Source organism: Schistocerca cancellata, unplaced genomic scaffold, assembly GCF_023864275.1.
Source record: "Schistocerca cancellata isolate TAMUIC-IGC-003103 unplaced genomic scaffold, iqSchCanc2.1 HiC_scaffold_1151, whole genome shotgun sequence".
Classification (NCBI taxonomy): Eukaryota; Metazoa; Arthropoda; class Insecta; order Orthoptera; family Acrididae; genus Schistocerca; species Schistocerca cancellata.
The window spans coordinates 8,708,897-8,780,985 of NW_026047150.1; positions in this window are offsets into that span (position 1 = coordinate 8,708,897).

The window sequence follows — 72,089 nt, forward strand, 5'->3', positions numbered from 1 at the left end:
CGCAGATTCTTCATTCATTGTTTTTTTGTGCATATGGGACACCACATACACCATACTGAATAACGGATGTTCAGAATGTGATATGCCTTCTTGTTTAGGTATCTTCTTCATTTGCTTTATATTTTTAAAAATCTTATTCCAATGGTCACTAAAAGTCATCAACGTGCTGCACAAATTGTGGTACATGTTTGATCCCTCTCAGCAGGGGGATTCCGTTTGATGACTGCTGTGTTTGTTTTACCATCGAGTGTAATTTTGTTGGATGGGATCCACCACTCCCAGCATTCTGACTATTGGAGTTATTAGGAAAGACTTCTTTCTTTTGCTAGATGCTTCTTTTGATTGAAACCGTTATCACTTATATTCATCAATTTCACAGTGGAGTAATGTATTTGAAACGTGAAATGTGGTTTAATGTTTGTTTCTTACAGCAGGGTCATCTGTTTGTATGGCCAAAAAGCAGATTCTCCATTCAATGGTTTTTTTGTGCATATGGGACACTACATACACCTTACTGAATAACGGATGTTCAGAATGTGTTAAATTTTATTGTTTAGGTATGTCCTTCATTTGCTTTATATTTTTAAAAATCTTAATCTGATGGTCACTAAAAATAATCAATGTGCTGCACAAATTTTGGTATATGTTTGTTCACTCTCAGGACGGAGATTTCGTTTGATGAATGCTATGTTTGTTCTACCATCGAGTGTGATTTTTTTGGATGGGAACCACCACTCGCAGCATTCTGACTATTGGTGTTATTAGGAAAGTCTTCTTTCTTTTGATAGGTGCTTCTTTTGATTGATACCGTTATCACTTATATTCATCAATTTCACAGTGGAGTAATGTATTTGAATCATGAAATGTGGTTAAGTGATTGTTCTTTACAGCGAGGTCACCAGGTCGTATGGCCACATAGCAGATTCTCCATTCAATGGGTTTTTTGTGCATATGGGACTTCACATGCACCTTACTGAATAACGGATGTTTGGAACGTGATAAATCTTCTTGATTAGGTATCTCTATCATTAGCTTTATATTTTTAAAAATCTTATTCCAATGTTCATTATAAACAATCAATGTGCTGCACAAATTGTGGTACATGTTTGTTCCCTCTCAGCAGGGAGATTCGGTTTTACGACTGCTATGATAGATCTACCATCGAGTGTGATTTTGTTGGATGGGAGCCACCATTCTCAGCATTCTGACTATTGGAGTTAATTAGGAAAGACTTCTTTCTTTTGCTAGATGCTTCTTTTGATTGATACCGTTATCACTAATATTTATCAATTTTTCATTGGAGTAATGTATTTGAATTGTGAAATGTGGATAAGTGTTTGTTCTTAACAGGAGGGTCATATGGTTATATGGCCACAAAGCAGATTCTACATTGAATGGGTTTTTATGCATATGGGACAGCACATCCACCTTACTGAATTACGGATGTTCGGAATGTAATATATCTTCTTGTTTAGGTATCTCCTTCATTTGGTTTATATTTTTAAAAATCTTATTCCAATGGTCAATTAAAATAATCAATGTGCTGCACAAATTGTGGTACATGTTTGTTCCCTCTTGGCAGGGAGATTCTCCTTTCATGACTGGTATCGTTGTTCTACCATCGAGTGTGATGTTGTTGGATGGGAACCACCACTCCCAGCATTCTGACTATTGGAGATATTAGGAAAAACTTCTTTCTTTTGCTAGGTGCTTATTTTGATTGATACCGTAATCACTTCTATTCTTAATTTCACAGTGGTGTAATGTATTTGAATCGTGAAATGTAGTTAAATGTTTGTTCCTTACAGCAGGGTCATCAGATCGTATGGCCACAACGCAGATTCTTCATTCATTGTTTTTTTGTGCATATGGGACACCACATACACCATACTGAATAACGGATGTTCAGAATGTGATATATCTTCTTGTTTAGGTATCTTCTTCATTTGCTTTATATTTTTAAAAATCTTATTCCAATGGTCACTAAAAATCATCAACGTGCTGCACAAATTGTGGTACATGTTTGATCCCTCTCAGCAGGGGGATTCCGTTTGATGACTGCTGTGTTTGTTCTACCATCGAGTGTGATTTTGCTGAATTAGAACCACCACTCCCAGCATCTGTTATTAGGAAAGACTTCTCCCTTTTGCTAGGTGCATCTTTTGATTACGACTATTATCACTTATATTCATCAATTTCACAGTGGAGTAATGTATTTGAATCGTGATATGTGGTTAAATGTCTGTTCCTCACAGGAGGGTCATCTGTTTGTATGGCCAAAAAGCAGATTCTCCATTCAAAGATTTCTTTGTGCATGTGGGACACCACATACACCTTACTGAATAACGTATGTTCAGAATGTGATAAATTTTATTGTTTAGGTATCTCCTTCATTTGCTTTATATTTTTAAAAATCTTATTCTGATGGTCACTAAAAATAATCAATGTGCTGCACAATTTTTGGTACATGTTTGTTCACTCTCAGGAGGGACATTTCGTTTGATGACTGCTATGTTTGTTCTCCCATCGAGTGTGATTTTGTTGGATGGAAATCACCACTCCCAGCATTCTGGCTATTGGAGTTATTAGGAAAGGCTTCTTTCTTTTGCTAGGTGCTTGTTTTGATTGACAACGTTATCACTTATATTAGTAATTTCACAGTGGAGTAATGTAATTGAATTGTGAAATGTGGTTAAGTGTTTGTTCTTTACAGCAGGGACATCTGGTTGTATGGCCACAAAGCAGATCCTCCATTGAATGGGCTTTTATGCATATGGGACACCACATCCACCTTACTGAATAACGGATGTTCGGAATGTAATATATCTTATTGTTTAGGTATCTCCTTCATTTGCTTTACATTTCTAAAAATCTTATTCCAATGGTCACTAAATAGAATCAATGTGCTGCACAAAATGTGGTAGATATTTCTTCCCTCTCAGCAGGGAGATTCTCCATTCATGACTGGTATCGGTGTTCTACCATTGAGTGTGATTTTGTTGGATGGGAACCACCACTCCCAGAATTCTGACTACTGGAGATATTAGGAAAGACTTCTTTCTTTTGCTAGGTGCTTCCTTTGATTGATACCGTTATCACTTATATTAATCAATTTCACAGTGGAGTAATGTATATTAATCATGAAATGTGGTTAAGTGTTTGTTCTTTACAGCAGGGTCATCTGGTGGTATGGCCACGAAGCAGATCCTCCATTGAATGGATTTTTGGTGCAGATGGAACTCCACATACACCTTATTTAATAACGGATGTTCAGAATGCGATAAATTTTATTGTTTAGTATCTCCTTCATTTTCTTTATATTTTAAAAAATCTTATTCCTATGGTCACTAAAAATAATCAATGTGCTGCACAAATTGTGGTACATGTTTGTTACCTCTCAGCAGGGAGATTCCGTTTGATGACTGCTATGTTTGTTCTACCAACGAGTGTGATTTTGTTGGATGGGAACCACCACTCCCAGCATTCTGACTGTTAGAGTTATTAGGAAAGACATCTTTCTTTTGCTAGATGCTTCTTTTGATTGAAACCGTTATCACTTTATTAATCAATTTCACAGAGGATTAATGTATTTGAAACGTGAAATGTGGTTAAATGTTTGTTTCTTACAGCAGGGTCATCTGTTTGTATGGCCAAAAAGCAGATTCTCCATTCAATGGTTTTTTTGTGCATATGGGACACTACATACACCTAACTGAATAACGGATGTTCAGAATGTGTTAAATTTTATTGTTTAGGTATGTCCTTCATTTGCTTTATATTTTTAAAAATCTTAATCTGATGGTCACTAAAAATAATCAATGTGCTGCACAAATTTTGGTACATGTTTGTTCACTCTCAGGAGGGAGATTTCGTTTGATGAATGCTATGTTTGTTCTACCATCGAGTGTGATTTTGTTGGATGGGAACCACCACTCGCAGCATTCTGACTATTGGTGTTATTAGGAAAGTCTTCTTTCTTTTGATAGGTGCTTCTTTTGATTGATACCGTTATCACTTATATTCATCAATTTCACAGTGGAGTAATGTATTTGAATCATGAAATGTGGTTAAGTGATTGTTCTTTACAGCGAGGTCACCAGGTCGTATGGCCACATAGCAGATTCTCCATTCAATGGGTTTTTTGTGCATATGGGACTTCACATGCACCTTACTGAATAACGGATGTTTGGAACGTGATAAATCTTCTTGATTGGGTATCTCTATCATTTGCTTTATATTTTTAAAAATCTTATTCCAATGTTCATTATAAACAATCAATGTGCTGCACAAATTGTGGTACATGTTTGTTCCCTCTCAGCAGGGAGATTCGGTTTTACGACTGCTATGATAGATCTACCATCGAGTGTGATTTTGTTGGATGGGAGCCACCATTCTCAGCATTCTGACTATTGGAGTTAATTAGGAAAGACTTCTTTCTTTTGCTATATGCTTTTTTTGATTGATACCGTTATCACTAATATTTATAAATTTTTCATTGGAGTAATGTATTTGAATTGTGAAATGTGGATAAGTGTTTGTTCTTAACAGGAGGGTCATATGGTTATATGGCCACAAAGCAGATTCTCCATTGAATGGGTTTTTATGCATATGGGACAGCACATCCACCTTACTGAATTACGGATGTTCGGAATGTAATATATCTTCTTGTTTAGGTATCTCCTTCATTTGGTTTATATTTTTAAAAATCTTATTCCAATGGTCACTTAAAATAATCAATGTGCTGCACAAATTGTGGTACATGTTTGATCCCTCTCAGCAGGGAGATTCTGTTTGATGACTGCTATATTTATTCTACCATCGAGTGTGATTTTGGTCAATGGGAACCACCACTCCCAGCATTCTGACTACTGGAGTTATTAGGAAAGACTTCTTTCTTTTGCTAAGTGCTTCTTTTGAATGATACCGTTATCACTTATATTCAACAATTTCACAGTGGAGTAGTGGATTTGAATTGTGAAATGTGGTTAAGTGTTTGTTCTTTACAGCAGGATCATCTTGTTGTATGGCCACATAGCAGTTTCCGCATTGAATGGGGTTATGTGCATATGGGACACCACATACACCTTACTGAATAATGGATGTTAGGAATGTAATATATCTTCTTGTTTAGGTATCTCCTTCATTTGCTTTATATTTTTAAAAATCTTATTCCAATGGTCACTAAATATAATCAATGTGCTGCTCAAATTGTGGTTCATGTTTCTACCCTCTCAGCATGGAGATTCTCCATTCCTGACTGGTATCTTTGTTCTACCATTGAGTGTGATTTTGTTGGATGGGAACCACTACTCCCAGCATTCTGACTACTGGAGTTATTAGGAAAGACTTCTTTCTTTTGCTAGGTGCTTCCTTTGATTGATGGTATTATCTCTTATATTCATCAATTTCACAGTGGGGTAATGTATTTGAATCGTAAAATGTGGTTAAGTGTCTGTTCTTTACAGCAGGGTCATCTGGTGGTATGGCCACAAAGCCGATTCTCCATTCAATGATTTTTTGTGCATGTGGGACACCACATACACGTTACTGAATAACGGATGTTCAGAATGTGATAAATCTTCTTGTTTAGGTATCTCCATCATTTGCTTTATATTTTTAAAAATCTTATTCCAATGGTCACTAAATATAATTAATGTGCTGCACAAATTGTGGTACATGTTTCTTCCCTCTCAGCATGGAGATTCTCCATTCATGACTAGTATCGTTGTTCTACCATAGAGTGTGAATTTGTTGGATGGGAACCACTACTCCCAGCATTCTGATTACTGGAGTTATTAGGAAAGACTTCTTTCTTTTGCTAGGTTCGTCCTTTGATTGATGCTGTTATCTCTTATATTCATCAATTTCACAGTGGGGTAATGTATTTGAATCGTGAAATGCGTTAGGTGTTTGTTCTTTACAGCAGGGTCATCTGGTGGAATGGCCACAAAGCAGATTCTCCATTGAATGTGTTTTTGGTGCAGATGGGACTTCTCATGCACCTTACAGAATAATGGATGTTCAGAATGTGATAAATCTTCTTGGTTAGGTATCTCCTTAATTGGCTTTATATTTTTAAAAATCTTATTCTGATGTTCACTAAAAATAATCAATGTGTTGCACAAATTGTGGTACACGTTTGTTTCCTCTTAGCAGGGGGAATCCGTTTGATGACTGCTATGTTTGTTCTACCATCGAGTGTGATTTTGTTGGATGGAAACAACCACTCTCAGCATTCTGACTATTGGAGTTATAAGGAAAGACTTATTTCTTTTGCTAGGTGCTTCCTTTGATTGATGCTGTTATCACTTATATCCATCAATTTCACAGTGGAGTAATGTATTTGAATCGTGAAATATGGTTAAGTGTTTGTTCTTTACAGCAGGGTCATCTGGTGGTATGGCCACAAAGCAGATTCTCCATTGAATGGGTTTTGGTGCAGATGGGACACCACATACAAATTACTGAATAACGGATGTTCAGAATGTGATAAATTTTATTGTATAGGTATAGCCTTCATTTGCTTTATATTTTTCAAAATCTTATTCCAATGGTCACTAAAAATAATCAATGTGCTGTACAAATTTTGGTACATGTTTGTTCACTCTCAGGAGGGAGATTTCGTTTGATGACTGCTCTGTTTGTTCTACCATCGAGTGTGATTTTGTTGGATGGGAACCTCCACTCTCAGCATTCTGACTATTGGAGTTATAAGGAAAGACTTATTTCTTTTGCTAGGTGCTTCCTTTGATTGATGCTGTTATCACTTATATCCATCAATTTCACAGTGGAGTAATGTATTTGAATTGTGAAATGTGGTTAAGCGTTTGTTCTTTACAGTAGGGTCATCTGGTTGTATGGCCACAAAGCAGATTCCCCATTCAGTGGGTTTTTCGAGCATATGGGACACCACATCCTCCTTACTGAATAATGGATGTACGGATTGGAATATATCTTCTTGTATAGGTATCTCCTTCATTCGCTTTTATTTTTAAAAATCTTATTCCAATGGTCACTAAAAATAATCAATGTGCTGCACAAATTGTGGTACATGTTTGTTCCCTCTCGGCAGGGAGATTCTCCTTTCATGACTGGTATCGTTGTTCTACCATCGAGTGTGATGTTGTTGGATGGGAACCACCACTCCCAGCATTCTGACTATTGGAGATATTAGGAAAAACTTCATTCTTTTGCTAGGTGCTTATTTTGATTGATACCGTAATCACTTCTATTCATAATTTCACAGTGGTGTAATGTATTTGAATTGTGAAATGTAGTTAAATGTTTGTTCCTTACAGCAGGGTCATCAGGTCGTATGGCCACAACGCAGATTCTTCATTCATTGTTTTTTTGTGCATATGGGACACCACATACACCATACTGAATAACGGATGTTCAGAATGTGATATGTCTTCTTGTTTAGGTATCTTCTTCATTTGCTTTATATTTTTAAAAATCTTATTCCAATGGTCACTAAAAATCATCAACGTGCTGCACAAATTGTGGTACATGTTTGATCCCTCTCAGCAGGGGGATTCCGTTTGATGACTGCTGTGTTTGTTCTACCATCGAGTGTAATTTTGTTGGATGGGATCCACCACTCCCAGCATTCTGACTATTGGAGTTATTAGGAAAGACTTCTTTCTTTTGCTAGATGCTTCTTTTGATTGAAACCGTTATCACTTATATTAATCAATTTCACAGAGGATTAATGTATTTGAAACGTGAAATGTGGTTTAATGTTTGTTTCTTACAGCAGGGTCATCTGTTTGTATGGCCAAAAAGCAGATTCTCCATTCAATGGTTTTTTTGTGCATATGGGACACTACATACACCTTACTGAATAACGGATGTTCAGAATGTGTTAAATTTTATTGTTTAGGTATGTCCTTCATTTGCTTTATATTTTTAAAAATCTTAATCTGATGGTCACTAAAAATAATCAATGTGCTGCACAAATTTTGGTATATGTTTGTTCACTCTCAGGAGGGAGATTTCGTTTGATGAATGCTATGTTTGTTCTACCATCGAGTGTGATTTTGTTGGATGGGAACCACCACTCGCAGCATTCTGACTATTGGTGTTATTAGGAAAGTCTTCTTTCTTTTGATAGGTGCTTCTTTTGATTGATACCATTATCACTAATATTCATCAATTTCTCAGTGGAGTAATGTATTTGAATTGTGAAATATGGTTAAGTGTTTGTTCTTTACAGCAGGGACAACTGGTTGTATGGCCACAAAGCAGATTCTACATTGAATGGGTTTTTATGCATATGGGACAGCACATCCACCTTACTGAATTACGGATGTTCGGAATGTAATATATCTTCTTGTTTAGGTATCTCCTTCATTTGGTTTATATTTTTAAAAATCTTATTCCAATGGTCAATTAAAATAATCAATGTGCTGCACAAATTGTGGTACATGTTTGTTCCCTCTCGGCCGGGAGATTCTCCTTTCATGACTGGTATCGTTGTTCTACCATCGAGTGTGATGTTGTTGGATGGGAACCACCACTCCAAGCATTCTGACTATTGGAGATATTAGGAAAAACTTATTTCTTTTGCTAGGTGCTTATTTTGATTGATACCGTAATCACTTCTATTCATAATTTCACAGTGGTGTAATGTATTTGAATCGTGAAATGTAGTTAAATGTTTGTTCCTTACAGCAGGGTCATCAGATCGTATGGCCACAACGCAGATTCTTCATTCATTGTTTTTTTGTGCATATGGGACACCACATACACCATACTGAATAACGGATGTTCAGAATGTGATATATCTTCTTGTTTAGGTATCTTCTTCATTTGCTTTATATTTTTAAAAATCTTATTCCAATGGTCACTAAAAATCATCAACGTGCTGCACAAATTGTGGTACATGTTTGATCCCTCTCAGCAGGGGGATTCCGTTTGATGACTGCTGTGTTTGTTCTACCATCGAGTGTGATTTTGCTGAATTAGAACCACCACTCCCAGCATCTGTTATTAGGAAAGACTTCTCCCTTTTGCTAGGTGCATCTTTTGATTACGACTATTATCACTTATATTCATCAATTTCACAGTGGAGTAATGTATTTGAATCGTGATATGTGGTTAAGTGTCTGTTCCTCACAGGAGGGTCATCTGTTTGTATGGCCAAAAAGCAGATTCTCCATTCAAAGATTTCTTTGTGCATGTGGGACACCACATACACCTTACTGAATAACGTATGTTCAGAATGTGATAAATTTTATTGTTTAGGTATCTCCTTCATTTGCTTTATATTTTTAAAAATCTTATTCTGATGGTCACTAAAAATAATCAATGTGCTGCACAATTTTTGGTACATGTTTCTTCACTCTCAGGAGGGACATTTCGTTTGATGACTGCTATGTTTGTTCTCCCATCGAGTGTGATTTTGTTGGATGGAAATCACCACTCCCAGCATTCTGGCTATTGGAGTTATTAGGAAAGGCTTCTTTCTTTTGCTAGGTGCTTGTTTTGATTGACAACGTTATCACTTATATTAGTAATTTCACAGTGGAGTAATGTATTTGAATTGTGAAATGTGGTTAAGTGTTTGTTCTTTACAGCAGGGACATCTGGTTGTATGGCCACAAAGCAGATCCTCCATTGAATGGGCTTTTATGCATATGTGACACCACATCCACCTTACTGAATAACGGATGTTCGGAATGTAATATATCTTATTGTTTAGGTATCTCCTTCATTTGCTTTACATTTCTAAAAATCTTGTTCCAATGGTCACTAAATATAATCAATGTGCTGCACAAAATGTGGTAGATATTTCTTCCCTCTCAGCAGGGAGATTCTCCATTCATGACTGGTATCGGTGTTCTACCATTGAGTGTGATTTTGTTGGATGGGAACCACCACTCCCAGAATTCTGACTACTGGAGATATTAGGAAAGACTTCTTTCTTTTGCTAGGTGCTTCCTTTGATTGATACCGTTATCACTTATATTCATCAATTTCACAGTGGAGTAATGTATATTAATCATGAAATGTGGTTAAGTGTTTGTTCTTTACAGCAGGGTCATCTGGTGGTATGGCCACGAAGCAGATCCTCCATTGAATGGATTTTTGGTGCAGATGGAACTCCACATACACCTTATTTAATAACGGATGTTCAGAATGCGATAAATTTTATTGTTTAGTATCTCCTTCATTTTCTTTATATTTTAAAAAATCTTATTCCTATGGTCACTAAAAATAATCAATGTGCTGCACAAATTGTGGTACATGTTTGTTCCCTCTCAGCAGGGAGATTCCGTTTGATGACTGCTATGTTTGTTCTACCAACGAGTGTGATTTTGTTGGATGGGAACCACCACTCCCAGCATTCTGACTGTTGGAGTTATTAGGAAAGACATCTTTCTTTTGCTAGATGCTTCTTTTGATTGATCCTGTTATCACTTATATTCATCAATTTCACAGTGGAGTAATGTATTTGTATTGTGAAATGTGGTTAATTGTTTGTTCCTTACAGCGGCGTCCTTTGTTTCTATGGCCAAAAAGCAGATTCTCCATTCAATGTTTTTTTGTGCATATGGGACACCACATAAACCATACTGAATAATGAATGTTCAGAATGTGATAAATCTTCTTGTTTAGGTATCTCCTTCATTTGCTTTATATTATGCAAAATCTTATTCCAATGGTCACTAATAATAATCAATGTGCTGCAAAAATTGTGGTACATGTATGATCCTTATCAGCAGGGAGATTCCGTTTGATGATTGCTATGTTTGTTGTACCATTGAGTGTGATTTTGTTGGATGGGAACCACCACTCCCAGCATTCTGACTATTGGAGTTATTAGGAAAGACTTCTTTCTATTTCAAGGTGCTTCTTTTGATTGATACCGTAATCACTTGTTGTTGTTGTTGTGGTCTTCAGTCCTGAGACTGGTTTGATGCAGCTTTCCATGCTACTCTATCCTGTGCAAGCTTCTTCATCTCCCAGTACCTACTGCAACCTACATCCTTCTGAATCTGCTTAGTGTATTCATCTCTTGGTCTCCCTCTACGTTTTTTACCCTCCACGGTGCCCTCCAATGCTAAATTTGTGATCCCTTGATGCCTCAAAACATGTCCTACCAACCGATCCCTTCTTCTAGTCAAGTTGTGCCACAAACTCCTCTTCTCCCCAATCCTATTCAATATCTCCTCATTAGTTACGTGATCTACCCACCTTATCTTCAGCATTCTTCTGTATCACCACATTTCGAAAGCTTCTATTGTCTTCTTGTCCAAACCAGTTATTGTCCATGTTTCACTTCCATACATGGCTACACTCCATACAAATACTTTCAGAAACGACTTCCTGACACTTAAATCTATACTCGATGTTAACAAATTTCTCTTCTTTAGAAATGCTTTCCTTGCCATTGCCAGTCTGCGTTTTATATCCTCTCTACTTCGACAATGATCGGTTATTTTACTCCCTAAATAGCAAAACTCCTTTACTACTTTAAGTGTCTCATTTCCTAATCTAATTCCCTCAGCATCACCCGACTTAATTTGACTACATTCCATTATCCTCGTATTGCTTTTGTTGATGTTCATCTTATATCCTCCTTTCAAGACACTGTCCATTCTGTTCAACTGCTCTTCCAAGTCCTTTGCTGTCTCAGACAGAATTACAATGTCATCGGCAAACCTCAAAGTTTTTACTTCTTCTCCATGAATTTTAATACCTACTCTGAATTTTTCTTTTGTTTCCTTTCCTGTTTGCTGTATATACAGGTTGAATAACATCGGGGAGAGGCTACAACCCTGTCTCACTCCTTTCCCAACCACTGCTTCCCTTTCATGCCCCTCGACTCTTATAACTGCCATCTGGTTTCTGTACAAATTGTAAATAGCCTTTCGCTCCGTGTATTTTACCCCTGCCACCTTCAGAATTTGAAAGAGAGTATTCCAGTTAACATTGTCGAAAGCTTTCTCTAAGGCTACAAATGCTAGAAACGTAGGTTTGCCTTTTCTTAATCTTTCTTCTAAGATAAGTCGTAAGGTCAGTATTGCCTCACGTGTTCCAACATTTCTACGGAATCCAAACTGATCTTCCCCGAGGTCGGCTTCTACCAGGTTTTCCATTCTTCTGTAAAGAATTCGCGTTAGTATTTTGCATCCGTGACTTATCAAACTGATAGTTCGGTAATATTCACATCTGTCAACACAACAACCGAAAGGGTGACTATTTTACCTCCGGAATATTACTTATATTCATCAATTTCACAGTGGAGTAATGTATGTGTGTCGTGAAATGTAGTTAATTGGTTTTCTTTACAGCAGGGTCATCTGGTAGTATGCCCACAAAGCAGATTCTCCATTCAATGGGTTTTTTGTGCATATGGGACTTCACATGCACCGTAGTGAATAACGGATGTTGGGAATGTGATAAATCTTCTTGTTTAGGTATATTCTACATTTGCTTTATATTTTTAAAAATCTTATTCCAATGGTCACTAAAAATAATCAATGTGCTGTACAAATTGTGGTACATGTTTGATCCCTCTCAGCAGGGAGATTCCGTTTGATGACTGCTATGTTTGTTCTACCATCGAGTGTGATTTTGTTGGATGGGAACCACCACTCGCAGCATTCTGACTATTGGTGTTATTAGGAAAGTCTTCTTTCTTTTGATAGGTGCTTCTTTTGATTGATACCGTTATCACTTATATTCATCAATTTCACAGTGGAGTAATGTATTTGAATCATGAAATGTGGTTAAGTGATTGTTCTTTACAGCGAGGTCACCAGGTCGTATGGCCACATAGCAGATTCTCCATTGAATGGGTTTTTTGTGCATATGGGACTTCACATGCACCTTACTGAATAACGGATGTTTGGAACGTGATAAATCTTCTTGATTAGGTATCTCTATCATTTGCTTTATATTTTTAAAAATCTTATTCCAATGTTCATTATAAACAATCAATGTGCTGCACAAATTGTGGTACATGTTTGTTCCCTCTCAGCAGGGAGATTCGGTTTTACGACTGCTATGATAGATCTACCATCGAGTGTGATTTTGTTGGATGGGAGCCACCATTCTCAGCATTCTGACTATTGGAGTTAATTAGGAAAGACTTCTTTCTTTTGCTATATGCTTCTTTTGATTGATACCGTTATCACTAATATTTATCAATTTTTCATTGGAGTAATGTATTTGAATTGTGAAATGTGGATAAGTGTTTGTTCTTAACAGGAGGGTCATATGGTTATATGGCCACAAAGCAGATTCTCCATTGAATGGGTTTTTATGCATATGGGACAGCACATCCACCTTACTGAATTACGGATGTTCGGAATGTAATATATCTTCTTGTTTAGGTATCTCCTTCATTTGGTTTATATTTTTAAAAATCTTATTCCAATGGTCACTTAAAATAATCAATGTGCTGCACAAATTGTGGTACATGTTTGATCCCTCTCAGCAGGGAGATTCTGTTTGATGACTGCTATATTTATTCTACCATCGAGTGTGATTTTGGTCAATGGGAACCACCACTCCCAGCATTCTGACTACTGGAGTTATTAGGAAAGACTTCTTTCTTTTGCTAAGTGCTTCTTTTGAATGATACCGTTATCACTTATATTCAACAATTTCACAGTGGAGTAGTGGATTTGAATTGTGAAATGTGGTTAAGTGTTTGTTCTTTACAGCAGGATCATCTTGTTGTATGGCCACATAGCAGTTTCCGCATTGAATGGGGTTATGTGCATATGGGACACCACTTACACCTTACAGAATAATGGATGTTCAGAATGTGATAAATTTTATTGTTTAGGTATCTCCTTCGTTTGCTTCATATTTTTAAAAATCTTATACTGATGGTCACTAAAAATAATCAATGTGCTGCACAAATTTTGGTACATGTTTGTTCACTCTCAGGAGGGAGATTCCGTTTGATGACTGCTATGTTCTACCATCGAGTGTGATTTTGTTGGATGGAAACCACCACTCCCAGATTTCTGACTATTGGAGTTATTAGGAAAGACTTCTCTCTTTTGCTAGGTGCTTCTTTTGATTGACAACGTTATCACTTATATTAGTAATTTCACAGTGGAGTAATGTATTTGAATTGTGAAATGTGGTTAAGTGTTTGTTCTTTACAGCAGGGACATCTGGTGGTATGGCCACAAAGCAGATTCTCCATTGAATGGTTTTTTTGTGCATATGGGACACCACATACATCATACTGAATAACGGATGTTCAGAATGTGATATATCTTCTTGTTTAGGTATGTCCTTCATTTGGTTTATATTTTTAAAAATCTGATTTCAATGGTCACTAAAAATAGTCAATGTGCTGCACAAATTGTCTTACATGTTTGTTCCCTCTGAGCAGGGAGATTTTGTTTGGTGACTGCTATCTTGGTTCTACCATCGAGTGTGATTTTGTTGGATGGGAACCACCACCCCCAGCATTCTGACTATAGTAGTTATTAGGAAAGACTTTGTTCTTTTACTAGGTGCTTCTTTTGATTGTTACCGTTATCACTTATATTCATTCATTTCACAGTGGAGTAATGTAATTGAATCGTGAAATGTGGTTAAATGTTTCTTCGTTACAGCAGGGTCATCTGTTTCTATGGCCAAAAAGCAGATTCTCCATTCAATGGTTTTTTTGTGCATATGGGACACCACATACACCTTACTGAATAACGGATATTCAGAATGAGATAAATCTTCTTGTTTAGGTATCTCCTTAATTGGCTTTATATTTTTAAAAATCTTATTCTGATGTTCACTAAAAATAATCAATGTGTTGCACAAATTGTGGTACACGTTTGTTTCCTCTTAGCAGGGGGAATCCGTTTGATGACTGCTATGTTTGTTCTACCATCGAGTGTGATTTTGTTGGATGGGAACAACCACTCTCAGCATTCTGACTATTGGAGTTATAAGGAAAGACTTATTTCTTTTGCTAGGTGCTTCCTTTGATTGATGCTGTTATCACTTATATCCATCAATTTCACAGTGGAGTAATGTATTTGAATCGTGAAATATGGTTAAGTGTTTGTTCTTTACAGCAGGGTCATCTGGTGGTATGGCCACAAAGCAGATTCTCCATTGAATGGGTTTTTGGTGCAGATGGGACACCACATACAAATTACTAAATAACGGATGTTCAGAATGTGTTAAATTTTATTGTATAGGTATAGCCTTCATTTGCTTTATATTTTTCAAAATCTTATTCCAATGGTCACTAAAAATAATCAATGTGCTGTACAAATTTTGGTACATGTTTGTTCACTCTCAGGAGGGAGATTTCGTTTGATGACTGCTCTGTTTGTTCTACCATCGAGTGTGATTTTGTTGGATGGGAACCTCCACTCTCAGCATTCTGACTATTGGAGTTATAAGGAAAGACTTATTTCTTTTGCTAGGTGCTTCCTTTGATTGATGCTGTTATCACTTATATCCATCAATTTCACAGTGGAGTAATGTATTTGAATTGTGAAATGTGGTTAAGCGTTTGTTCTTTACAGTAGGGTCATCTGGTTGTATGGCCACAAAGCAGATTCCCCATTCAGTGGGTTTTTCGAGCATATGGGACACCACATCCTCCTTACTGAATAATGGATGTACGGATTGTAAGATATCTTCTTGTATAGGTATCTCCTTCATTCGCTTTTATTTTTAAAAATCTTATTCCAATGGTCACTAAAAATAATCAATGTGCTGCACAAATTGTGGTACATGTTTGTTCCCTCTCGGCAGGGAGATTCTCCTTTCATGACTGGTATCGTTGTTCTACCATCGAGTGTGATGTTGTTGGATGGGAACCACCACTCCCAGCATTCTGACTATTGGAGATATTAGGAAAAACTTCATTCTTTTGCTAGGTGCTTATTTTGATTGATACCGTAATCACTTCTATTCATAATTTCACAGTGGTGTAATGTATTTGAATTGTGAAATGTAGTTAAATGTTTGTTCCTTACAGCAGGGTCATCAGGTCGTATGGCCACAACGCAGATTCTTCATTCATTGTTTTTTTGTGCATATGGGACACCACATACACCATACTGAATAACGGATGTTCAGAATGTCATAAATCTTCTTGTTTTGGTATCTCCTTCATTTGCTTTATATTTTTGAAAATCTTATTCCTATGGTCACTTAAAATAATCAATGTGCTGCACAAATTGTGGTACATGTTTGTTCCCTCTCAGCAGGGAGATTCCGTTTGATGACTGCTATGTTTGTTCTACCATCGAGTGTGATTTTGTTTGATGGGAACCATCACTCCCAGCATTCTGACTATTGGAGTTATTAGGAAAGACTTCTTTATTTTGCAAGGTGCTTCTTTTGATTGATACCGTTATCACTTATATTAGTAATTTCACAGTGGAGTAATGTATTTGAATTGTGAAATGTGGTTAAGTGTTTGTTCTTTACAGCAGGGACATCTGGTTGTATGGCCACAAAGCAGATCCTCCATTGAATGGGCTTTTATGCATATGGGACACCACATCCACCTTACTGAATAACGGATGTTCGGAATGTAATATATCTTATTGTTTAGGTATCTCCTTCATTTGCTTTACATTTCTAAAAATCTTATTCCAATGGTCACTAAATATAATCAATGTGCTGCACAAAATGTGGTAGATATTTCTTCCCTCTATGCAGGGAGATTCTCCATTCATGACTGGTATCGGTGTTCTACCATTGAGTGTGATTTTGTTGGATGGGAACCACCACTCCCAGAATTCTGACTACTGGAGATATTAGGAAAGACTTCTTTCTTTTGCTAGGTGCTTCCTTTGATTGATACCGTTATCACTTATATTAATCAATTTCACAGTGGAGTAATGTATATGAATCATGAAATGTGGTTAAGTGTTTGTTCTTTACAGCAGGGTCATCTGGTGGTATGGCCACGAAGCAGATCCTCCATTGAATGGATTTTTGGTGCAGATGGAACTCCACATACACCTTATTTAATAACGGATGTTCAGAATGCGATAAATTTTATTGTTTAGTATCTCCTTCATTTTCTTTATATTTAAAAAAATCTTATTCCTATGGTCACTAAAAATAATCAATGTGCTGCACAAATTGTGGTACATGTTTGTTCCCTCTCAGCAGGGAGATTCCGTTTGATGACTGCTATGTTTGTTCTACCAACGAGTGTGATTTTGTTGAATGGGAACCACCACTCCCAGCATTCTGACTGTTGGAGTTATTAGGAAAGACATCTTTCTTTTGCTAGATGCTTCTTTTGATTGAAACCGTTATCACTTTATTAATCAATTTCACAGAGGATTAATGTATTTGAAACGTGAAATGTGGTTAAATGTTTGTTTCTTACAGCAGGGTCATCTGTTTGTATGGCCAAAAAGCAGATTCTCCATTCAATGGTTTTTTTGTGCATATGGGACACTACATACACCTAACTGAATAACGGATGTTCAGAATGTGTTAAATTTTATTGTTTAGGTATGTCCTTCATTTGCTTTATATTTTTAAAAATCTTAATCTGATGGTCACTAAAAATAATCAATGTGCTGCACAAATTTTGGTACATGTATGTTCACTCTCAGGAGGGAGATTTCGTTTGATGAATGCTATGTTTGTTCTACCATCGAGTGTGATTTTGTTGGATGGGAACCACCACTCGCAGCATTCTGACTATTGGTGTTATTAGGAAAGTCTTCTTTCTTTTGATAGGTGCTTCTTTTGATTGATACCGTTATCACTTATATTCATCAATTTCACAGTGGAGTAATGTATTTGAATCATGAAATGTGGTTAAGTGATTGTTCTTTACAGCGAGGTCACCAGGTCGTATGGCCACATAGCAGATTCTCCATTCAATGGGTTTTTTGTGCATATGGGACTTCACATGCACCTTACTGAATAACGGATGTTTGGAACGTGATAAATCTTCTTGATTAGGTATCTCTATCATTTGCTTTATATTTTTAAAAATCTTATTCCAATGTTCATTATAAACAATCAATGTGCTGCACAAATTGTGGTACATGTTTGTTCCCTCTCAGCAGGGAGATTCGGTTTTACGACTGCTATGATAGATCTACCATCGAGTGTGATTTTGTTGGATGGGAGCCACCATTCTCAGCATTCTGACTATTGGAGTTAATTAGGAAAGACTTCTTTCTTTTGCTAGATGCTTCTTTTGATTGATACCGTTATCACTAATATTTATCAATTTTTCATTGGAGTAATGTATTTGAATTGTGAAATGTGGATAAGTGTTTGTTCTTAACAGGAGGGTCATATGGTTATATGGCCACAAAGCAGATTCTCCATTGAATGGGTTTTTATGCATATGGGACAGCACATCCACCTTACTGAATTACGGATGTTCGGAATGTAATATATCTTCTTGTTTAGGTATCTCCTTCATTTGGTTTATATTTTTAAAAATCTTATTCCAATGGTCACTTAAAATAATCAATGTGCTGCACAAATTGTGGTACATGTTTGATCCCTCTCAGCAGGGAGATTCTGTTTGATGACTGCTATATTTATTCTACCATCGAGTGTGATTTTGGTCAATGGGAACCACCACTCCCAGCATTCTGACTACTGGAGTTATTAGGAAAGACTTCTTTCTTTTGCTAAGTGCTTCTTTTGAATGATACCGTTATCACTTATATTCAACAATTTCACAGTGGAGTAGTGGATTTGAATTGTGAAATGTGGTTAAGTGTTTGTTCTTTACAGCAGGATCATCTTGTTGTATGGCCACATAGCAGTTTCCGCATTGAATGGGGTTATGTGCATATGGGACACCACATACACCTTACTGAATAATGGATGTTAGGAATGTAATATATCTTCTTGTTTAGGTATCTCCTTCATTTGCTTTATATTTTTAAAAATCTTATTCCAATGGTCACTAAATATAATCAATGTGCTGCTCAAATTGTGGTTCATGTTTCTACCCTCTCAGCATGGAGATTCTCCATTCCTGACTGGTATCTTTGTTCTACCATTGAGTGTGATTTTGTTGGATGGGAACCACTACTCCCAGCATTCTTACTACTGGAGTTATTAGGAAAGACTTCTTTCTTTTGCTAGGTGCTTCCTTTGATTGATGGTATTATCTCTTATATTCATCAATTTCACAGTGGGGTAATGTATTTGAATCGTAAAATGTGGTTAAGTGTCTGTTCTTTACAGCAGGGTCATCTGGTGGTATGGCCACAAAGCCGATTCTCCATTCAATGATTTTTTGTGCATGTGGGACACCACATACACGTTACTGAATAACGGATGTTCAGAATGTGATAAATCTTCTTGTTTAGGTATCTACATCATTTGCTTTATATTTTTAAAAATCTTACTCCAATGGTCACTAAATATAATTAATGTGCTGCACAAATTGTGGTACATGTTTCTTCCCTCTCAGCATGGAGATTCTCCATTCATGACTAGTTTCGTTGTTCTACCATAGAGTGTGAATTTGTTGGATGGGAACCACTACTCCCAGCATTCTGATTCCTGGAGTTATTAGGAAAGACTTCTTTCTTTTGCTAGGTGCGTCCTTTGATTGATGCTGTTATCTCTTATATTCATCAATTTCACAGTGGGGTAATGTATTTGAATCGTGAAATGCGTTAGGTGTTTGTTCTTTACAGCAGGGTCATCTGGTGGAATGGCCACAAAGCAGATTCTCCATTGAATGTGTTTTTGGTGCAGATGGGACTTCTCATGCACCTTACAGAATAATGGATGTTCAGAATGTGATAAATTTTATTGTTTAGGTATCTCCTTCGTTTGCTTCATATTTTTAAAAATCTTATTCTGATGGTCACTAAAAATAATCAATGTGCTGCACAAATTTTGGTACATGTTTGTTCACTCTCAGGAGGGAGATTCCGTTTGATGACTGCTATGTTTGTTCTACCATCGAGTGTGATTTTGTTGGATGGAAACCACCACTCCCAGATTTCTGACTATTGGAGTTATTAGGAAAGACTTCTTTCTTTTGCTAGGTGCTTCTTTTGATTGACAACGTTATCACTTATATTAGTAATTTCACAGTGGAGTAATGTATTTGAATTGTGAAATGTGGTTAAGTGTTTGTTCTTTACAGCAGGGTCATCTGGTGGTATGGCCACAAAGCAGATTCTCCATTGAATGGTTTTTTTGTGCATATGGGACACCACATACATCATACTGAATAACGGATGTTCAGAATGTGATATATCTTCTTGTTTAGGTATGTCCTTCATTTGGTTTATATTTTTAAAAATCTGATTTCAATGGTCACTAAAAATAATCAATGTGCTGCACAAATTGTCTTACATGTTTGTTCCCTCTGAGCAGGGAGATTTTGTTTGGTGACTGCTATCTTGGTTCTACCATCGAGTGTGATTTTGTTGGATGGGAACCACCACCCCCAGCATTCTGACTATAGGCGTTATTAGGAAAGACTTTGTTCTTTTACTAGGTGCTTCTTTTGATTGTTACCGTTATCACTTATATTCATTCATTTCACAGTGGAGTAATGTAATTGAATCGTGAAATGTGGTTAAATTTTTCTTCGTTACAGCAGGGTCATCTGTTTCTATGGCCAAAAAGCAGATTCTCCATTCAATGGTTTTTTTGTGCATATGGGACACCACATACACCTTACTGAATAACGGATATTCAGAATGAGATAAATCTTCTTGTTTAGGTATCTCCTTAATTGGCTTTATATTTTTAAAAATCTTATTCTGATGTTCACTAAAAATAATCAATGTGTTGCACAAATTGTGGTACACGTTTGTTTCCTCTTAGCAGGGGGAATCCGTTTGATGACTGCTATGTTTGTTCTACCATCGAGTGTGATTTTGTTGGATGGGAACAACCACTCTCAGCATTCTGACTATTGGAGTTATAAGGAAAGACTTATTTCTTTTGCTAGGTGCTTCCTTTGATTGATGCTGTTATCACTTATATCCATCAATTTCACAGTGGAGTAATGTATTTGAATCGTGAAATATGGTTAAGTGTTTGTTCTTTACAGCAGGGTCATCTGGTGGTATGGCCACAAAGCAGATTCTCCATTGAATGGGTTTTTGGTGCAGATGGGACACCACATACAAATTACTGAATAACGGATGTTCAGAATGTGATAAATTTTATTGTATAGGTATAGCCTTCATTTGCTTTATATTTTTCAAAATCTTATTCCAATGGTCACTAAAAATAATCAATGTGCTGTACAAATTTTGGTACATGTTTGTTCACTCTCAGGAGGGAGATTTCGTTTGATGACTGCTCTGTTTGTTCTACCATCGAGTGTGATTTTGTTGGATGGGAACCTCCACTCTCAGCATTCTGACTATTGGAGTTATAAGGAAAGACTTATTTCTTTTGCTAGGTGCTTCCTTTGATTGATGCTGTTATCACTTATATCCATCAATTTCACAGTGGAGTAATGTATTTGAATTGTGAAATGTGGTTAAGCGTTTGTTCTTTACAGTAGGGTCATCTGGTTGTATGGCCACAAAGCAGATTCCCCATTCAGTGGGTTTTTCGAGCATATGGGACACCACATCCTCCTTACTGAATAATGGATGTACGGATTGTAATATATCTTCTTGTATAGGTATCTCCTTCATTCGCTTTTATTTTTAAAAATCTTATTCCAATGGTCACTAAAAATAATCAATGTGCTGCACAAATTGTGGTACATGTTTGTTCCCTCTCAGCAGGGGGATTCCGTTTGATGACTGCTGTGTTTGTTCTACCATCGAGTGTAATTTTGTTGGATGGGATCCACCACTCCCAGCATTCTGACTATTGGAGTTATTAGGAAAGACTTCTTTCTTTTGCTAGATGCTTCTTTTGATTGAAACCGTTATCACTTATATTAATCAATTTCACAGAGGATTAATGTATTTGAAACGTGAAATGTGGTTTAATGTTTGTTTCTTACAGCAGGGTCATCTGTTTGTATGGCCAAAAAGCAGATTCTCCATTCAATGGTTTTTTTGTGCATATGGGACACTACATACACCTTACTGAATAACGGATGTTCAGAATGTGTTAAATTTTATTGTTTAGGTATGTCCTTCATTTGCTTTATATTTTTAAAAATCTTAATCTGATGGTCACTAAAAATAATCAATATGCTGCACAAATTTTGGTATATGTTTGTTCACTCTCAGGAGGGAGATTTCGTTTGATGAATGCTATGTTTGTTCTACCATCGAGTGTGATTTTGTTGGATGGGAACCACCACTCGCAGCATTCTGACTATTGGTGTTATTAGGAAAGTCTTCTTTCTTTTGATAGGTGCTTCTTTTGATTGATACCGTTATCACTTATATTCATCAATTTCACAGTGGAGTAATGTATTTGAATCATGAAATGTGGTTAAGTGATTGTTCTTTACAGCGAGGTCACCAGGTCGTATGGCCACATAGCAGATTCTCCATTCAATGGGTTTTTTGTGCATATGGGACTTCACATGCACCTTACTGAATAACGGATGTTTGGAACGTGATAAATCTTCTTGATTAGGTATCTCTATCATTTGCTTTATATTTTTAAAAATCTTATTCCAATGTTCATTATAAACAATCAATGTGCTGCACAAATTGTGGTACATGTTTGTTCCCTCTCAGCAGGGAGATTCGGTTTTACGACTGCTATGATAGATCTACCATCGAGTGTGATTTGGTTGGATGGGAGCCACCATTCTCAGCATTCTGACTATTGGAGTTAATTAGGAAAGACTTCTTTCTTTTGCTAGATGCTTCTTTTGATTGATACCGTTATCACTAATATTTATCAATTTTTCATTGGAGTAATGTATTTGAATTGTGAAATGTGGATAAGTGTTTGTTCTTAACAGGGGGGTCATATGGTTATATGGCCACAAAGCAGATTCTACATTGAATGGGTTTTTATGCATATGGGACAGCACATCCACCTTACTGAATTACGGATGTTCGGAATGTAATATATCTTCTTGTTTAGGTATCTCCTTCATTTGGTTTATATTTTTAAAAATCTTATTCCAATGGTCAATTAAAATAATCAATGTGCTGCACAAATTGTGGTACATGTTTGTTCCCTCTTGGCAGGGAGATTCTCCTTTCATGACTGGTATCGTTGTTCTACCATCGAGTGTGATGTTGTTGGATGGGAACCACCACTCCCAGCATTCTGACTATTGGAGATATTAGGAAAAACTTCTTTCTTTTGCTAGGTGCTTATTTTGATTGATACCGTAATCACTTCTATTCTTAATTTCACAGTGGTGTAATGTATTTGAATCGTGAAATGTAGTTAAATGTTTGTTCCTTACAGCAGGGTCATCAGATCGTATGGCCACAACGCAGATTCTTCATTCATTGTTTTTTTGTGCATATGGGACACCACATACACCATACTGAATAACGGATGTTCAGAATGTGATATATCTTCTTGTTTAGGTATCTTCTTCATTTGCTTTATATTTTTAAAAATCTTATTCCAATGGTCACTAAAAATCATCAACGTGCTGCACAAATTGTGGTACATGTTTGATCCCTCTCAGCAGGGGGATTCCGTTTGATGACTGCTGTGTTTGTTCTACCATCGAGTGTGATTTTGCTGAATTAGAACCACCACTCCCAGCATCTGTTATTAGGAAAGACTTCTCCCTTTTGCTAGGTGCATCTTTTGATTACGACTATTATCACTTATATTCATCAATTTCACAGTGGAGTAATGTATTTGAATCGTGATATGTGGTTAAATGTCTGTTCCTCACAGGAGGGTCATCTGTTTGTATGGCCAAAAAGCAGATTCTCCATTCAAAGATTTCTTTGTGCATGTGGGACACCACATACACCTTACTGAATAACGTATGTTCAGAATGTGATAAATTTTATTGTTTAGGTATCTCCTTCATTTGCTTTATATTTTTAAAAATCTTATTCTGATGGTCACTAAAAATAATCAATGTGCTGCACAATTTTTGGTACATGTTTGTTCACTCTCAGGAGGGACATTTCGTTTGATGACTGCTATGTTTGTTCTCCCATCGAGTGTGATTTTGTTGGATGGAAATCACCACTCCCAGCATTCTGGCTATTGGAGTTATTAGGAAAGGCTTCTTTCTTTTGCTAGGTGCTTGTTTTGATTGACAACGTTATCACTTATATTAGTAATTTCACAGTGGAGTAATGTATTTGAATTGTGAAATGTGGTTAAGTGTTTGTTCTTTACAGCAGGGACATCTGGTTGTATGGCCACAAAGCAGATCCTCCATTGAATGGGCTTTTATGCATATGGGACACCACATCCACCTTACTGAATAACGGATGTTCGGAATGTAATATATCTTATTGTTTAGGTATCTCCTTCATTTGCTTTACATTTCTAAAAATCTTATTCCAATGGTCACTAAATATAATCAATGTGCTGCACAAAATGTGGTAGATATTTCTTCCCTCTCAGCAGGGAGATTCTCCATTCATGACTGGTATCGGTGTTCTACCATTGAGTGTGATTTTGTTGGATGGGAACCACCACTCCCAGAATTCTGACTACTGGAGATATTAGGAAAGACTTCTTTCTTTTGCTAGGTGCTTCCTTTGATTGATACCGTTATCACTTATATTAATCAATTTCACAGTGGAGTAATGTATATGAATCATGAAATGTGGTTAAGTGTTTGTTCTTTACAGCAGGGTCATCTGGTGGTATGGCCACGAAGCAGATCCTCCATTGAATGGATTTTTGGTGCAGATGGAACTCCACATACACCTTATTTAATAACGGATGTTCAGAATGCGATAAATTTTATTGTTTAGTATCTCCTTCATTTTCTTTATATTTAAAAAAATCTTATTCCTATGGTCACTAAAAATAATCAATGTGCTGCACAAATTGTGGTACATGTTTGTTCCCTCTCAGCAGGGAGATTCCGTTTGATGACTGCTATGTTTGTTCTACCAACGAGTGTGATTTTGTTGAATGGGAACCACCACTCCCAGCATTCTGACTGTTGGAGTTATTAGGAAAGACATCTTTCTTTTGCTAGATGCTTCTTTTGATTGAAACCGTTATCACTTTATTAATCAATTTCACAGAGGATTAATGTATTTGAAACGTGAAATGTGGTTAAATGTTTGTTTCTTACAGCAGGGTCATCTGTTTGTATGGCCAAAAAGCAGATTCTCCATTCAATGGTTTTTTTGTGCATATGGGACACTACATACACCTAACTGAATAACGGATGTTCAGAATGTGTTAAATTTTATTGTTTAGGTATGTCCTTCATTTGCTTTATATTTTTAAAAATCTTAATCTGATGGTCACTAAAAATAATCAATGTGCTGCACAAATTTTGGTACATGTATGTTCACTCTCAGGAGGGAGATTTCGTTTGATGAATGCTATGTTTGTTCTACCATCGAGTGTGATTTTGTTGGATGGGAACCACCACTCGCAGCATTCTGACTATTGGTGTTATTAGGAAAGTCTTCTTTCTTTTGATAGGTGCTTCTTTTGATTGATACCGTTATCACTTATATTCATCAATTTCACAGTGGAGTAATGTATTTGAATCATGAAATGTGGTTAAGTGATTGTTCTTTACAGCGAGGTCACCAGGTCGTATGGCCACATAGCAGATTCTCCATTCAATGGGTTTTTTGTGCATATGGGACTTCACATGCACCTTACTGAATAACGGATGTTTGGAACGTGATAAATCTTCTTGATTAGGTATCTCTATCATTTGCTTTATATTTTTAAAAATCTTATTCCAATGTTCATTATAAACAATCAATGTGCTGCACAAATTGTGGTACATGTTTGTTCCCTCTCAGCAGGGAGATTCGGTTTTACGACTGCTATGATAGATCTACCATCGAGTGTGATTTTGTTGGATGGGAGCCACCATTCTCAGCATTCTGACTATTGGAGTTAATTAGGAAAGACTTCTTTCTTTTGCTAGATGCTTCTTTTGATTGATACCGTTATCACTAATATTTATCAATTTTTCATTGGAGTAATGTATTTGAATTGTGAAATGTGGATAAGTGTTTGTTCTTAACAGGAGGGTCATATGGTTATATGGCCACAAAGCAGATTCTCCATTGAATGGGTTTTTATGCATATGGGACAGCACATCCACCTTACTGAATTACGGATGTTCGGAATGTAATATATCTTCTTGTTTAGGTATCTCCTTCATTTGGTTTATATTTTTAAAAATCTTATTCCAATGGTCACTTAAAATAATCAATGTGCTGCACAAATTGTGGTACATGTTTGATCCCTCTCAGCAGGGAGATTCTGTTTGATGACTGCTATATTTATTCTACCATCGAGTGTGATTTTGGTCAATGGGAACCACCACTCCCAGCATTCTGACTACTGGAGTTATTAGGAAAGACTTCTTTCTTTTGCTAAGTGCTTCTTTTGAATGATACCGTTATCACTTATATTCAACAATTTCACAGTGGAGTAGTGGATTTGAATTGTGAAATGTGGTTAAGTGTTTGTTCTTTACAGCAGGATCATCTTGTTGTATGGCCACATAGCAGTTTCCGCATTGAATGGGGTTATGTGCATATGGGACACCACATACACCTTACTGAATAATGGATGTTAGGAATGTAATATATCTTCTTGTTTAGGTATCTCCTTCATTTGCTTTATATTTTTAAAAATCTTATTCCAATGGTCACTAAATATAATCAATGTGCTGCTCAAATTGTGGTTCATGTTTCTACCCTCTCAGCATGGAGATTCTCCATTCCTGACTGGTATCTTTGTTCTACCATTGAGTGTGATTTTGTTGGATGGGAACCACTACTCCCAGCATTCTTACTACTGGAGTTATTAGGAAAGACTTCTTTCTTTTGCTAGGTGCTTCCTTTGATTGATGGTATTATCTCTTATATTCATCAATTTCACAGTGGGGTAATGTATTTGAATCGTAAAATGTGGTTAAGTGTCTGTTCTTTACAGCAGGGTCATCTGGTGGTATGGCCACAAAGCCGATTCTCCATTCAATGATTTTTTGTGCATGTGGGACACCACATACACGTTACTGAATAACGGATGTTCAGAATGTGATAAATCTTCTTGTTTAGGTATCTACATCATTTGCTTTATATTTTTAAAAATCTTACTCCAATGGTCACTAAATATAATTAATGTGCTGCACAAATTGTGGTACATGTTTCTTCCCTCTCAGCATGGAGATTCTCCATTCATGACTAGTTTCGTTGTTCTACCATAGAGTGTGAATTTGTTGGATGGGAACCACTACTCCCAGCATTCTGATTCCTGGAGTTATTAGGAAAGACTTCTTTCTTTTGCTAGGTGCGTCCTTTGATTGATGCTGTTATCTCTTATATTCATCAATTTCACAGTGGGGTAATGTATTTGAATCGTGAAATGCGTTAGGTGTTTGTTCTTTACAGCAGGGTCATCTGGTGGAATGGCCACAAAGCAGATTCTCCATTGAATGTGTTTTTGGTGCAGATGGGACTTCTCATGCACCTTACAGAATAATGGATGTTCAGAATGTGATAAATTTTATTGTTTAGGTATCTCCTTCGTTTGCTTCATATTTTTAAAAATCTTATTCTGATGGTCACTAAAAATAATCAATGTGCTGCACAAATTTTGGTACATGTTTGTTCACTCTCAGGAGGGAGATTCCGTTTGATGACTGCTATGTTTGTTCTACCATCGAGTGTGATTTTGTTGGATGGAAACCACCACTCCCAGATTTCTGACTATTGGAGTTATTAGGAAAGACTTCTTTCTTTTGCTAGGTGCTTCTTTTGATTGACAACGTTATCACTTATATTAGTAATTTCACAGTGGAGTAATGTATTTGAATTGTGAAATGTGGTTAAGTGTTTGTTCTTTACAGCAGGGTCATCTGGTGGTATGGCCACAAAGCAGATTCTCCATTGAATGGTTTTTTTGTGCATATGGGACACCACATACATCATACTGAATAACGGATGTTCAGAATGTGATATATCTTCTTGTTTAGGTATGTCCTTCATTTGGTTTATATTTTTAAAAATCTGATTTCAATGGTCACTAAAAATAATCAATGTGCTGCACAAATTGTCTTACATGTTTGTTCCCTCTGAGCAGGGAGATTTTGTTTGGTGACTGCTATCTTGGTTCTACCATCGAGTGTGATTTTGTTGGATGGGAACCACCACCCCCAGCATTCTGACTATAGGCGTTATTAGGAAAGACTTTGTTCTTTTACTAGGTGCTTCTTTTGATTGTTACCGTTATCACTTATATTCATTCATTTCACAGTGGAGTAATGTAATTGAATCGTGAAATGTGGTTAAATTTTTCTTCGTTACAGCAGGGTCATCTGTTTCTATGGCCAAAAAGCAGATTCTCCATTCAATGGTTTTTTTGTGCATATGGGACACCACATACACCTTACTGAATAACGGATATTCAGAATGAGATAAATCTTCTTGTTTAGGTATCTCCTTAATTGGCTTTATATTTTTAAAAATCTTATTCTGATGTTCACTAAAAATAATCAATGTGTTGCACAAATTGTGGTACACGTTTGTTTCCTCTTAGCAGGGGGAATCCGTTTGATGACTGCTATGTTTGTTCTACCATCGAGTGTGATTTTGTTGGATGGGAACAACCACTCTCAGCATTCTGACTATTGGAGTTATAAGGAAAGACTTATTTCTTTTGCTAGGTGCTTCCTTTGATTGATGCTGTTATCACTTATATCCATCAATTTCACAGTGGAGTAATGTATTTGAATCGTGAAATATGGTTAAGTGTTTGTTCTTTACAGCAGGGTCATCTGGTGGTATGGCCACAAAGCAGATTCTCCATTGAATGGGTTTTTGGTGCAGATGGGACACCACATACAAATTACTGAATAACGGATGTTCAGAATGTGATAAATTTTATTGTATAGGTATAGCCTTCATTTGCTTTATATTTTTCAAAATCTTATTCCAATGGTCACTAAAAATAATCAATGTGCTGTACAAATTTTGGTACATGTTTGTTCACTCTCAGGAGGGAGATTTCGTTTGATGACTGCTCTGTTTGTTCTACCATCGAGTGTGATTTTGTTGGATGGGAACCTCCACTCTCAGCATTCTGACTATTGGAGTTATAAGGAAAGACTTATTTCTTTTGCTAGGTGCTTCCTTTGATTGATGCTGTTATCACTTATATCCATCAATTTCACAGTGGAGTAATGTATTTGAATTGTGAAATGTGGTTAAGCGTTTGTTCTTTACAGTAGGGTCATCTGGTTGTATGGCCACAAAGCAGATTCCCCATTCAGTGGGTTTTTCGAGCATATGGGACACCACATCCTCCTTACTGAATAATGGATGTACGGATTGTAATATATCTTCTTGTATAGGTATCTCCTTCATTCGCTTTTATTTTTAAAAATCTTATTCCAATGGTCACTAAAAATAATCAATGTGCTGCACAAATTGTGGTACATGTTTGTTCCCTCTCAGCAGGGGGATTCCGTTTGATGACTGCTGTGTTTGTTCTACCATCGAGTGTAATTTTGTTGGATGGGATCCACCACTCCCAGCATTCTGACTATTGGAGTTATTAGGAAAGACTTCTTTCTTTTGCTAGATGCTTCTTTTGATTGAAACCGTTATCACTTATATTAATCAATTTCACAGAGGATTAATGTATTTGAAACGTGAAATGTGGTTTAATGTTTGTTTCTTACAGCAGGGTCATCTGTTTGTATGGCCAAAAAGCAGATTCTCCATTCAATGGTTTTTTTGTGCATATGGGACACTACATACACCTTACTGAATAACGGATGTTCAGAATGTGTTAAATTTTATTGTTTAGGTATGTCCTTCATTTGCTTTATATTTTTAAAAATCTTAATCTGATGGTCACTAAAAATAATCAATATGCTGCACAAATTTTGGTATATGTTTGTTCACTCTCAGGAGGGAGATTTCGTTTGATGAATGCTATGTTTGTTCTACCATCGAGTGTGATTTTGTTGGATGGGAACCACCACTCGCAGCATTCTGACTATTGGTGTTATTAGGAAAGTCTTCTTTCTTTTGATAGGTGCTTCTTTTGATTGATACCGTTATCACTTATATTCATCAATTTCACAGTGGAGTAATGTATTTGAATCATGAAATGTGGTTAAGTGATTGTTCTTTACAGCGAGGTCACCAGGTCGTATGGCCACATAGCAGATTCTCCATTCAATGGGTTTTTTGTGCATATGGGACTTCACATGCACCTTACTGAATAACGGATGTTTGGAACGTGATAAATCTTCTTGATTAGGTATCTCTATCATTTGCTTTATATTTTTAAAAATCTTATTCCAATGTTCATTATAAACAATCAATGTGCTGCACAAATTGTGGTACATGTTTGTTCCCTCTCAGCAGGGAGATTCGGTTTTACGACTGCTATGATAGATCTACCATCGAGTGTGATTTTGTTGGATGGGAGCCACCATTCTCAGCATTCTGACTATTGGAGTTAATTAGGAAAGACTTCTTTCTTTTGCTAGATGCTTCTTTTGATTGATACCGTTATCACTAATATTTATCAATTTTTCATTGGAGTAATGTATTTGAATTGTGAAATGTGGATAAGTGTTTGTTCTTAACAGGGGGGTCATATGGTTATATGGCCACAAAGCAGATTCTACATTGAATGGGTTTTTATGCATATGGGACAGCACATCCACCTTACTGAATTACGGATGTTCGGAATGTAATATATCTTCTTGTTTAGGTATCTCCTTCATTTGGTTTATATTTTTAAAAATCTTATTCCAATGGTCAATTAAAATAATCAATGTGCTGCACAAATTGTGGTACATGTTTGTTCCCTCTTGGCAGGGAGATTCTCCTTTCATGACTGGTATCGTTGTTCTACCATCGAGTGTGATGTTGTTGGATGGGAACCACCACTCCCAGCATTCTGACTATTGGAGATATTAGGAAAAACTTCTTTCTTTTGCTAGGTGCTTATTTTGATTGATACCGTAATCACTTCTATTCTTAATTTCACAGTGGTGTAATGTATTTGAATCGTGAAATGTAGTTAAATGTTTGTTCCTTACAGCAGGGTCATCAGATCGTATGGCCACAACGCAGATTCTTCATTCATTGTTTTTTTGTGCATATGGGACACCACATACACCATACTGAATAACGGATGTTCAGAATGTGATATATCTTCTTGTTTAGGTATCTTCTTCATTTGCTTTATATTTTTAAAAATCTTATTCCAATGGTCACTAAAAATCATCAACGTGCTGCACAAATTGTGGTACATGTTTGATCCCTCTCAGCAGGGGGATTCCGTTTGATGACTGCTGTGTTTGTTCTACCATCGAGTGTGATTTTGCTGAATTAGAACCACCACTCCCAGCATCTGTTATTAGGAAAGACTTCTCCCTTTTGCTAGGTGCATCTTTTGATTACGACTATTATCACTTATATTCATCAATTTCACAGTGGAGTAATGTATTTGAATCGTGATATGTGGTTAAATGTCTGTTCCTCACAGGAGGGTCATCTGTTTGTATGGCCAAAAAGCAGATTCTCCATTCAAAGATTTCTTTGTGCATGTGGGACACCACATACACCTTACTGAATAACGTATGTTCAGAATGTGATAAATTTTATTGTTTAGGTATCTCCTTCATTTGCTTTATATTTTTAAAAATCTTATTCTGATGGTCACTAAAAATAATCAATGTGCTGCACAATTTTTGGTACATGTTTGTTCACTCTCAGGAGGGACATTTCGTTTGATGACTGCTATGTTTGTTCTCCCATCGAGTGTGATTTTGTTGGATGGAAATCACCACTCCCAGCATTCTGGCTATTGGAGTTATTAGGAAAGGCTTCTTTCTTTTGCTAGGTGCTTGTTTTGATTGACAACGTTATCACTTATATTAGTAATTTCACAGTGGAGTAATGTATTTGAATTGTGAAATGTGGTTAAGTGTTTGTTCTTTACAGCAGGGACATCTGGTTGTATGGCCACAAAGCAGATCCTCCATTGAATGGGCTTTTATGCATATGGGACACCACATCCACCTTACTGAATAACGGATGTTCGGAATGTAATATATCTTATTGTTTAGGTATCTCCTTCATTTGCTTTACATTTCTAAAAATCTTATTCCAATGGTCACTAAATATAATCAATGTGCTGCACAAAATGTGGTAGATATTTCTTCGCTCTCAGCAGGGAGATTCTCCATTCATGACTGGTATCGGTGTTCTACCATTGAGTGTGATTTTGTTGGATGGGAACCACCACTCCCAGAATTCTGACTACTGGAGATATTAGGAAAGACTTCTTTCTTTTGCTAGGTGCTTCCTTTGATTGATACCGTTATCACTTATATTAATCAATTTCACAGTGGAGTAATGTATATGAATCATGAAATGTGGTTAAGTGTTTGTTCTTTACAGCAGGGTCATCTGGTGGTATGGCCACGAAGCAGATCCTCCATTGAATGGATTTTTGGTGCAGATGGAACTCCACATACACCTTATTTAATAACGGATGTTCAGAATGCGATAAATTTTATTGTTTAGTATCTCCTTCATTTTCTTTATATTTTAAAAAATCTTATTCCTATGGTCACTAAAAATAATCAATGTGCTGCACAAATTGTGGTACATGTTTGTTACCTCTCAGCAGGGAGATTCCGTTTGATGACTGCTATGTTTGTTCTACCAACGAGTGTGATTTTGTTGGATGGGAACCACCACTCCCAGCATTCTGACTGTTAGAGTTATTAGGAAAGACATCTTTCTTTTGCTAGTTGCTTCTTTTGATTGAAACCGTTATTACTTTATTAATCAATTTCACAGAGGATTAATGTATTTGAAACGTGAAATGTGGTTAAATGTTTGTTTCTTACAGCAGGGTCATCTGTTTGTATGGCCAAAAAGCAGATTCTCCATTCAATGGTTTTTTTGTGCATATGGGACACTACATACACCTAACTGAATAACGGATGTTCAGAATGTGTTAAATTTTATTGTTTAGGTATGTCCTTCATTTGCTTTATATTTTTAAAAATCTTAATCTGATGGTCACTAAAAATAATCAATGTGCTGCACAAATTTTGGTACATGTTTGTTCACTCTCAGGAGGGAGATTCCGTTTGATGACTGCTATGTTTGTTCTACCATCGAGTGTGATTTTGTTGGATGGAAACCACCACTCCCAGATTTCTGACTATTGGAGTTATTAGGAAAGACTTCTTTCTTTTGCTAGGTGCTTCTTTTGATTGACAACGTTATCACTTATATTAGTAATTTCACAGTGGAGTAATGTATTTGAATTGTGAAATGTGGTTAAGTGTTTGTTCTTTACAGCAGGGTCATCTGGTGGTATGGCCACAAAGCAGATTCTCCATTGAATGGTTTTTTTGTGCATATGGGACACCACATACATCATACTGAATAACGGATGTTCAGAATGTGATATATCTTCTTGTTTAGGTATGTCCTTCATTTGGTTTATATTTTTAAAAATCTGATTTCAATGGTCACTAAAAATAATCAATGTGCTGCACAAATTGTCTTACATGTTTGTTCCCTCTGAGCAGGGAGATTTTGTTTGGTGACTGCTATCTTGGTTCTACCATCGAGTGTGATTTTGTTGGATGGGAACCACCACCCCCAGCATTCTGACTATAGGCGTTATTAGGAAAGACTTTGTTCTTTTACTAGGTGCTTCTTTTGATTGTTACCGTTATCACTTATATTCATTCATTTCACAGTGGAGTAATGTAATTGAATCGTGAAATGTGGTTAAATGTTTCTTCGTTACAGCAGGGTCATCTGTTTCTATGGCCAAAAAGCAGATTCTCCATTCAATGGTTTTTTTGTGCATATGGGACACCACATACACCTTACTGAATAACGGATATTCAGAATGAGATAAATCTTCTTGTTTAGGTATCTCCTTAATTGGCTTTATATTTTTAAAAATCTTATTCTGATGTTCACTAAAAATAATCAATGTGTTGCACAAATTGTGGTACACGTTTGTTTCCTCTTAGCAGGGGGAATCCGTTTGATGACTGCTATGTTTGTTCTACCATCGAGTGTGATTTTGTTGGATGGGAACAACCACTCTCAGCATTCTGACTATTGGAGTTATAAGGAAAGACTTATTTCTTTTGCTAGGTGCTTCCTTTGATTGATGCTGTTATCACTTATATCCATCAATTTCACAGTGGAGTAATGTATTTGAATCGTGAAATATGGTTAAGTGTTTGTTCTTTACAGCAGGGTCATCTGGTGGTATGGCCACAAAGCAGATTCTCCATTGAATGGGTTTTTGGTGCAGATGGGACACCACATACAAATTACTGAATAACGGATGTTCAGAATGTGATAAATTTTATTGTATAGGTATAGCCTTCATTTGCTTTATATTTTTCAAAATCTTATTCCAATGGTCACTAAAAATAATCAATGTGCTGTACAAATTTTGGTACATGTTTGTTCACTCTCAGGAGGGAGATTTCGTTTGATGACTGCTCTGTTTGTTCTACCATCGAGTGTGATTTTGTTGGATGGGAACCTCCACTCTCAGCATTCTGACTATTGGAGTTATAAGGAAAGACTTATTTCTTTTGCTAGGTGCTTCCTTTGATTGATGCTGTTATCACTTATATCCATCAATTTCACAGTGGAGTAATGTATTTGAATTGTGAAATGTGGTTAAGCGTTTGTTCTTTACAGTAGGGTCATCTGGTTGTATGGCCACAAAGCAGATTCCCCATTCAGTGGGTTTTTCGAGCATATGGGACACCACATCCTCCTTACTGAATAATGGATGTACGGATTGTAATATATCTTCTTGTATAGGTATCTCCTTCATTCGCTTTTATTTTTAAAAATCTTATTCCAATGGTCACTAAAAATAATCAATGTGCTGCACAAATTGTGGTACATGTTTGTTCCCTCTCAGCAGGGGGATTCCGTTTGATGACTGCTGTGTTTGTTCTACCATCGAGTGTAATTTTGTTGGATGGGATCCACCACTCCCAGCATTCTGACTATTGGAGTTATTAGGAAAGACTTCTTTCTTTTGCTAGATGCTTCTTTTGATTGAAACCGTTATCACTTATATTAATCAATTTCACAGAGGATTAATGTATTTGAAACGTGAAATGTGGTTTAATGTTTGTTTCTTACAGCAGGGTCATCTGTTTGTATGGCCAAAAAGCAGATTCTCCATTCAATGGTTTTTTTGTGCATATGGGACACTACATACACCTTACTGAATAACGGATGTTCAGAATGTGTTAAATTTTATTGTTTAGGTATGTCCTTCATTTGCTTTATATTTTTAAAAATCTTAATCTGATGGTCACTAAAAATAATCAATATGCTGCACAAATTTTGGTATATGTTTGTTCACTCTCAGGAGGGAGATTTCGTTTGATGAATGCTATGTTTGTTCTACCATCGAGTGTGATTTTGTTGGATGGGAACCACCACTCGCAGCATTCTGACTATTGGTGTTATTAGGAAAGTCTTCTTTCTTTTGATAGGTGCTTCTTTTGATTGATACCGTTATCACTTATATTCATCAATTTCACAGTGGAGTAATGTATTTGAATCATGAAATGTGGTTAAGTGATTGTTCTTTACAGCGAGGTCACCAGGTCGTATGGCCACATAGCAGATTCTCCATTCAATGGGTTTTTTGTGCATATGGGACTTCACATGCACCTTACTGAATAACGGATGTTTGGAACGTGATAAATCTTCTTGATTAGGTATCTCTATCATTTGCTTTATATTTTTAAAAATCTTATTCCAATGTTCATTATAAACAATCAATGTGCTGCACAAATTGTGGTACATGTTTGTTCCCTCTCAGCAGGGAGATTCGGTTTTACGACTGCTATGATAGATCTACCATCGAGTGTGATTTTGTTGGATGGGAGCCACCATTCTCAGCATTCTGACTATTGGAGTTAATTAGGAAAGACTTCTTTCTTTTGCTAGATGCTTCTTTTGATTGATACCGTTATCACTAATATTTATCAATTTTTCATTGGAGTAATGTATTTGAATTGTGAAATGTGGATAAGTGTTTGTTCTTAACAGGGGGGTCATATGGTTATATGGCCACAAAGCAGATTCTACATTGAATGGGTTTTTATGCATATGGGACAGCACATCCACCTTACTGAATTACGGATGTTCGGAATGTAATATATCTTCTTGTTTAGGTATCTCCTTCATTTGGTTTATATTTTTAAAAATCTTATTCCAATGGTCAATTAAAATAATCAATGTGCTGCACAAATTGTGGTACATGTTTGTTCCCTCTTGGCAGGGAGATTCTCCTTTCATGACTGGTATCGTTGTTCTACCATCGAGTGTGATGTTGTTGGATGGGAACCACCACTCCCAGCAATCTGACTATTGGAGATATTAGGAAAAACTTCTTTCTTTTGCTAGGTGCTTATTTTGATTGATACCGTAATCACTTCTATTCTTAATTTCACAGTGGTGTAATGTATTTGAATCGTGAAATGTAGTTAAATGTTTGTTCCTTACAGCAGGGTCATCAGATCGTATGGCCACAACGCAGATTCTTCATTCATTGTTTTTTTGTGCATATGGGACACCACATACACCATACTGAATAACGGATGTTCAGAATGTGATATATCTTCTTGTTTAGGTATCTTCTTCATTTGCTTTATATTTTTAAAAATCTTATTCCAATGGTCACTAAAAATCATCAACGTGCTGCACAAATTGTGGTACATGTTTGATCCCTCTCAGCAGGGGGATTCCGTTTGATGACTGCTGTGTTTGTTCTACCATCGAGTGTGATTTTGCTGAATTAGAACCACCACTCCCAGCATCTGTTATTAGGAAAGACTTCTCCCTTTTGCTAGGTGCATCTTTTGATTACGACTATTATCACTTATATTCATCAATTTCACAGTGGAGTAATGTATTTGAATCGTGATATGTGGTTAAATGTCTGTTCCTCACAGGAGGGTCATCTGTTTGTATGGCCAAAAAGCAGATTCTCCATTCAAAGATTTCTTTGTGCATGTGGGACACCACATACACCTTACTGAATAACGTATGTTCAGAATGTGATAAATTTTATTGTTTAGGTATCTCCTTCATTTGCTTTATATTTTTAAAAATCTTATTCTGATGGTCACTAAAAATAATCAATGTGCTGCACAATTTTTGGTACATGTTTGTTCACTCTCAGGAGGGACATTTCGTTTGATGACTGCTATGTTTGTTCTCCCATCGAGTGTGATTTTGTTGGATGGAAATCACCACTCCCAGCATTCTGGCTATTGGAGTTATTAGGAAAGGCTTCTTTCTTTTGCTAGGTGCTTGTTTTGATTGACAACGTTATCACTTATATTAGTAATTTCACAGTGGAGTAATGTATTTGAATTGTGAAATGTGGTTAAGTGTTTGTTCTTTACAGCAGGGACATCTGGTTGTATGGCCACAAAGCAGATCCTCCATTGAATGGGCTTTTATGCATATGGGACACCACATCCACCTTACTGAATAACGGATGTTCGGAATGTAATATATCTTATTGTTTAGGTATCTCCTTCATTTGCTTTACATTTCTAAAAATCTTATTCCAATGGTCACTAAATATAATCAATGTGCTGCACAAAATGTGGTAGATATTTCTTCGCTCTCAGCAGGGAGATTCTCCATTCATGACTGGTATCGGTGTTCTACCATTGAGTGTGATTTTGTTGGATGGGAACCACCACTCCCAGAATTCTGACTACTGGAGATATTAGGAAAGACTTCTTTCTTTTGCTAGGTGCTTCCTTTGATTGATACCGTTATCACTTATATTAATCAATTTCACAGTGGAGTAATGTATATGAATCATGAAATGTGGTTAAGTGTTTGTTCTTTACAGCAGGGTCATCTGGTGGTATGGCCACGAAGCAGATCCTCCATTGAATGGATTTTTGGTGCAGATGGAACTCCACATACACCTTATTTAATAACGGATGTTCAGAATGCGATAAATTTTATTGTTTAGTATCTCCTTCATTTTCTTTATATTTTAAAAAATCTTATTCCTATGGTCACTAAAAATAATCAATGTGCTGCACAAATTGTGGTACATGTTTGTTACCTCTCAGCAGGGAGATTCCGTTTGATGACTGCTATGTTTGTTCTACCAACGAGTGTGATTTTGTTGGATGGGAACCACCACTCCCAGCATTCTGACTGTTAGAGTTATTAGGAAAGACATCTTTCTTTTGCTAGTTGCTTCTTTTGATTGAAACCGTTATTACTTTATTAATCAATTTCACAGAGGATTAATGTATTTGAAACGTGAAATGTGGTTAAATGTTTGTTTCTTACAGCAGGGTCATCTGTTTGTATGGCCAAAAAGCAGATTCTCCATTCAATGGTTTTTTTGTGCATATGGGACACTACATACACCTAACTGAATAACGGATGTTCAGAATGTGTTAAATTTTATTGTTTAGGTATGTCCTTCATTTGCTTTATATTTTTAAAAATCTTAATCTGATGGTCACTAAAAATAATCAATGTGCTGCACAAATTTTGGTACATGTTTGTTCACTCTCAGGAGGGAGATTCCGTTTGATGACTGCTATGTTTGTTCTACCATCGAGTGTGATTTTGTTGGATGGAAACCACCACTCCCAGATTTCTGACTATTGGAGTTATTAGGAAAGACTTCTTTCTTTTGCTAGGTGCTTCTTTTGATTGACAACGTTATCACTTATATTAGTAATTTCACAGTGGAGTAATGTATTTGAATTGTGAAATGTGGTTAAGTGTTTGTTCTTTACAGCAGGGTCATCTGGTGGTATGGCCACAAAGCAGATTCTCCATTGAATGGTTTTTTTGTGCATATGGGACACCACATACATCATACTGAATAACGGATGTTCAGAATGTGATATATCTTCTTGTTTAGGTATGTCCTTCATTTGGTTTATATTTTTAAAAATCTGATTTCAATGGTCACTAAAAATAATCAATGTGCTGCACAAATTGTCTTACATGTTTGTTCCCTCTGAGCAGGGAGATTTTGTTTGGTGACTGCTATCTTGGTTCTACCATCGAGTGTGATTTTGTTGGATGGGAACCACCACCCCCAGCATTCTGACTATAGGCGTTATTAGGAAAGACTTTGTTCTTTTACTAGGTGCTTCTTTTGATTGTTACCGTTATCACTTATATTCATTCATTTCACAGTGGAGTAATGTAATTGAATCGTGAAATGTGGTTAAATGTTTCTTCGTTACAGCAGGGTCATCTGTTTCTATGGCCAAAAAGCAGATTCTCCATTCAATGGTTTTTTTGTGCATATGGGACACCACATACACCTTACTGAATAACGGATATTCAGAATGAGATAAATCTTCTTGTTTAGGTATCTCCTTAATTGGCTTTATATTTTTAAAAATCTTATTCTGATGTTCACTAAAAATAATCAATGTGTTGCACAAATTGTGGTACACGTTTGTTTCCTCTTAGCAGGGGGAATCCGTTTGATGACTGCTATGTTTGTTCTACCATCGAGTGTGATTTTGTTGGATGGGAACAACCACTCTCAGCATTCTGACTATTGGAGTTATAAGGAAAGACTTATTTCTTTTGCTAGGTGCTTCCTTTGATTGATGCTGTTATCACTTATATCCATCAATTTCACAGTGGAGTAATGTATTTGAATCGTGAAATATGGTTAAGTGTTTGTTCTTTACAGCAGGGTCATCTGGTGGTATGGCCACAAAGCAGATTCTCCATTGAATGGGTTTTTGGTGCAGATGGGACACCACATACAAATTACTGAATAACGGATGTTCAGAATGTGATAAATTTTATTGTATAGGTATAGCCTTCATTTGCTTTATATTTTTCAAAATCTTATTCCAATGGTCACTAAAAATAATCAATGTGCTTTACAAATTTTGGTACATGTTTGTTCACTCTCAGGAGGGAGATTTCGTTTGATGACTGCTCTGTTTGTTCTACCATCGAGTGTGATTTTGTTGGATGGGAACCTCCACTCTCAGCATTCTGACTATTGGAGTTATAAGGAAAGACTTATTTCTTTTGCTAGGTGCTTCCTTTGATTGATGCTGTTATCACTTATATCCATCAATTTCACAGTGGAGTAATGTATTTGAATTGTGAAATGTGGTTAAGCGTTTGTTCTTTACAGTAGGGTCATCTGGTTGTATGGCCACAAAGCAGATTCCCCATTCAGTGGGTTTTTCGAGCATATGGGACACCACATCCTCCTTACTGAATAATGGATGTACGGATTGTAATATATCTTCTTGTATAGGTATCTCCTTCATTCGCTTTTATTTTTAAAAATCTTATTCCAATGGTCACTAAAAATAATCAATGTGCTGCACAAATTGTGGTACATGTTTGTTCCCTCTCAGCAGGGGGATTCCGTTTGATGACTGCTGTGTTTGTTCTACCATCGAGTGTAATTTTGTTGGATGGGATCCACCACTCCCAGCATTCTGACTATTGGAGTTATTAGGAAAGACTTCTTTCTTTTGCTAGATGCTTCTTTTGATTGAAACCGTTATCACTTATATTAATCAATTTCACAGAGGATTAATGTATTTGAAACGTGAAATGTGGTTTAATGTTTGTTTCTTACAGCAGGGTCATCTGTTTGTATGGCCAAAAAGCAGATTCTCCATTCAATGGTTTTTTTGTGCATATGGGACACTACATACACCTTACTGAATAACGGATGTTCAGAATGTGTTAAATTTTATTGTTTAGGTATGTCCTTCATTTGCTTTATATTTTTAAAAATCTTAATCTGATGGTCACTAAAAATAATCAATATGCTGCACAAATTTTGGTATATGTTTGTTCACTCTCAGGAGGGAGATTTCGTTTGATGAATGCTATGTTTGTTCTACCATCGAGTGTGATTTTGTTGGATGGGAACCACCACTCGCAGCATTCTGACTATTGGTGTTATTAGGAAAGTCTTCTTTCTTTTGATAGGTGCTTCTTTTGATTGATACCGTTATCACTTATATTCATCAATTTCACAGTGGAGTAATGTATTTGAATCATGAAATGTGGTTAAGTGATTGTTCTTTACAGCGAGGTCACCAGGTCGTATGGCCACATAGCAGATTCTCCATTCAATGGGTTTTTTGTGCATATGGGACTTCACATGCACCTTACTGAATAACGGATGTTTGGAACGTGATAAATCTTCTTGATTAGGTATCTCTATCATTTGCTTTATATTTTTAAAAATCTTATTCCAATGTTCATTATAAACAATCAATGTGCTGCACAAATTGTGGTACATGTTTGTTCCCTCTCAGCAGGGAGATTCGGTTTTACGACTGCTATGATAGATCTACCATCGAGTGTGATTTTGTTGGATGGGAGCCACCATTCTCAGCATTCTGACTATTGGAGTTAATTAGGAAAGACTTCTTTCTTTTGCTAGATGCTTCTTTTGATTGATACCGTTATCACTAATATTTATCAATTTTTCATTGGAGTAATGTATTTGAATTGTGAAATGTGGATAAGTGTTTGTTCTTAACAGGGGGGTCATATGGTTATATGGCCACAAAGCAGATTCTACATTGAATGGGTTTTTATGCATATGGGACAGCACATCCACCTTACTGAATTACGGATGTTCGGAATGTAATATATCTTCTTGTTTAGGTATCTCCTTCATTTGGTTTATATTTTTAAAAATCTTATTCCAATGGTCAATTAAAATAATCAATGTGCTGCACAAATTGTGGTACATGTTTGTTCCCTCTTGGCAGGGAGATTCTCCTTTCATGACTGGTATCGTTGTTCTACCATCGAGTGTGATGTTGTTGGATGGGAACCACCACTCCCAGCATTCTGACTATTGGAGATATTAGGAAAAACTTCTTTCTTTTGCTAGGTGCTTATTTTGATTGATACCGTAATCACTTCTATTCTTAATTTCACAGTGGTGTAATGTATTTGAATCGTGAAATGTAGTTAAATGTTTGTTCCTTACAGCAGGGTCATCAGATCGTATGGCCACAACGCAGATTCTTCATTCATTGTTTTTTTGTGCATATGGGACACCACATACACCATACTGAATAACGGATGTTCAGAATGTGATATATCTTCTTGTTTAGGTATCTTCTTCATTTGCTTTATATTTTTAAAAATCTTATTCCAATGGTCACTAAAAATCATCAACGTGCTGCACAAATTGTGGTACATGTTTGATCCCTCTCAGCAGGGGGATTCCGTTTGATGACTGCTGTGTTTGTTCTACCATCGAGTGTGATTTTGCTGAATTAGAACCACCACTCCCAGCATCTGTTATTAGGAAAGACTTCTCCCTTTTGCTAGGTGCATCTTTTGATTACGACTATTATCACTTATATTCATCAATTTCACAGTGGAGTAATGTATTTGAATCGTGATATGTGGTTAAATGTCTGTTCCTCACAGGAGGGTCATCTGTTTGTATGGCCAAAAAGCAGATTCTCCATTCAAAGATTTCTTTGTGCATGTGGGACACCACATACACCTTACTGAATAACGTATGTTCAGAATGTGATAAATTTTATTGTTTAGGTATCTCCTTCATTTGCTTTATATTTTTAAAAATCTTATTCTGATGGTCACTAAAAATAATCAATGTGCTGCACAATTTTTGGTACATGTTTGTTCACTCTCAGGAGGGACATTTCGTTTGATGACTGCTATGTTTGTTCTCCCATCGAGTGTGATTTTGTTGGATGGAAATCACCACTCCCAGCATTCTGGCTATTGGAGTTATTAGGAAAGGCTTCTTTCTTTTGCTAGGTGCTTGTTTTGATTGACAACGTTATCACTTATATTAGTAATTTCACAGTGGAGTAATGTATTTGAATTGTGAAATGTGGTTAAGTGTTTGTTCTTTACAGCAGGGACATCTGGTTGTATGGCCACAAAGCAGATCCTCCATTGAATGGGCTTTTATGCATATGGGACACCACATCCACCTTACTGAATAACGGATGTTCGGAATGTAATATATCTTATTGTTTAGGTATCTCCTTCATTTGCTTTACATTTCTAAAAATCTTATTCCAATGGTCACTAAATATAATCAATGTGCTGCACAAAATGTGGTAGATATTTCTTCGCTCTCAGCAGGGAGATTCTCCATTCATGACTGGTATCGGTGTTCTACCATTGAGTGTGATTTTGTTGGATGGGAACCACCACTCCCAGAATTCTGACTACTGGAGATATTAGGAAAGACTTCTTTCTTTTGCTAGGTGCTTCCTTTGATTGATACCGTTATCACTTATATTAATCAATTTCACAGTGGAGTAATGTATATGAATCATGAAATGTGGTTAAGTGTTTGTTCTTTACAGCAGGGTCATCTGGTGGTATGGCCACGAAGCAGATCCTCCATTGAATGGATTTTTGGTGCAGATGGAACTCCACATACACCTTATTTAATAACGGATGTTCAGAATGCGATAAATTTTATTGTTTAGTATCTCCTTCATTTTCTTTATATTTTAAAAAATCTTATTCCTATGGTCACTAAAAATAATCAATGTGCTGCACAAATTGTGGTACATGTTTGTTACCTCTCAGCAGGGAGATTCCGTTTGATGACTGCTATGTTTGTTCTACCAACGAGTGTGATTTTGTTGGATGGGAACCACCACTCCCAGCATTCTGACTGTTAGAGTTATTAGGAAAGACATCTTTCTTTTGCTAGTTGCTTCTTTTGATTGAAACCGTTATTACTTTATTAATCAATTTCACAGAGGATTAATGTATTTGAAACGTGAAATGTGGTTAAATGTTTGTTTCTTACAGCAGGGTCATCTGTTTGTATGGCCAAAAAGCAGATTCTCCATTCAATGGTTTTTTTGTGCATATGGGACACTACATACACCTAACTGAATAACGGATGTTCAGAATGTGTTAAATTTTATTGTTTAGGTATGTCCTTCATTTGCTTTATATTTTTAAAAATCTTAATCTGATGGTCACTAAAAATATTCAATGTGCTGCACAAATTTTGGTACATGTTTGTTCACTCTCAGGAGGGAGATTCCGTTTGATGACTGCTATGTTTGTTCTACCATCGAGTGTGATTTTGTTGGATGGAAACCACCACTCCCAGATTTCTGACTATTGGAGTTATTAGGAAAGACTTCTTTCTTTTGCTAGGTGCTTCTTTTGATTGACAACGTTATCACTTATATTAGTAATTTCACAGTGGAGTAATGTATTTGAATTGTGAAATGTGGTTAAGTGTTTGTTCTTTACAGCAGGGTCATCTGGTGGTATGGCCACAAAGCAGATTCTCCATTGAATGGTTTTTTTGTGCATATGGGACACCACATACATCATACTGAATAACGGATGTTCAGAATGTGATATATCTTCTTGTTTAGGTATGTCCTTCATTTGGTTTATATTTTTAAAAATCTGATTTCAATGGTCACTAAAAATAATCAATGTGCTGCACAAATTGTCTTACATGTTTGTTCCCTCTGAGCAGGGAGATTTTGTTTGGTGACTGCTATCTTGGTTCTACCATCGAGTGTGATTTTGTTGGATGGGAACCACCACCCCCAGCATTCTGACTATAGGCGTTATTAGGAAAGACTTTGTTCTTTTACTAGGTGCTTCTTTTGATTGTTACCGTTATCACTTATATTCATTCATTTCACAGTGGAGTAATGTAATTGAATCGTGAAATGTGGTTAAATGTTTCTTCGTTACAGCAGGGTCATCTGTTTCTATGGCCAAAAAGCAGATTCTCCATTCAATGGTTTTTTTGTGCATATGGGACACCACATACACCTTACTGAATAACGGATATTCAGAATGAGATAAATCTTCTTGTTTAGGTATCTCCTTAATTGGCTTTATATTTTTAAAAATCTTATTCTGATGTTCACTAAAAATAATCAATGTGTTGCACAAATTGTGGTACACGTTTGTTTCCTCTTAGCAGGGGGAATCCGTTTGATGACTGCTATGTTTGTTCTACCATCGAGTGTGATTTTGTTGGATGGGAACAACCACTCTCAGCATTCTGACTATTGGAGTTATAAGGAAAGACTTATTTCTTTTGCTAGGTGCTTCCTTTGATTGATGCTGTTATCACTTATATCCATCAATTTCACAGTGGAGTAATGTATTTGAATCGTGAAATATGGTTAAGTGTTTGTTCTTTACAGCAGGGTCATCTGGTGGTATGGCCACAAAGCAGATTCTCCATTGAATGGGTTTTTGGTGCAGATGGGACACCACATACAAATTACTGAATAACGGATGTTCAGAATGTGATAAATTTTATTGTATAGGTATAGCCTTCATTTGCTTTATATTTTTCAAAATCTTATTCCAATGGTCACTAAAAATAATCAATGTGCTGTACAAATTTTGGTACATGTTTGTTCACTCTCAGGAGGGAGATTTCGTTTGATGACTGCTCTGTTTGTTCTACCATCGAGTGTGATTTTGTTGGATGGGAACCTCCACTCTCAGCATTCTGACTATTGGAGTTATAAGGAAAGACTTATTTCTTTTGCTAGGTGCTTCCTTTGATTGATGCTGTTATCACTTATATCCATCAATTTCACAGTGGAGTAATGTATTTGAATTGTGAAATGTGGTTAAGCGTTTGTTCTTTACAGTAGGGTCATCTGGTTGTATGGCCACAAAGCAGATTCCCCATTCAGTGGGTTTTTCGAGCATATGGGACACCACATCCTCCTTACTGAATAATGGATGTACGGATTGTAATATATCTTCTTGTATAGGTATCTCCTTCATTCGCTTTTATTTTTAAAAATCTTATTCCAATGGTCACTAAAAATAATCAATGTGCTGCACAAATTGTGGTACATGTTTGTTCCCTCTCAGCAGGGGGATTCCGTTTGATGACTGCTGTGTTTGTTCTACCATCGAGTGTAATTTTGTTGGATGGGATCCACCACTCCCAGCATTCTGACTATTGGAGTTATTAGGAAAGACTTCTTTCTTTTGCTAGATGCTTCTTTTGATTGAAACCGTTATCACTTATATTAATCAATTTCACAGAGGATTAATGTATTTGAAACGTGAAATGTGGTTTAATGTTTGTTTCTTACAGCAGGGTCATCTGTTTGTATGGCCAAAAAGCAGATTCTCCATTCAATGGTTTTTTTGTGCATATGGGACACTACATACACCTTACTGAATAACGGATGTTCAGAATGTGTTAAATTTTATTGTTTAGGTATGTCCTTCATTTGCTTTATATTTTTAAAAATCTTAATCTGATGGTCACTAAAAATAATCAATATGCTGCACAAATTTTGGTATATGTTTGTTCACTCTCAGGAGGGAGATTTCGTTTGATGAATGCTATGTTTGTTCTACCATCGAGTGTGATTTTGTTGGATGGGAACCACCACTCGCAGCATTCTGACTATTGGTGTTATTAGGAAAGTCTTCTTTCTTTTGATAGGTGCTTCTTTTGATTGATACCGTTATCACTTATATTCATCAATTTCACAGTGGAGTAATGTATTTGAATCATGAAATGTGGTTAAGTGATTGTTCTTTACAGCGAGGTCACCAGGTCGTATGGCCACATAGCAGATTCTCCATTCAATGGGTTTTTTGTGCATATGGGACTTCACATGCACCTTACTGAATAGCGGATGTTTGGAACGTGATAAATCTTCTTGATTAGGTATCTCTATCATTTGCTTTATATTTTTAAAAATCTTATTCCAATGTTCATTATAAACAATCAATGTGCTGCACAAATTGTGGTACATGTTTGTTCCCTCTCAGCAGGGAGATTCGGTTTTACGACTGCTATGATAGATCTACCATCGAGTGTGATTTTGTTGGATGGGAGCCACCATTCTCAGCATTCTGACTATTGGAGTTAATTAGGAAAGACTTCTTTCTTTTGCTAGATGCTTCTTTTGATTGATACCGTTATCACTAATATTTATCAATTTTTCATTGGAGTAATGTATTTGAATTGTGAAATGTGGATAAGTGTTTGTTCTTAACAGGGGGGTCATATGGTTATATGGCCACAAAGCAGATTCTACATTGAATGGGTTTTTATGCATATGGGACAGCACATCCACCTTACTGAATTACGGATGTTCGGAATGTAATATATCTTCTTGTTTAGGTATCTCCTTCATTTGGTTTATATTTTTAAAAATCTTATTCCAATGGTCAATTAAAATAATCAATGTGCTGCACAAATTGTGGTACATGTTTGTTCCCTCTTGGCAGGGAGATTCTCCTTTCATGACTGGTATCGTTGTTCTACCATCGAGTGTGATGTTGTTGGATGGGAACCACCACTCCCAGCATTCTGACTATTGGAGATATTAGGAAAAACTTCTTTCTTTTGCTAGGTGCTTATTTTGATTGATACCGTAATCACTTCTATTCTTAATTTCACAGTGGTGTAATGTATTTGAATCGTGAAATGTAGTTAAATGTTTGTTCCTTACAGCAGGGTCATCAGATCGTATGGCCACAACGCAGATTCTTCATTCATTGTTTTTTTGTGCATATGGGACACCACATACACCATACTGAATAACGGATGTTCAGAATGTGATATATCTTCTTGTTTAGGTATCTTCTTCATTTGCTTTATATTTTTAAAAATCTTATTCCAATGGTCACTAAAAATCATCAACGTGCTGCACAAATTGTGGTACATGTTTGATCCCTCTCAGCAGGGGGATTCCGTTTGATGACTGCTGTGTTTGTTCTACCATCGAGTGTGATTTTGCTGAATTAGAACCACCACTCCCAGCATCTGTTATTAGGAAAGACTTCTCCCTTTTGCTAGGTGCATCTTTTGATTACGACTATTATCACTTATATTCATCAATTTCACAGTGGAGTAATGTATTTGAATCGTGATATGTGGTTAAATGTCTGTTCCTCACAGGAGGGTCATCTGTTTGTATGGCCAAAAAGCAGATTCTCCATTCAAAGATTTCTTTGTGCATGTGGGACACCACATACACCTTACTGAATAACGTATGTTCAGAATGTGATAAATTTTATTGTTTAGGTATCTCCTTCATTTGCTTTATATTTTTAAAAATCTTATTCTGATGGTCACTAAAAATAATCAATGTGCTGCACAATTTTTGGTACATGTTTGTTCACTCTCAGGAGGGACATTTCGTTTGATGACTGCTATGTTTGTTCTCCCATCGAGTGTGATTTTGTTGGATGGAAATCACCACTCCCAGCATTCTGGCTATTGGAGTTATTAGGAAAGGCTTCTTTCTTTTGCTAGGTGCTTGTTTTGATTGACAACGTTATCACTTATATTAGTAATTTCACAGTGGAGTAATGTATTTGAATTGTGAAATGTGGTTAAGTGTTTGTTCTTTACAGCAGGGACATCTGGTTGTATGGCCACAAAGCAGATCCTCCATTGAATGGGCTTTTATGCATATGGGACACCACATCCACCTTACTGAATAACGGATGTTCGGAATGTAATATATCTTATTGTTTAGGTATCTCCTTCATTTGCTTTACATTTCTAAAAATCTTATTCCAATGGTCACTAAATATAATCAATGTGCTGCACAAAATGTGGTAGATATTTCTTCGCTCTCAGCAGGGAGATTCTCCATTCATGACTGGTATCGGTGTTCTACCATTGAGTGTGATTTTGTTGGATGGGAACCACCACTCCCAGAATTCTGACTACTGGAGATATTAGGAAAGACTTCTTTCTTTTGCTAGGTGCTTCCTTTGATTGATACCGTTATCACTTATATTAATCAATTTCACAGTGGAGTAATGTATATGAATCATGAAATGTGGTTAAGTGTTTGTTCTTTACAGCAGGGTCATCTGGTGGTATGGCCACGAAGCAGATCCTCCATTGAATGGATTTTTGGTGCAGATGGAACTCCACATACACCTTATTTAATAACGGATGTTCAGAATGCGATAAATTTTATTGTTTAGTATCTCCTTCATTTTCTTTATATTTTAAAAAATCTTATTCCTATGGTCACTAAAAATAATCAATGTGCTGCACAAATTGTGGTACATGTTTGTTACCTCTCAGCAGGGAGATTCCGTTTGATGACTGCTATGTTTGTTCTACCAACGAGTGTGATTTTGTTGGATGGGAACCACCACTCCCAGCATTCTGACTGTTAGAGTTATTAGGAAAGACATCTTTCTTTTGCTAGATGCTTCTTTTGATTGAAACCGTTATTACTTTATTAATCAATTTCACAGAGGATTAATGTATTTGAAACGTGAAATGTGGTTAAATGTTTGTTTCTTACAGCAGGGTCATCTGTTTGTATGGCCAAAAAGCAGATTCTCCATTCAATGGTTTTTTTGTGCATATGGGACACTACATACACCTAACTGAATAACGGATGTTCAGAATGTGTTAAATTTTATTGTTTAGGTATGTCCTTCATTTGCTTTATATTTTTAAAAATCTTAATCTGATGGTCACTAAAAATAATCAATGTGCTGCACAAATTTTGGTACATGTTTGTTCACTCTCAGGAGGGAGATTCCGTTTGATGACTGCTATGTTTGTTCTACCATCGAGTGTGATTTTGTTGGATGGAAACCACCACTCCCAGATTTCTGACTATTGGAGTTATTAGGAAAGACTTCTTTCTTTTGCTAGGTGCTTCTTTTGATTGACAACGTTATCACTTATATTAGTAATTTCACAGTGGAGTAATGTATTTGAATTGTGAAATGTGGTTAAGTGTTTGTTCTTTACAGCAGGGTCATCTGGTGGTATGGCCACAAAGCAGATTCTCCATTGAATGGTTTTTTTGTGCATATGGGACACCACATACATCATACTGAATAACGGATGTTCAGAATGTGATATATCTTCTTGTTTAGGTATGTCCTTCATTTGGTTTATATTTTTAAAAATCTGATTTCAATGGTCACTAAAAATAATCAATGTGCTGCACAAATTGTCTTACATGTTTGTTCCCTCTGAGCAGGGAGATTTTGTTTGGTGACTGCTATCTTGGTTCTACCATCGAGTGTGATTTTGTTGGATGGGAACCACCACCCCCAGCATTCTGACTATAGGCGTTATTAGGAAAGACTTTGTTCTTTTACTAGGTGCTTCTTTTGATTGTTACCGTTATCACTTATATTCATTCATTTCACAGTGGAGTAATGTAATTGAATCGTGAAATGTGGTTAAATGTTTCTTCGTTACAGCAGGGTCATCTGTTTCTATGGCCAAAAAGCAGATTCTCCATTCAATGGTTTTTTTGTGCATATGGGACACCACATACACCTTACTGAATAACGGATATTCAGAATGAGATAAATCTTCTTGTTTAGGTATCTCCTTAATTGGCTTTATATTTTTAAAAATCTTATTCTGATGTTCACTAAAAATAATCAATGTGTTGCACAAATTGTGGTACACGTTTGTTTCCTCTTAGCAGGGGGAATCCGTTTGATGACTGCTATGTTTGTTCTACCATCGAGTGTGATTTTGTTGGATGGGAACAACCACTCTCAGCATTCTGACTATTGGAGTTATAAGGAAAGACTTATTTCTTTTGCTAGGTGCTTCCTTTGATTGATGCTGTTATCACTTATATCCATCAATTTCACAGTGGAGTAATGTATTTGAATCGTGAAATATGGTTAAGTGTTTGTTCTTTACAGCAGGGTCATCTGGTGGTATGGCCACAAAGCAGATTCTCCATTGAATGGGTTTTTGGTGCAAATGGGACACCACATACAAATTACTGAATAACGGATGTTCAGAATGTGATAAATTTTATTGTATAGGTATAGCCTTCATTTGCTTTATATTTTTCAAAATCTTATTCCAATGGTCACTAAAAATAATCAATGTGCTGTACAAATTTTATTACATGTTTGTTCACTCTCAGGAGGGAGATTTCGTTTGATGACTGCTCTGTTTGTTCTACCATCGAGTGTGATTTTGTTGGATGGGAACCTCCACTCTCAGCATTCTGACTATTGGAGTTATAAGGAAAGACTTATTTCTTTTGCTAGGTGCTTCCTTTGATTGATGCTGTTATCACTTATATCCATCAATTTCACAGTGGAGTAATGTATTTGAATTGTGAAATGTGGTTAAGCGTTTGTTCTTTACAGTAGGGTCATCTGGTTGTATGGCCACAAAGCAGATTCCCCATTCAGTGGGTTTTTCGAGCATATGGGACACCACATCCTCCTTACTGAATAATGGATGTACGGATTGTAATATATCTTCTTGTATAGGTATCTCCTTCATTCGCTTTTATTTTTAAAAATCTTATTCCAATGGTCACTAAAAATAATCAATGTGCTGCACAAATTGTGGTACATGTTTGTTCCCTCTCAGCAGGGGGATTCCGTTTGATGACTGCTGTGTTTGTTCTACAATCGAGTGTAATTTTGTTGGATGGGATCCACCACTCCCAGCATTCTGACTATTGGAGTTATTAGGAAAGACTTCTTTCTTTTGCTAGATGCTTCTTTTGATTGAAACCGTTATCACTTATATTAATCAATTTCACAGAGGATTAATGTATTTGAAACGTGAAATGTGGTTTAATGTTTGTTTCTTACAGCAGGGTCATCTGTTTGTATGGCCAAAAAGCAGATTCTCCATTCAATGGTTTTTTTGTGCATATGGGACACTACATACACCTTACTGAATAACGGATGTTCAGAATGTGTTAAATTTTATTGTTTAGGTATGTCCTTCATTTGCTTTATATTTTTAAAAATCTTAATCTTATGGTCACTAAAAATAATCAATGTGCTGCACAAATTTTGGTATATGTTTGTTCACTCTCAGGAGGGAGATTTCGTTTGATGAATGCTATGTTTGTTCTACCATCGAGTGTGATTTTGTTGGATGGGAACCACCACTCGCAGCATTCTGACTATTGGTGTTATTAGGAAAGTCTTCTTTCTTTTGATAGGTGCTTCTTTTGATTGATACCGTTATCACTTATATTCATCAATTTCACAGTGGAGTAATGTATTTGAATCATGAAATGTGGTTAAGTGATTGTTCTTTACAGCGAGGTCACCAGGTCGTATGGCCACATAGCAGATTCTCCATTCAATGGGTTTTTTGTGCATATGGGACTTCACATACACCTTACTGAATAACGGATGTTTGGAACGTGATAAATCTTCTTGATTAGGTATCTCTATCATTTGCTTTATATTTTTAAAAATCTTATTCCAATGTTCATTATAAACAATCAATGTGCTGCACAAATTGTGGTACATGTTTGTTCCCTCTCAGCAGGGAGATTCGGTTTTACGACTGCTATGATAGATCTACCATCGAGTGTGATTTTGTTGGATGGGAGCCACCATTCTCAGCATTCTGACTATTGGAGTTAATTAGGAAAGACTTCTTTCTTTTGCTAGATGCTTCTTTTGATTGATACCGTTATCACTAATATTTATCAATTTTTCATTGGAGTAATGTATTTGAATTGTGAAATGTGGATAAGTGTTTGTTCTTAACAGGAGGGTCATATGGTTATATGGCCACAAAGCAGATTCTACATTGAATGGGTTTTTATGCATATGGGACAGCACATCCACCTTACTGAATTACGGATGTTCGGAATGTAATATATCTTCTTGTTTAGGTATCTCCTTCATTTGGTTTATATTTTTAAAAATCTTATTCCAATGGTCAATTAAAATAATCAATGTGCTGCACAAATTGTGGTACATGTTTGTTCCCTCTTGGCAGGGAGATTCTCCTTTCATGACTGGTATCGTTGTTCTACCATCGAGTGTGATGTTGTTGGATGGGAACCACCACTCCCAGCATTCTGACTATTGGAGATATTAGGAAAAACTTCTTTCTTTTGCTAGGTGCTTATTTTGATTGATACCGTAATCACTTCTATTCTTAATTTCACAGTGGTGTAATGTATTTGAATCGTGAAATGTAGTTAAATGTTTGTTCCTTACAGCAGGGTCATCAGATCGTATGGCCACAACGCAGATTCTTCATTCATTGTTTTTTTGTGCATATGGGACACCACATACACCATACTGAATAACGGATGTTCAGAATGTGATATATCTTCTTGTTTAGGTATCTTCTTCATTTGCTTTATATTTTTAAAAATCTTATTCCAATGGTCACTAAAAATCATCAACGTGCTGCACAAATTGTGGTACATGTTTGATCCCTCTCAGCAGGGGGATTCCGTTTGATGACTGCTGTGTTTGTTCTACCATCGAGTGTGATTTTGCTGAATTAGAACCACCACTCCCAGCATCTGTTATTAGGAAAGACTTCTCCCTTTTGCTAGGTGCATCTTTTGATTACGACTATTATCACTTATATTCATCAATTTCACAGTGGAGTAATGTATTTGAATCGTGATATGTGGTTAAATGTCTGTTCCTCACAGGAGGGTCATCTGTTTGTATGGCCAAAAAGCAGATTCTCCATTCAAAGATTTCTTTGTGCATGTGGGACACCACATACACCTTACTGAATAACGTATGTTCAGAATGTGATAAATTTTATTGTTTAGGTATCTCCTTCATTTGCTTTATATTTTTAAAAATCTTATTCTGATGGTCACTAAAAATAATCAATGTGCTGCACAATTTTTGGTACATGTTTGTTCACTCTCAGGAGGGACATTTCGTTTGATGACTGCTATGTTTGTTCTCCCATCGAGTGTGATTTTGTTGGATGGAAATCACCACTCCCAGCATTCTGGCTATTGGAGTTATTAGGAAAGGCTTCTTTCTTTTGCTAGGTGCTTGTTTTGATTGACAACGTTATCACTTATATTAGTAATTTCACAGTGGAGTAATGTATTTGAATTGTGAAATGTGGTTAAGTGTTTGTTCTTTACAGCAGGGACATCTGGTTGTATGGCCACAAAGCAGATCCTCCATTGAATGGGCTTTTATGCATATGGGACACCACATCCACCTTACTGAATAACGGATGTTCGGAATGTAATATATCTTATTGTTTAGGTATCTCCTTCATTTGCTTTACATTTCTAAAAATCTTATTCCAATGGTCACTAAATATAATCAATGTGCTGCACAAAATGTGGTAGATATTTCTTCGCTCTCAGCAGGGAGATTCTCCATTCATGACTGGTATCGGTGTTCTACCATTGAGTGTGATTTTGTTGGATGGGAACCACCACTCCCAGAATTCTGACTACTGGAGATATTAGGAAAGACTTCTTTCTTTTGCTAGGTGCTTCCTTTGATTGATACCGTTATCACTTATATTAATCAATTTCACAGTGGAGTAATGTATATGAATCATGAAATGTGGTTAAGTGTTTGTTCTTTACAGCAGGGTCATCTGGTGGTATGGCCACGAAGCAGATCCTCCATTGAATGGATTTTTGGTGCAGATGGAACTCCACATACACCTTATTTAATAACGGATGTTCAGAATGCGATAAATTTTATTGTTTAGTATCTCCTTCATTTTCTTTATATTTTAAAAAATCTTATTCCTATGGTCACTAAAAATAATCAATGTGCTGCACAAATTGTGGTACATGTTTGTTACCTCTCAGCAGGGAGATTCCGTTTGATGACTGCTATGTTTGTTCTACCAACGAGTGTGATTTTGTTGGATGGGAACCACCACTCCCAGCATTCTGACTGTTAGAGTTATTAGGAAAGACATCTTTCTTTTGCTAGATGCTTCTTTTGATTGAAACCGTTATTACTTTATTAATCAATTTCACAGAGGATTAATGTATTTGAAACGTGAAATGTGGTTAAATGTTTGTTTCTTACAGCAGGGTCATCTGTTTGTATGGCCAAAAAGCAGATTCTCCATTCAATGGTTTTTTTGTGCATATGGGACACTACATACACCTAACTGAATAACGGATGTTCAGAATGTGTTAAATTTTATTGTTTAGGTATGTCCTTCATTTGCTTTATATTTTTAAAAATCTTAATCTGATGGTCACTAAAAATAATCAATGTGCTGCACAAATTTTGGTACATGTTTGTTCACTCTCAGGAGGGAGATTTCGTTTGATGAATGCTATGTTTGTTCTACCATCGAGTGTGATTTTGTTGGATGGGAACCACCACTCGCAGCATTCTGACTATTGGTGTTATTAGGAAAGTCTTCTTTCTTTTGATAGGTGCTTCTTTTGATTGATACCGTTATCACTTATATTCATCAATTTCACAGTGGAGTAATGTATTTGAATCATGAAATGTGGTTAAGTGATTGTTCTTTACAGCGAGGTCACCAGGTCGTATGGCCACATAGCAGATTCTCCATTCAATGGGTTTTTTGTGCATATGGGACTTCACATGCACCTTACTGAATAACGGATGTTTGGAACGTGATAAATCTTCTTGATTAGGTATCTCTATCATTTGCTTTATATTTTTAAAAATCTTATTCCAATGTTCATTATAAACAATCAATGTGCTGCACAAATTGTGGTACATGTTTGTTCCCTCTCAGCAGGGAGATTCGGTTTTACGACTGCTATGATAGATCTACCATCGAGTGTGATTTTGTTGGATGGGAGCCACCATTCTCAGCATTCTGACTATTGGAGTTAATTAGGAAAGACTTCTTTCTTTTGCTATATGCTTTTTTTGATTGATACCGTTATCACTAATATTTATAAATTTTTCATTGGAGTAATGTATTTGAATTGTGAAATGTGGATAAGTGTTTGTTCTTAACAGGAGGGTCATATGGTTATATGGCCACAACGCAGATTCTCCATTGAATGGGTTTTTATGCATATGGGACAGCACATCCACCTTACTGAATTACGGATGTTCGGAATGTAATATATCTTCTTGTTTAGGTATATCCTTCATTTGGTTTATATTTTTAAAAATCTTATTCCAATGGTCACTTAAAATAATCAATGTGCTGCACAAATTGTGGTACATGTTTGATCCCTCTCAGCAGGGAGATTCTGTTTGATGACTGCTATATTTATTCTACCATCGAGTGTGATTTTGGTCAATGGGAACCACCACTCCCAGCATTCTGACTACTGGAGTTATTAGGAAAGACTTCTTTCTTTTGCTAAGTGCTTCTTTTGAATGATACCGTTATCACTTATATTCATTCATTTCACAGTGGAGTAATGTAATTGAATCGTGAAATGTGGTTAAATGTTTCTTCGTTACAGCAGGGTCATCTGTTTCTATGGCCAAAAAGCAGATTCTCCATTCAATGGTTTTTTTGTGCATATGGGACACCACATACACCTTACTGAATAACGGATATTCAGAATGAGATAAATCTTCTTGTTTAGGTATCTCCTTAATTGGCTTTATATTTTTAAAAATCTTATTCTGATGTTCACTAAAAATAATCAATGTGTTGCACAAATTGTGGTACACGTTTGTTTCCTCTTAGCAGGGGGAATCCGTTTGATGACTGCTATGTTTGTTCTACCATCGAGTGTGATTTTGTTGGATGGAAACAACCACTCTCAGCATTCTGACTATTGGAGTTATAAGGAAAGACTTATTTCTTTTGCTAGGTGCTTCCTTTGATTGATGCTGTTATCACTTATATCCATCAATTTCACAGTGGAGTAATGTATTTGAATCGTGAAATATGGTTAAGTGTTTGTTCTTTACAGCAGGGTCATCTGGTGGTATGGCCACAAAGCAGATTCTCCATTGAATGGGTTTTGGTGCAGATGGGACACCACATACAAATTACTGAATAACGGATGTTCAGAATGTGATAAATTTTATTGTATAGGTATAGCCTTCATTTGCTTTATATTTTTCAAAATCTTATTCCAATGGTCACTAAAAATAATCAATGTGCTGTACAAATTTTGGTACATGTTTGTTCACTCTCAGGAGGGAGATTTCGTTTGATGACTGCTCTGTTTGTTCTACCATCGAGTGTGATTTTGTTGGATGGGAACCTCCACTCTCAGCATTCTGACTATTGGAGTTATAAGGAAAGACTTATTTCTTTTGCTAGGTGCTTCCTTTGATTGATGCTGTTATCACTTATATCCATCAATTTCACAGTGGAGTAATGTATTTGAATTGTGAAATGTGGTTAAGCGTTTGTTCTTTACAGTAGGGTCATCTGGTTGTATGGCCACAAAGCAGATTCCCCATTCAGTGGGTTTTTCGAGCATATGGGACACCACATCCTCCTTACTGAATAATGGATGTACGGATTGTAATATATCTTCTTGTATAGGTATCTCCTTCATTCGCTTTTATTTTTAAAAATCTTATTCCAATGGTCACTAAAAATAATCAATGTGCTGCACAAATTGTGGTACATGTTTGTTCCCTCTCAGCAGGGGGATTCCGTTTGATGACTGCTGTGTTTGTTCTACAATCGAGTGTAATTTTGTTGGATGGGATCCACCACTCCCAGCATTCTGACTATTGGAGTTATTAGGAAAGACTTCTTTCTTTTGCTAGATGCTTCTTTTGATTGAAACCGTTATCACTTATATTAATCAATTTCACAGAGGATTAATGTATTTGAAACGTGAAATGTGGTTTAATGTTTGTTTCTTACAGCAGGGTCATCTGTTTGTATGGCCAAAAAGCAGATTCTCCATTCAATGGTTTTTTTGTGCATATGGGACACTACATACACCTTACTGAATAACGGATGTTCAGAATGTGTTAAATTTTATTGTTTAGGTATGTCCTTCATTTGCTTTATATTTTTAAAAATCTTAATCTTATGGTCACTAAAAATAATCAATGTGCTGCACAAATTTTGGTATATGTTTGTTCACTCTCAGGAGGGAGATTTCGTTTGATGAATGCTATGTTTGTTCTACCATCGAGTGTGATTTTGTTGGATGGGAACCACCACTCGCAGCATTCTGACTATTGGTGTTATTAGGAAAGTCTTCTTTCTTTTGATAGGTGCTTCTTTTGATTGATACCGTTATCACTTATATTCATCAATTTCACAGTGGAGTAATGTATTTGAATCATGAAATGTGGTTAAGTGATTGTTCTTTACAGCGAGGTCACCAGGTCGTATGGCCACATAGCAGATTCTCCATTCAATGGGTTTTTTGTGCATATGGGACTTCACATACACCTTACTGAATAACGGATGTTTGGAACGTGATAAATCTTCTTGATTAGGTATCTCTATCATTTGCTTTATATTTTTAAAAATCTTATTCCAATGTTCATTATAAACAATCAATGTGCTGCACAAATTGTGGTACATGTTTGTTCCCTCTCAGCAGGGAGATTCGGTTTTACGACTGCTATGATAGATCTACCATCGAGTGTGATTTTGTTGGATGGGAGCCACCATTCTCAGCATTCTGACTATTGGAGTTAATTAGGAAAGACTTCTTTCTTTTGCTAGATGCTTCTTTTGATTGATACCGTTATCACTAATATTTATCAATTTTTCATTGGAGTAATGTATTTGAATTGTGAAATGTGGATAAGTGTTTGTTCTTAACAGGAGGGTCATATGGTTATATGGCCACAAAGCAGATTCTACATTGAATGGGTTTTTATGCATATGGGACAGCACATCCACCTTACTGAATTACGGATGTTCGGAATGTAATATATCTTCTTGTTTAGGTATCTCCTTCATTTGGTTTATATTTTTAAAAATCTTATTCCAATGGTCAATTAAAATAATCAATGTGCTGCACAAATTGTGGTACATGTTTGTTCCCTCTTGTTAGGGAGATTCTCCTTTCATGACTGGTATCGTTGTTCTACCATCGAGTGTGATGTTGTTGGATGGGAACCACCACTCCCAGCATTCTGACTATTGGAGATATTAGGAAAAACTTCTTTCTTTTGCTAGGTGCTTATTTTGATTGATACCGTAATCACTTCTATTCTTAATTTCACAGTGGTGTAATGTATTTGAATCGTGAAATGTAGTTAAATGTTTGTTCCTTACAGCAGGGTCATCAGATCGTATGGCCACAACGCAGATTCTTCATTCATTGTTTTTTTGTGCATATGGGACACCACATACACCATACTGAATAACGGATGTTCAGAATGTGATATATCTTCTTGTTTAGGTATCTTCTTCATTTGCTTTATATTTTTAAAAATCTTATTCCAATGGTCACTAAAAATCATCAACGTGCTGCACAAATTGTGGTACATGTTTGATCCCTCTCAGCAGGGGGATTCCGTTTGATGACTGCTGTGTTTGTTCTACCATCGAGTGTGATTTTGCTGAATTAGAACCACCACTCCCAGCATCTGTTATTAGGAAAGACTTCTCCCTTTTGCTAGGTGCATCTTTTGATTACGACTATTATCACTTATATTCATCAATTTCACAGTGGAGTAATGTATTTGAATCGTGATATGTGGTTAAATGTCTGTTCCTCACAGGAGGGTCATCTGTTTGTATGGCCAAAAAGCAGATTCTCCATTCAAAGATTTCTTTGTGCATGTGGGACACCACATACACCTTACTGAATAACGTATGTTCAGAATGTGATAAATTTTATTGTTTAGGTATCTCCTTCATTTGCTTTATATTTTTAAAAATCTTATTCTGATGGTCACTAAAAATAATCAATGTGCTGCACAATTTTTGGTACATGTTTGTTCACTCTCAGGAGGGACATTTCGTTTGATGACTGCTATGTTTGTTCTCCCATCGAGTGTGATTTTGTTGGATGGAAATCACCACTCCCAGCATTCTGGCTATTGGAGTTATTAGGAAAGGCTTCTTTCTTTTGCTAGGTGCTTGTTTTGATTGACAACGTTATCACTTATATTAGTAATTTCACAGTGGAGTAATGTATTTGAATTGTGAAATGTGGTTAAGTGTTTGTTCTTTACAGCAGGGACATCTGGTTGTATGGCCACAAAGCAGATCCTCCATTGAATGGGCTTTTATGCATATGGGACACCACATCCACCTTACTGAATAACGGATGTTCGGAATGTAATATATCTTATTGTTTAGGTATCTCCTTCATTTGCTTTACATTTCTAAAAATCTTATTCCAATGGTCACTAAATATAATCAATGTGCTGCACAAAATGTGGTAGATATTTCTTCGCTCTCAGCAGGGAGATTCTCCATTCATGACTGGTATCGGTGTTCTACCATTGAGTGTGATTTTGTTGGATGGGAACCACCACTCCCAGAATTCTGACTACTGGAGATATTAGGAAAGACTTCTTTCTTTTGCTAGGTGCTTCCTTTGATTGATACCGTTATCACTTATATTAATCAATTTCACAGTGGAGTAATGTATATGAATCATGAAATGTGGTTAAGTGTTTGTTCTTTACAGCAGGGTCATCTGGTGGTATGGCCACGAAGCAGATCCTCCATTGAATGGATTTTTGGTGCAGATGGAACTCCACATACACCTTATTTAATAACGGATGTTCAGAATGCGATAAATTTTATTGTTTAGTATCTCCTTCATTTTCTTTATATTTTAAAAAATCTTATTCCTATGGTCACTAAAAATAATCAATGTGCTGCACAAATTGTGGTACATGTTTGTTACCTCTCAGCAGGGAGATTCCGTTTGATGACTGCTATGTTTGTTCTACCAACGAGTGTGATTTTGTTGGATGGGAACCACCACTCCCAGCATTCTGACTGTTAGAGTTATTAGGAAAGACATCTTTCTTTTGCTAGATGCTTCTTTTGATTGAAACCGTTATTACTTTATTAATCAATTTCACAGAGGATTAATGTATTTGAAACGTGAAATGTGGTTAAATGTTTGTTTCTTACAGCAGGGTCATCTGTTTGTATGGCCAAAAAGCAGATTCTCCATTCAATGGTTTTTTTGTGCATATGGGACACTACATACACCTAACTGAATAACGGATGTTCAGAATGTGTTAAATTTTATTGTTTAGGTATGTCCTTCATTTGCTTTATATTTTTAAAAATCTTAATCTGATGGTCACTAAAAATAATCAATGTGCTGCACAAATTTTGGTACATGTTTGTTCACTCTCAGGAGGGAGATTTCGTTTGATGAATGCTATGTTTGTTCTACCATCGAGTGTGATTTTGTTGGATGGGAACCACCACTCGCAGCATTCTGACTATTGGTGTTATTAGGAAAGTCTTCTTTCTTTTGATAGGTGCTTCTTTTGATTGATACCGTTATCACTTATATTCATCAATTTCACAGTGGAGTAATGTATTTGAATCATGAAATGTGGTTAAGTGATTGTTCTTTACAGCGAGGTCACCAGGTCGTATGGCCACATAGCATATTCTCCATTCAATGGGTTTTTTGTGCATATGGGACTTCACATGCACCTTACTGAATAACGGATGTTTGGAACGTGATAAATCTTCTTGATTAGGTATCTCTATCATTTGCTTTATATTTTTAAAAATCTTATTCCAATGTTCATTATAAACAATCAATGTGCTGCACAAATTGTGGTACATGTTTGTTCCCTCTCAGCAGGGAGATTCGGTTTTACGACTGCTATGATAGATCTACCATCGAGTGTGATTTTGTTGGATGGGAGCCACCATTCTCAGCATTCTGACTATTGGAGTTAATTAGGAAAGACTTCTTTCTTTTGCTATATGCTTTTTTTGATTGATACCGTTATCACTAATATTTATAAATTTTTCATTGGAGTAATGTATTTGAATTGTGAAATGTGGATAAGTGTTTGTTCTTAACAGGAGGGTCATATGGTTATATGGCCACAACGCAGATTCTCCATTGAATGGGTTTTTATGCATATGGGACAGCACATCCACCTTACTGAATTACGGATGTTCGGAATGTAATATATCTTCTTGTTTAGGTATCTCCTTCATTTGGTTTATATTTTTAAAAATCTTATTCCAATGGTCACTTAAAATAATCAATGTGCTGCACAAATTGTGGTACATGTTTGATCCCTCTCAGCAGGGAGATTCTGTTTGATGACTGCTATATTTATTCTACCATCGAGTGTGATTTTGGTCAATGGGAACCACCACTCCCAGCATTCTGACTACTGGAGTTATTAGGAAAGACTTCTTTCTTTTGCTAAGTGCTTCTTTTGAATGATACCGTTATCACTTATATTCATTCATTTCACAGTGGAGTAATGTAATTGAATCGTGAAATGTGGTTAAATGTTTCTTCGTTACAGCAGGGTCATCTGTTTCTATGGCCAAAAAGCAGATTCTCCATTCAATGGTTTTTTTGTGCATATGGGACACCACATACACCTTACTGAATAACGGATATTCAGAATGAGATAAATCTTCTTGTTTAGGTATCTCCTTAATTGGCTTTATATTTTTAAAAATCTTATTCTGATGTTCACTAAAAATAATCAATGTGTTGCACAAATTGTGGTACACGTTTGTTTCCTCTTAGCAGGGGGAATCCGTTTGATGACTGCTATGTTTGTTCTACCATCGAGTGTGATTTTGTTGGATGGAAACAACCACTCTCAGCATTCTGACTATTGGAGTTATAAGGAAAGACTTATTTCTTTTGCTAGGTGCTTCCTTTGATTGATGCTGTTATCACTTATATCCATCAATTTCACAGTGGAGTAATGTATTTGAATCGTGAAATATGGTTAAGTGTTTGTTCTTTACAGCAGGGTCATCTGGTGGTATGGCCACAAAGCAGATTCTCCATTGAATGGGTTTTGGTGCAGATGGGACACCACATACAAATTACTGAATAACGGATGTTCAGAATGTGATAAATTTTATTGTATAGGTATAGCCTTCATTTGCTTTATATTTTTCAAAATCTTATTCCAATGGTCACTAAAAATAATCAATGTGCTGTACAAATTTTGGTACATGTTTGTTCACTCTCAGGAGGGAGATTTCGTTTGATGACTGCTCTGTTTGTTCTACCATCGAGTGTGATTTTGTTGGATGGGAACCTCCACTCTCAGCATTCTGACTATTGGAGTTATAAGGAAAGACTTATTTCTTTTGCTAGGTGCTTCCTTTGATTGATGCTGTTATCACTTATATCCATCAATTTCACAGTGGAGTAATGTATTTGAATTGTGAAATGTGGTTAAGCGTTTGTTCTTTACAGTAGGGTCATCTGGTTGTATGGCCACAAAGCAGATTCCCCATTCAGTGGGTTTTTCGAGCATATGGGACACCACATCCTCCTTACTGAATAATGGATGTACGGATTGTAATATATCTTCTTGTATAGGTATCTCCTTCATTCGCTTTTATTTTTAAAAATCTTATTCCAATGGTCACTAAAAATAATCAATGTGCTGCACAAATTGTGGTACATGTTTGTTCCCTCTCGGCAGGGAGATTCTCCTTTCATGACTGGTATCGTTGTTCTACCATCGAGTGTGATGTTGTTGGATGGGAACCACCACTCCCAGCATTCTGACTATTGGAGATATTAGGAAAAACTTCATTCTTTTCCTAGGTGCTTATTTTGACTGATACCGTAATCACTTCTATTCATAATTTCACAGTGGTGTAATGTATTTGAATTGTGAAATGTAGTTAAATGTTTGTTCCTTACAGCAGGGTCATCAGGTCGTATGGCCACAACGCAGATTCTTCATTCATTGTTTTTTTGTGCATATGGGACACCACATACACCATACTGAATAACGGATGTTCAGAATGTGATATGTCTTCTTGTTTAGGTATCTTCTTCATTTGCTTTATATTTTTAAAAATCTTATTCCAATGGTCACTAAAAATAATCAATGTGCTGCACAATTTTTGGTACATGTTTGATCCCTCTCAGCAGGGGGATTCCGTTTGATGACTGCTGTGTTTGTTCTACCATCGAGTGTGATTTTGCTGAATTAGAACCACCACTCCCAGCATCTGTTATTAGGAAAGACTTCTCCCTTTTGCTAGGTGCATCTTTTGATTACGACTATTATCACTTATATTCATCAATTTCACAGTGGAGTAATGTATTTGAATCGTGATATGTGGTTAAGTGTCTGTTCCTCACAGGAGGGTCATCTGTTTGTATGGCCAAAAAGCAGATTCTCCATTCAAAGATTTCTTTGTGCATGTGGGACACCACATACACCTTACTGAATAACGTATGTTCAGAATGTGATAAATTTTATTGTTTAGGTATCTCCTTCATTTGCTTTATATTTTTAAAAATCTTATTCTGATGGTCACTAAAAATAATCAATGTGCTGCACAATTTTTGGTACATGTTTGTTCACTCTCAGGAGGGACATTTCGTTTGATGACTGCTATGTTTGTTCTCCCATCGAGTGTGATTTTGTTGGATGGAAATCACCACTCCCAGCATTCTGGCTATTGGAGTTATTAGGAAAGGCTTCTTTCTTTTGCTAGGTGCTTGTTTTGATTGACAACGTTATCACTTATATTAGTAATTTCACAGTGGAGTAATGTATTTGAATTGTGAAATGTGGTTAAGTGTTTGTTCTTTACAGCAGGGACATCTGGTTGTATGGCCACAAAGCAGATCCTCCATTGAATGGGCTTTTATGCATATGGGACACCACATCCACCTTACTGAATAACGGATGTTCGGAATGTAATATATCTTATTGTTTAGGTATCTCCTTCATTTGCTTTACATTTCTAAAAATCTTATTCCAATGGTCACTAAATATAATCAATGTGCTGCACAAAATGTGGTAGATATTTCTTCGCTCTCAGCAGGGAGATTCTCCATTCATGACTGGTATCGGTGTTCTACCATTGAGTGTGATTTTGTTGGATGGGAACCACCACTCCCAGAATTCTGACTACTGGAGATATTAGGAAAGACTTCTTTCTTTTGCTAGGTGCTTCCTTTGATTGATACCGTTATCACTTATATTAATCAATTTCACAGTGGAGTAATGTATATTAATCATGAAATGTGGTTAAGTGTTTGTTCTTTACAGCAGGGTCATCTGGTGGTATGGCCACGAAGCAGATCCTCCATTGAATGGATTTTTGGTGCAGATGGAACTCCACATACACCTTATTTAATAACGGATGTTCAGAATGCGATAAATTTTATTGTTTAGTATCTCCTTCATTTTCTTTATATTTTAAAAAATCTTATTCCTATGGTCACTAAAAATAATCAATGTGCTGCACAAATTGTGGTACATGTTTGTTCCCTCTCAGCAGGGAGATTCCGTTTGATGACTGCTATGTTTGTTCTACCAACGAGTGTGATTTTGTTGGATGGGAACCACCACTCCCAGCATTCTGACTGTTGGAGTTATTAGGAAAGACATCTTTCTTTTGCTAGATGCTTCTTTTGATTGATCCTGTTATCACTTATATTCATCAATTTCACAGTGGAGTAATGTATTTGTATTGTGAAATGTGGTTAATTGTTTGTTCCTTACAGCGGGGTCCTTTGTTTCTATGGCCAAAAAGCAGATTCTCCATTCAATGTTTTTTTGTGCATATGGGACACCACATACACCATACTGAATAATGAATGTTCAGAATGTGATATATCTTCTTGTTTAGGTATCTCCTTCATTTGCTTTATATTATGCAAAATCTTATTCCAATGGTCACTAATAATAATCAATGTGCTGCAAAAATTGTGGTACATGTTTGTTCCCTCTCAGCAGGGAGATTCCAATTGATGACTGCTATGTTTGTTCTACCATTCAGTGTGATTTTGTGGATGGGAACCACCACTCCCAACATTCTGACTATTGGAGTTATTAGGAAAGACTTCTTTCTTTTGGTAGGTGCTTCTTTTGATTGATACCGTTATCACGTATATTCATCAATTTCACAGTGGAGTAATGTATTTGAATCGTGAAATGTGGTTAAGTGTTTGTTCTTTACAGCAGGGTCATCTGTTTGTATGCCCAAAAAGCCGATTCTCCATTCAATGATTTTTTGTGCATGTGGGACACCACATACACCTTACTGAATAACGGATGTTCAGAATGTGATAAATCTTCTTGTTTAGGTATCTCCTTCATTTGCTTTATATTATGCAAAATCTTATTCCAATGGTCACTAATAATAATCAATGTGCTGCAAAAATTGTGGTACATGTATGATCCTTATCAGCAGGGAGATTCCGTTTGATGATTGCTATGTTTGTTGTACCATTGAGTGTGATTTTGTTGGATGGGAACCACCACTCCCAGCATTCTGACTATTGGAGTTATTAGGAAAGACTTCTTTCTATTTCAAGGTGCTTCTTTTGATTGATACTGTAATCACTTGTTGTTGTTGTTGTGGTCTTCAGTCCTGAGACTGGTTTGATGCAGCTTTCCATGCTACTCTATCCTGTGCAAGCTTCTTCATCTCCCAGTACCTAGTGCAACCTACATCCTTCTGAATCTGCTTAGTGTATTCATCTCTTGGTCTCCCTCTACGTTTTTTACCCTCCACGGTGCCCTCCAATGCTAAATTTGTGATCCCTTGATGCCTCAAAACATGTCCTACCAACCGATCCCTTCTTCTAGTCAAGTTGTGCCACAAACTCCTCTTCTCCCCAATCCTATTCAATATCTCCTCATTAGTTACGTGATCTACCCACCTTATCTTCAGCATTCTTCTGTATCACCACATTTCGAAAGCTTCTATTGTCTTCTTGTCCAAACTAGTTATTGTCCATGTTTCACTTCCATACATGGCTACACTCCATACAAATACTTTCAGAAACGACTTCCTGACACTTAAATCTATACTCGATGTTAACAAATTTCTCTTCTTCAGAAATGCTTTCCTTGCCATTGTCAGTCTGCGTTTTATATCCTCTCTACTTCGACAATGATCGGTTATTTTACTCCCTAAATAGCAAAACTCCTTTACTACTTTAAGTGTCTCATTTCCTAATCTAGTTCCCTCAGCATCACCCGACTTAATTTGACTACATTCCATTATCCTCGTATTGCTTTTGTTGATGTTCATCTTATATCCTCCTTTCAAGACACTGTCCATTCTGTTCAACTGCTCTTCCAAGTCCTTTGCTGTCTCAGACAGAATTACAATGTCATCGGCAAACCTCAAAGTTTTTACTTCTTCTCCATGAATTTTAATACCTACTCTGAATTTTTCTTTTGTTTCCTTTCCTGTTTGCTGTATATACAGGTTGAATAACATCGGGGAGAGGCTACAACCCTGTCTCACTCCTTTCCCAACCACTGCTTCCCTTTCATGCCCCTCGACTCTTATAACTGCCATCTGGTTTCTGTACAAATTGTAAATAGCCTTTCGCTCCGTGTATTTTACCCCTGCCACCTTCAGAATTTGAAAGAGAGTATTCCAGTTAACATTGTCGAAAGCTTTCTCTAAGGCTACAAATGCTAGAAACGTAGGTTTGCCTTTTCTTAATCTTTCTTCTAAGATAAGTCGTAAGGTCAGTATTGCCTCACGTGTTCCAACATTTCTACGGAATCCAAACTGATCTTCCCCGAGGTCGGCTTCTACCAGGTTTTCCATTCTTCTGTAAAGAATTCGCGTTAGTATTTTGCATCCGTGACTTATCAAACTGATAGTTCGGTAATATTCACATCTGTCAACACAACAACCGAAAGGGGGACTATTTTACCTCCGGAATATTACTTATATTCATCAATTTCACAGTGGAGTAATGTATGTGTGTCGTGAAATGTAGTTAATTGGTTTTCTTTACAGCAGGGTCATCTGGTAGTATGCCCACAAAGCAGATTCTCCATTCAATGGGTTTTTTGTGCATATGGGACTTCACATGCACCGTAGTGAATAACGGATGTTGGGAATGTGATAAATCTTCTTGTTTAGGTATATTCTACATTTGCTTTATATTTTTAAAAATCTTATTCCAATGGTCACTAAAAATAATCAATGTGCTGTACAAATTGTGGTACATGTTTGTTCCCTCTCAGCAGGGAGATTCGGTTTTACGACTGCTATGATAGATCTACCATCGAGTGTGATTTTGTTGGATGGGAGCCACCATTCTCAGCATTCTGACTATTGGAGTTAATTAGGAAAGACTTCTTTCTTTTGCTAGATGCTTCTTTTGATTGATACCGTTATCACTAATATTTATCAATTTTTCATTGGAGTAATGTATTTGAATTGTGAAATGTGGATAAGTGTTTGTTCTTAACAGGAGGGTCATATGGTTATATGGCCACAAAGCAGATTCTCCATTGAATGGGTTTTTATGCATATGGGACAGCACATCCACTTTACTGAATTACGGATGTTCGGAATGTAATATATCTTCTTGTTTAGGTATCTCCTTCATTTGGTTTATATTTTTAAAAATCTTATTCCAATGGTCACTTAAAATAATCAATGTGCTGCACAAATTGTGGTACATGTTTGATCCCTCTCAGCAGGGAGATTCTGTTTGATGACTGCTATATTTATTCTACCATCGAGTGTGATTTTGGTCAATGGGAACCACCACTCCCAGCATTCTGACTACTGGAGTTATTAGGAAAGACTTCTTTCTTTTGCTAAGTGCTTCTTTTGAATGATACCGTTATCACTTATATTCAACAATTTCACAGTGGAGTAGTGGATTTGAATTGTGAAATGTGGTTAAGTGTTTGTTCTTTACAGCAGGATCATCTTGTTGTATGGCCACATAGCAGTTTCCGCATTGAATGGGGTTATGTGCATATGGGACACCACATACACCTTACTGAATAATGGATGTTAGGAATGTAATATATCTTCTTGTTTAGGTATCTCCTTCATTTGCTTTATATTTTTAAAAATCTTATTCCAATGGTCACTAAATATAATCAATGTGCTGCTCAAATTGTGGTTCATGTTTCTACCCTCTCAGCATGGAGATTCTCCATTCCTGACTGGTATCTTTGTTCTACCATTGAGTGTGATTTTGTTGGATGGGAACCACTACTCCCAGCATTCTGACTACTGGAGTTATTAGGAAAGACTTCTTTCTTTTGCTAGGTGCTTCCTTTGATTGATGGTATTATCTCTTATATTCATCAATTTCACAGTGGGGTAATGTATTTGAATCGTAAAATGTGGTTAAGTGTCTGTTCTTTACAGCAGGGTCATCTGGTGGTATGGCCACAAAGCCGATTCTCCATTCAATGATTTTTTGTGCATGTGGGACACCACATACACGTTACTGAATAACGGATGTTCAGAATGTGATAAATCTTCTTGTTTAGGTATCTCCATCATTTGCTTTATATTTTTAAAAATCTTATTCCAATGGTCACTAAATATAAATAATGTGCTGCACAAATTGTGGTACATGTTTCTTCCCTCTCAGCATGGAGATTCTCCATACATGACTAGTATCGTTGTTCTACCATAGAGTGTGAATTTGTTGGATGGGAACCACTACTCCCAGCATTCTGATTACTGGAGTTATTAGGAAAGACTTCTTTCTTTTGCTAGGTGCGTCCTTTGATTGATGCTGTTATCTCTTATATTCATCAATTTCACAGTGGGGTAATGTATTTGAATCGTGAAATGCGTTAGGTGTTTGTTCTTTACAGCAGGGTCATCTGGTGGAATGGCCACAAAGCAGATTCTCCATTGAATGTGTTTTTGGTGCAGATGGGACTTCTCATGCACCTTACAGAATAATGGATGTTCAGAATGTGATAAATTTTATTGTTTAGGTATCTCCTTCGTTTGCTTCATATTTTTAAAAATCTTATTCTGATGGTCACTAAAAATAGTCAATGTGCTGCACAAATTTTGGTACATGTTTGTTCACTCTCAGGAGGGAGATTCCGTTTGATGACTGCTATGTTCTACCATCGAGTGTGATTTTGTTGGATGGAAACCACCACTCCCAGATTTCTGACTATTGGAGTTATTAGGAAAGACTTCTTCCTTTTGCTAGGTGCTTCTTTTGATTGACAACGTTATCACTTATATTAGTAATTTCACAGTGGAGTAATGTATTTGAATTGTGAAATGTGGTTAAGTGTTTGTTCTTTACAGCAGGGACATCTGGTGGTATGGCCACAAAGCAGATTCTCCATTGAATGGTTTTTTTGTGCATATGGGACACCACATACATCATACTGAATAACGGATGTTCAGAATGTGATATATCTTCTTGTTTAGGTATGTCCTTCATTTGGTTTATATTTTTAAAAATCTGATTTCAATGGTCACTAAAAATAATCAATGTGCTGCACAAATTGTCTTACATGTTTGTTCCCTCTGAGCAGGGAGATTTTGTTTGGTGACTGCTATCTTGGTTCTACCATCGAGTGTGATTTTGTTGGATGGGAACCACCACCCCCAGCATTCTGACTATAGGCGTTATTAGGAAAGACTTTGTTCTTTTACTAGGTGCTTCTTTTGATTGTTACCGTTATCACTTATATTCATTCATTTCACAGTGGAGTAATGTAATTGAATCGTGAAATGTGGTTAAATGTTTCTTCGTTACAGCAGGGTCATCTGTTTCTATGGCCAAAAAGCAGATTCTCCATTCAATGGTTTTTTTGTGCATATGGGACACCACATACACCTTACTGAATAACGGATATTCAGAATGAGATAAATCTTCTTGTTTAGGTATCTCCTTAATTGGCTTTATATTTTTAAAAATCTTATTCTGATGTTCACTAAAAATAATCAATGTGTTGCACAAATTGTGGTACACGTTTGTTTCCTCTTAGCAGGGGGAATCCGTTTGATGACTGCTATGTTTGTTCTACCATCGAGTGTGATTTTGTTGGATGGGAACAACCACTCTCAGCATTCTGACTATTGGAGTTATAAGGAAAGACTTATTTCTTTTGCTAGGTGCTTCCTTTGATTGATGCTGTTATCACTTATATCCATCAATTTCACAGTGGAGTAATGTATTTGAATCGTGAAATATGGTTAAGTGTTTGTTCTTTACAGCAGGGTCATCTGGTGGTATGGCCACAAAGCAGATTCTCCATTGAATGGGTTTTTGGTGCAGATGGGACACCACATACAAATTACTGAATAACGGATGTTCAGAATGTGATAAATTTTATTGTATAGGTATAGCCTTCATTTGCTTTATATTTTTCAAAATCTTATTCCAATGGTCACTAAAAATAATCAATGTGCTGTACAAATTTTGGTACATGTTTGTTCACTCTCAGGAGGGAGATTTCGTTTGATTACTGCTCTGTTTGTTCTACCATCGAGTGTGATTTTGTTGGATGGGAACCTCCACTCTCAGCATTCTGACTATTGGAGTTATAAGGAAAGACTTATTTCTTTTGCTAGGTGCTTCCTTTGATTGATGCTGTTATCACTTATATCCATCAATTTCACAGTGGAGTAATGTATTTGAATTGTGAAATGTGGTTAAGCGTTTGTTCTTTACAGTAGGGTCATCTGGTTGTATGGCCACAAAGCAGATTCCCCATTCAGTGGGTTTTTCGAGCATATGGGACACCACATCCTCCTTACTGAATAATGGATGTACGGATTGTAATATATCTTCTTGTATAGGTATCTCCTTCATTCGCTTTTATTTTTAAAAATCTTATTCCAATGGTCACTAAAAATAATCAATGTGCTGCACAAATTGTGGTACATGTTTGTTCCCTCTCGGCAGGGAGATTCTCCTTTCATGACTGGTATCGTTGTTCTACCATCGAGTGTGATGTTGTTGGATGGGAACCACCACTCCCAGCATTCTGACTATTGGAGATATTAGGAAAAACTTCATTCTTTTGCTAGGTGCTTATTTTGATTGATACCGTAATCACTTCTATTCATAATTTCACAGTGGTGTAATGTATTTGAATTGTGAAATGTAGTTAAATGTTTGTTCCTTACAGCAGGGTCATCAGGTCGTATGGCCACAACGCAGATTCTTCATTCATTGTTTTTTTGTGCATATGGGACACCACATACACCATACTGAATAACGGATGTTCAGAATGTGATATGTCTTCTTGTTTAGGTATCTTCTTCATTTGCTTTATATTTTTAAAAATCTTATTCCAATGGTCACTAAAAATCATCAACGTGCTGCACAAATTGTGGTACATGTTTGATCCCTCTCAGCAGGGGGATTCCGTTTGATGACTGCTGTGTTTGTTCTACCATCGAGTGTAATTTTGTTGGATGGGATCCACCACTCCCAG